Raw genomic sequence first — 56,722 nt, 5'->3', positions numbered from 1 at the left:
ACATGGATGACATTTGTAATGGCAAAATTGCCTTTTTTATTTCCATCAGAAACAGAAAAATGGCAAGTAAAACACTATTTAAATTATCATATTTTGATCTATTAAATAAGTTTTCTTTAATGCATTTAAACAACACTGTCAAAATGGTACAACCTTATCCTACTCAAATGCATGTGAAATCAAATAAACAAGAATTAGGTCAGAAGTAATTCAAAAGTAACGCAAAAGCAATCAGATTAGATTACTTTAAAAATGTAACCTAAGAGATTACATTACTGGCTACCATTTAAGTAATGTAATTTGTAATCAGTACCAGATTACAATATCAGCACTGCTAATAATAATAATAATAAGTTATAGTTTTAGAATAGTACCAATAACTGTACTAATACTGGTATTTTGGTAGAAACTATGGTTAACATAGTAAATAATACAGTTGGAAAGTGTCCAGAGTGTGGAGGTATTTTATTGTACAATTGTTTTATAATTCTCATACATTAATGCCTAATGCTCAGGAGAGTGAACCGTGTCTTTTTACATCAAACTGTGTTTTTACATCGTGACTTTTAGCTGCATGAAACAGGAGAAGCCACCCAGAAAGCGATGACCTTTTCCCTTGCTGTAATGCCAGCCTCCAGGCATGCTGACTTCACAGACACAGATGCATACTGCTCTTTCTGTTCTGTTTTACAGCTGCCCAGGCTGTGGAGCCATCGGGAGAAAAACTCAAGGACAGAGAGTGAGGAGACAGAGCCCCCCGTGGCTTGATCTGGACTCCACTGTCGGCTAGACTGGACAGCTGTCGCCCAGGTAACAGGATGGGTGGGTTTATGGGGTAATGTGGATGGTGGTTGGTGTTCTGGTGTTCGGTTATCTATGTTCATCATGTCCAGCAAAAAGAACATAACCAATTGATTATAAACATATGTAACCTGCTTCATCATTTTGAATTACTTTGACCCAGAAAGATATTTTGAGTTTTATGCACTAAGTAAAAAGAAAAATTCCCCGCGTTCAACTTTAATTTTAGTTTAGTGCATAAAAACTCAAATTGATTTTTTGTGTCAAAGTGACTTAAAATAACGGAGCAAGTCCATATTATACAATCAAACCTTGACGTGAAAGAGGACTACTCAGAACTACTGATTATTAACCTAATGATCCCATGAAGGAGAAAATGAGAGTGTATGTGTCTGTGTGGCGGGACGATTTGACAAGCCGGGGAGATTCTGCAGCTGCAGCTATCTAGATGCCGTCACCATGGATACCATAAGCTGGGAAACTGACCTTTGACCTTTCAGAGGGTCACTAAGTGACCCCTGCTGTTTGTACAGAGAAACTCCTTGGTGACAAGCAAGAGGGAAAGACATCTGGCAAAGTGCGTGAGTGTGTGTCTTAAGAATTACTGTGCAAAATGGGCTAATCTTCACTTAAAATAAAGGTTTTGACATTTACAATGACAGAGTGGCACTTTTATGTTTATAAGTAAGTGTCTTTAAAGCCTTTTTGTCAGAGATGCTGCATATTAAAACATAACTAAGCTATTATTATTATACTCCCTCATTGTTTTCTTTTCCAAATTAATTTAACACGATGTGCATTTGTTTTCTACTTTCTCTTTCTCTCTCTTTCTGTGTATGCTGCCCACATTTTTAATGAATGTATCTCAACCTCTCTAATTCTCTAATACTACTGGACATTTCTAGCCACACCCAATTACCTCTCTGTCGTTTCTTACTCTCTTTCTCTTTCCCTGCATCGTTATTCACATACTATCCATCTAAAATAGTATGCAAGATTAAATTAGAGTATTCCAGTTCATAACACATTGAAAACAGGATGCCAAAAGTGCCCGGATAAGTGCACCATTAAGATTGCTAATAAATTATCCCAAGATATTGCATTAGATCTTTTTGTCAACTTCTTTTTTATAATTATGACAGATTAAAAAAAAAAGTATTTATAGAAGGATTAATTGAACTGAGCTTATACCGGGCAAGTGGGGGGCACTCCCTGCAGAAAAATAAATAAATAAAAATAATTATGTATTAAATTAATTACCACTTGCTTGATCTAAACAAAATAGGGGTCACTTTAAAGCCTAGAATCTGGACTTTACAATGCATATAGCTTATCCAACCAATCCCTAAATAATTATTTTTAATGTGCTGACAAATTAGAATGATTTTGTTCTCATAAATTGCAAATTTGTTATCACCACAATTGTATTCAGAGTTGGTAAAAACATAAAAAAAGATGAGATAGCCATGTGTTATATATCGTTGGGAAGGTCTCAATTCGTCAAATGCAATGAGCAAATTTGTTTCACTCAAAGGCCAAACTGCAGTTAGTATTAGTGTATGAAATTCCCACTGACACACAAAAATATAATAAAAAGGAGTGTCTTTTTGTCACGTTTTTCCTTATTACTTCCTGAAACATACATATAACACAGACAATTACATATTGTAACTTACAGCGGACTATCCTGATTCAAAGGAGCCCAAACATAATATGATATGATAAGTAGATCTTGAAATATTCCTCTAAGAGTGTACATGGAAAGATGATGCACAAAAGGGCACTCAACACACATTATGTGTGCGTGTGTGTTTGTGTGTGCACATGTCCGAGGACTTTGTGTGTGCAAACACACATCCACATTATGTGCTCATCTAAAGAATTGGGATGCTCCTGAACACTTAATATTTCTGTATTTTGTAGTCTAATCCATTCATTTACAATGGCCGGTCAATTTTGACCAGGAACACAACAGGTGTAACAAAGTGAAGGAAAACCAATAAAATGTAAAGAAAATGGTCCAATTTTTTTGGTGTGTTTTAAGATACCATATGTGGCAAAAAGTAAAGGAATTTTATTCCAATTGGATTAAGTAAAAAGAAAATTAGTTAAAAAAAAAAAGAAAAGTCATCCGGGTCTAAATGACCAGAACACAGAGGCGCAAAAAACATATTTTCAATGTATGCAACGCATAGTGGCGCCATGTAAAGGGGGGCGCCAGCAGCTCACTAAAGGGGAAGCAGTTACCACGATTTTTACTCCTTTTTTTTTTCTTCTTTTTTTATAAATGAGGGACAAGTCGAAATTATGTTTTGTGGTAATCAACATCATCCCACAAATGCTGTCGAGTTTAACTTGTGTTGAACCCAGAGCATTTCTTTAAAACATTAAAACATGAGAATGAATTGAACTGAATTGCAGTGAAATTTGCCATTAAACTCATGGATTTTGTAGTGTTGATTGACTGAACGTCACATTGACAATCACAGAAGGAGCCTGGGGCATAAAAGGCCATAGGGCAAGAGTGCAGGATAATATACAGAACAGAAACCAGCAGGAGTCCAGCAGAACCCAAACACACATCCTGTCTGCTGTAAGACTCCCAGGTGCTGCAGCGTATCACATTTCAATGTTCAGTCCCCAGAACGCTACCAGTTAACGTGCCTAGAACGTGCACAGAGCGAATGTGTGTGTGTGTGTTTGAGTGTGATACAGCACATATGGCCCAAATGATCTGGCAACTCTATTTATTACACACAAGAAGTTAAATTGAGCTTTATGAAGAATGTGTGAACATACAACCCTGGCAGCAGCCAACCACTATGATATTAGACAGACCCGAGCAAGCGAGTGTGTGTCTGGAACTTCTATATGACATAGTTAGTGGCCATTTCTCTTCCAAGCGCACTGAATCGAGCTCTGTCAACTTATTTTTTTTCAAAAATGAAGTTTTCCACATCTTGATTACCGTCATCTTCAATCACATCTCATTGGACAGCCATAAGGGAAGCCACATTTTAATTAGCCATATTAATTAATACAGCTGTTAGAGTCTCGGTCCAGTTCCCTTCACCATCAAATCATTTCACATGCCTGAACCAGAGTTCATGCAACACTGAGTTGTACTTGTCTATTTTTTTTTATTTTTTTTTGTCTCACTTTCCAGGTGAAATTGATTCAAATTAGTTCTCAAGTGTAAGGAGAATTTTCTGAAATCTTATTACTGTTTGTAGCCAGATGATTTTCATTAATATATAAACATCTCTCTGGAGTTTTGGTCCCGAGAGCTCTAAACCGATAAAGCATCTTTAACAACCATCTGCCCTGAATTATGGTCTAATTACCTAATAACCTTCAATACAAATGAACAGAATATAATGTTGTAATGTTTTAATATAGAACCTGCATAATAATTTAAGTTGCAATCTAAATTCTGACAGGTGTTACAAATGAATCTAAACCATAACTCATATATACTGTATGTATTTTTTAATTGAAAAAACAAAAATACAAATCATCACAGTCTGCGTTTGTACTCGAATAGCACTGTTGCTTTACTCTCTGCCTCCCTGAGTTGATGACGCCGAGTTTTATTGTGAATGAGTGATGATGTGTTTTCATAACCGAGACAGATCTTCAGCACTTACCGTAGATAATTCAGAATGTACATTCACCCCGTCACTTTATTACACACATTATTAAAGCACTCTGACCAGAGACGAGAGGCTGCAAAATCCACACCATTATTTTTCCTAATGCCTGCGATCTATCTCTGTGTATTAATGAACCCGTGGAGGATTCCTCCAAGTGTTTGTGTGTACACAGTATTTTTGTGTGTGTGGGCATTGCTGTATTTACACAGTAAAATGACTGTGATTGCGCCAGCATACTCTACATGAGATAAAACCGTTTTCTTGTGCATTTTTTCTGTTTGCATTCTTTTGCATGAAAAGCACTTAATCATACATATTAGATATGAACCAATATGACATTTTTTGGCAGATACCGATTTTAACAAAAAAAACTATACGCCACAGTAAAAGATAATTACAAGATAAAAAGATAAAAAGATGACTAAATATGATAAAATGATGAATGATATAAAAAAGGGTTACTTTGTTCTTCTGTTTTTGCAATTTAAAATGCAGCCTTTTAAAGTTTAGTAATCGCACAAAGCCATATTGCAATTTCAATCTTAATTAAACCAATCATGCAGCATTAATCGATATCATACCGATATCTCAGAAGTCAAAGTGTGCTTGTTTCAAAGCATTTTGGATGGTTTTCCTCATTATGTAGCCTATAGGTAATTGCCGCTTTCACAACTGTCATGTCCATTTATGACAATAACGTGAGAACAAGACAGAATCAAAATGTAATATTATGGTTACACTTTATTTTACAGTGTCCTTGTTACAGTGTAATTATACAAGTAAGTACTGAGTAATTAACAACATGTACTTACTATAGGTTTAGGGTTAGGGTTTGGATTAGGTAATTATGCATAATTTACTGTTATTACTATAGTTAATACATGTAATATGTATAACAAGGACACTCTAAAATAAAGTGTTACCAATATTGCATGTTCTTACATGTCAACCCTTCTACATAGTGTGGCTATTATAATTTCTTGATTGTGCATTTAAATTCACAGAGTTTTTTACAAAGTGTGTTACTAATTAATTATAAATAAACCATCTGTTTTTCATATCAGCGTTTTTACACCGATATGCTGATGGTTTTAATTTGGTTAACAATTGGCCGATAAATATCGTTAGTCGATACATCGGTGCATCCCTTGCACATATACACCAAAACTCCACCATCCTGAGCTCTCTATGTTATATAATTTTTTTCATAGGGTGTATACAAAAGCGCTTTTGCCGTTGTCTTCAAGATTCATTGTCTACTGAGATTCTTCATGATTTTGGATTGATAGTCGTCCAAAACATCATAAGCATGTCCAGCTGTGCAGATACAGACGCACTGTGATGTGTGTATGTGAGTGTGTGTGTGCAACCATCTGAGTGAGGTGAGGTGTGTAACCCGGACCTTGCTGATGTATGTGTTTGGCGTTCTTATGGTAATGGTGTCAGATAGCATGTAATGAATTCATTATACTGCCTTATTACACCCTCAACTGCAAACAGACAAACACCCAGGGACATACTGTATGTGTGTGCACACGAGTGTGTCTGAGAGAGGTTAGGAGAGAACATTAGTGCAAATAAATATATAGCCTTATAATTCCTAATACCATAATGCTCATGTTTTTGTTAGAGTTTTACAGCAGAATGCTTTATTTTATAAAACGGTAAAGCATTTTAACGCTCAAATGTAATCACACACTAATGCAAATATTTTCTGTCAATTCATGCATTTCTCTGTTGTTCCGCTCAGTCTATCTACAGTATCTGTATCACGTCAAAGGTAATTGTGCAGTCATTTGTACAAATTGGAGAATGTGAGCGCTTTATGTATAGAAAATTGTGTGCCCCGTAAAGTGGGATTAGTATTTGGAAAAATCTTCAAGAGAATAAATTATGTACATAGTAGCATCATGGCTGATTTCCTTGGCCCGCCCCTGTTCCTTTAGTTATTAAGTACTGGTAGAAAAGTGAGAATGATGGCACAGTTTTGAAATGTTTAAATATACAGCTGATTTAAATTTCAGCCCTTGAAATTCAGTGGCTGTGATCAGACCTAAAATCCAGCTATATATTCCTGTACAGATTATTCACATCCCACATAAATGGAGCTAGCTATTGCTAATTATTATATATTGTATAACTCCTGATAATGATGATGATGAGGAAGTGTGATTTGCTTTTGGCAGTGATGAAGGCTAATGGGTCATTGGCTATATTTAGAATAAAAAAATACCAGCATACTGCTTACTGCATTGTTCTGTATCCTGAATGTTATATTTATGATTTTAGTGTGATAAAATCACTTACTTCCTTTATCTGTGTAGAGTTATATTCAATATTACAACTTTTTTGACATGATACTGAAACCCTGTATTCACAGTATTGGATATAACTTTACACAGATAAGGTTAGTAAGCGATTTTATCACACTAAAATCACGTTAACATGCATATTGTTTATGTCTTGTGGCTTTACTTTTGAAACAATGTGTTTTTTAGCATTTATGGACTGACTTCATTCAATTCCATTGTAAGTGCCTCACTGTTACTGCTTCTTTTAAATACATGAGGAGCGAGTTGAAATTATTTTTATTATTATTTTTAATACATTTTATTATTATTTATTTTATTACTTTTGTGGTAATCAACATATTGCTACAAATACTGCTTAACTTAACTCAGAATATTCCTTTAATTTGGTTTGAATTATATTTTGTGTTGAAACCACTCAAGTCTTGGCAGTCCGATCGAATAATGAATCAATAATTGCATATGTTATCATTTTCAGTTCTTTCATCATGATGGAAATGGAACACATTATGCACATTCCATTGTGGAATACAAGCTGTGTTTCAATTCACAGGGTCCCTATGAAGTTTTCACTGCTACCTACTCACTGAGCATGGGATATCTGTTGAAGTTTACTTCACTTGACAAAAAAATGTGTTCACTTGGAATGCCCTGCAACGTCATCAAACACAGACAACACTTGAGTCGCACAGATTTTTACTTGAGTTTCAAGTAAGATGACACAATGTACTCGTGTAAATACATATAAATGTAATAAAAATAACACGCTAACTACCACTCCTGGAGTCGTGAGTTCGAATCCAGGGTGTGCTGAGTGACTCCAGCCAGGTCTCCTAAGCAACCAAATTGGCCGGGTTGCTAGGGAGGGTAGAGTCACATGGGGTGACCTCCTCATAGTCACGATTAGGGGTTTTCACTCTCAATGGGGTGCGTGGTAAATTGTGCGTGGATCGCGGAGAGTAGCATGAGCCTCCACATGCGGAGTCTACGCGGTGCCATGCACAACGAGCCACGTGATAAGATGCGCAGATTGCCTGTCTCAGAAGCGGAGGCAACTGAGACTTGTTCTCCACCACCCGGATTGAGTAACCGTGCCACCACGAGGACCTACTAAGTAGTGGGAATTGGGCATTCCAAATTGGGAGAAAAGGGGATAACCTAACATCCATATCTATCTATATATATACATATTTAGCCTATATAAAATATCCACGTGTATCCTTATAAAACATTTCTATATATTTATCCAGACTTGTAACCCATAAGTTAAATGACGGTTGCTGTTTACTATAAAAAATAAATGTTATTTTGTTGTTTTATAATATGTGTATCTTTTTAACCGTTATATGACATACTGTTATAAAAACTGATGTAACGGTTGCATCTTATGAGCTTTGCACACATGCACAACCCATAGAAAGCACACCTGAGGTTAATTAAGCTTAATTAAAACGCCAGCATCTCAAACCCCTTTTGTATATTTTATTTTAGCATTTATTTTAGCCATACTACGTCAGTACCTTGATGGTTTGCAATGACTGGTGGGTGAATTTCCCTCCACTTCCGGTGAAGTGATTTATTGATGTACACTTATTCCCTATGCCATTTGGAGTGCCCTTCCAACTGAACATAAACTCTACCTTCAGACTGGAATCTCACTTAAGATGGCTGAATACCGTGGTAAGTCCACTTTGCACGCCACTATCGGTCAATTGGAACGCACCTACCTGTTCTGTATATTGTGGCAAATGTAGTATTCCATCATCAAGTATCTCATGCATATAGAAAAAGTGCATAATGTGCACAGTACAGAAATGTAGTATGCTAGTATGCTCTTTTGTACACGGCCATTGAAAAAAGTGACAGATCAGAGGAGAAAAGTCAATACAAGCACTTTATGTTTGAGTAGGCCTGTACACAAACTCTTTACCTCACAAATATACACACAATCAGCACTCACATTCAAGCACTGGCCACCCACTCATTCCTTCCCTCTCTTGCCATGCTTGGCTTCATATTTCTCCATTACGCAGGTTTTTAAACACCTCTTGTACTCCTATTAGAGAAAAAAGAAGCAGAAGAAGAAGAAGTTCTGCACTATTTATCCCGTCAGACTATCAATCAATGTCGCTCTTGCTGCCCCGTCTTGGGTGCAAAGACAGTGCTACACGGCCAGCCATTTGTCAAAGCGGCCCCGAAGGCTACGCATGGATGTGTCCGTGGAGGATGGCCTGTCGTCGGGCCGACATGGATGAACGAAAGCGCTATGCAAATTAGCAGCTAATCTGTGGCGGAACACAGGCGCGCCCGGCTCGCAGGTTCCATTACTCCTCTTTAGCTTGGTTGATTATGATTAAACTGATGCCTGCCGATCGGTTTTAACCCTTTTGCCCGCCAAAAAAGCCGCCCAGTGCGGATGCTTCTGTTTGGCTGGAGGCGTGTGGAAGATGAACTGTCTGTTTATATAAATAAACACGCTAAGTTTGAGTCTCAGGCCTCAAGTCACGATGGTTCCCAGCGGAATCAGCAGTTTAGAGTGAAACTTCGCTCTTCAATCTTATGATAATGTAATAACCATATGAAACAGGGGAGAGAAGGTGGAGGGAAGGCTCAGGTTTTGTTTTGGCACACTCCACAACACCTGACAGACTTTTAATGTATTATTGAGACAGTCTCTGTAATGTAGGCCTACATAGGAGAGACTGGGGCTAGTTGTGACATGAGCAAGAGGCCACATCCACACTAATCATAACATTGACCGTTTTCAGTTTCATAATGTTATCGTATTCCAAAGTATGCGGCAATGGAGAGCTTTTTTCGAAACGCTCCATATTGGTGGTGAAAAACCTGTTCTAGTGTAAACAAGAGGCGTAAATGTAGCAAAATGAATAATGCGTTTTAGCCTTTAAGTTTTCTCTAACAGTGGTTTCCTCCAAACTAAAGCCACGTCCACAATAATACGTTTTAATTTGAAAAATAGAGCTGTCAAAATTAACACGTTATGGAATTAATTAAAAAAGTTTAACGGGTTCATTTTTTTTAATCACAATTAACATATTTACCGTTAATACAGCATAAACCAGCAAAAACACTGGCTGGGCCAGGGCAGAACCTTTATGATTTGTCCGCCCGGAGTCATCACACCGATGCACACAACACAAACATACACATCAGTGATTCAGTGCCAGTGATAAAGTGATGGGGAAAGGAACTCTTAAGGCTATTTGTTGTACAAGACAAGCCTAGATGGAACTTGTGACAGAAATCAAGTATTTTTCAGCATAAGTAAGGCGCATTTTAATTACCACAGAAGCACGGCAAGACTTAACTATTACCAAAACGCAGAATTAAATGTTTTTGTCTGCAAGCGCTTTTCATGTGGAGTTCAAAGTGGAGCTTGACGCTGGCGCTGACGCCCTGATGCGAATCATGAATGCAGCTTCACAATTGCTGTAGCAAAGCGTATAGCCACAGTCTGTCGGCTGATTAATATTATAGAGGATGAGAGTTTATGAGATTTAATGCCCAATGCAATGAATATGTAACCTATGTGGGGACTAGTTCTTTCAATCAGTTAAACACCCACTTAGACTTTGGGAAATGTTTAATGTTACTTGAATTGGTGCTATCTTTATACCGTGGAAGGCTTTGTTTGGAAAATGCTAATAAAGCACTCTATTGTTACATATTGTTTGTTTTTTTTCCTGAGAAATAAATAAATGCATTTTGACAGAAAAAGAAGTATATTTAGAGTCAAATTTCATTTTTATTGAAAATGTATTGATTTTGCTATGTTTACACCTCTCATCCACACTTGAAGCGCATTTATCTTCATTAAAACGGAGACGTTCGAAAACGCACACTTTGGAAAACGATGACATTCGAAAATGGAAAACAGAGGAAACTAAAATGGATTAATGTGAATGTGGTCTAAAATGACAATATTATCATATATTTGTTTAGCTGTTGGGTAAACAAGTGGACACCATACACCCAGACTAGCATAGATTCAGGCAAGCACCAACTATATAATGAAGACTGAAATGTTAAATTGTGTTCTCAGAAAAAAATGAGTACTTTTCAGAATGCCAGGCTATTGGGGCATGTTGTCACAAAAGGTCAACGTGTGTTCAATGAACTGCATCTTTTTCCTGGATAATAATGTGCAATAGCTTTTTGTCCTGTATGTGCCTGTACAGCAATTTAATTTCAAAAATAAATCATTTCTACCCTGACAAATGTTCACTGGAGTACAAAGTGTGAAAACTAGCCTCAGTCTCCCCTATTTGTTGATCTGGGATATAAAACTTTTTTTTTTTAGTTTATTTAATATACTGTACATTCAAAAAAAAAAAAAAAAAAAAAACATCATGGAAATTTCAATAATTCTATCTATTGTAGAGTCTGAGCTCATCTAATGTTAGATATAAAGTCTTGTTCTCTTTTTGAAAGGCCATGATTATGTGTCTTCAGCAGGACGGCACGGTGGATAAAACAGCAGAGTAATGAGAGATTGAGAGAGAGCCACGGAAGCAGAGATGTCTTGATTGATGGGTTCCATCATTCAACGTCCCCTCTCCACATCGTCAAGAACGACTGACTGTAGAGTGTGTGCGCGCACTTGTCAAGTAAAGACAAGGTCTGGTACTTACGAAGCAAAGACTTTAGTAAAAACATGCTCTAAGCAAGATTTTGAATAGCGACAGAGTGTAGATAGATATTAAACAGCCTTTTCGTTTACATTTTTTATGCAGTGCACACACTCCACTATTTGTGTTTTGTTTCCAACCCCATTATCCTGTCCAATGTCCATTGTCTACTAAAAATCATACTTCAGGTTTTCTTTTACTCATAAACAACAGAATCTATTTGTGGATACAGTACATAAGCACTATTACTCTGATCGCTGTATGCTTTCCCATACAATGATGTGAGCACTATTGTTTACTCCATAATGGGGAAGAGGAGAAGAGAGAAAAGAAGGAAATGGGAAATGTCAAACACAGAGGGGGATTATCTTCATTTGAATTTGAAACAAAGAGACCAAACATATTTAAGAGCGTCATCCTTACTTCTCCTCCTTTAAAACAACAGCATCAGCCTCTCTGTCCATTCATTTCCCACTATAGTCCGTGACATGACATAACTTCATTCTCTCAATAGACTGACACGTTGTAACTTTATTTTCAATTTGTTGTGGCACTTCAGGCAGTCATGATGACTGGTATGTTTTACTGCCACCTGGTGGATGAATAGATGATAGCACTGATGATCCACACAACTGTGTTCTTCCCAGTGAGAGGGAACGTGTTATTAAGAGTCTCACCACTCGGGGGCGCACTAGAACAACAAAAAGCCAACTGTTTCTCAGAATTGACTCTTTAAAAATAGTAAAACGCATTAGAAAAGTCTTTTGTATTCCAAAAAGTTGCTAATACTTGTGAGTAATGGCTGATTGAGTTGTTTTAATGATGAAAAGCACCAATAGTTCTTAAGACATAAAATCTGATTTTAATAATAGGCCAAATGCCTGAAATGCCACAAAAATGTCCCTTTACAGTTACTCATGTCAGGCCAAATAAAGTTTCCCAACAGAAGCTATAAGATAATGATTAATGGACTGTATGTTCTGCAGACTGTGGAACAGCAGATATTGGCTGGCATGAGCGTGCTACCAAAGCCAGAGCCCAGCTGGCGCTGGACAGCCCCTATACGCCCTTTGAGTGGGTCACAAAATGTGGCTTGCGCTTATTTAATCCCCATGTGTATGAACTCTGCATATTCTGCCCTGTCGCCAATACACAATATGAACCAATCAGCCCCTAGACAGACTGCAAGTCCTCCTTAACACACCCAGCTAGGGCATCGGTCAGCCATTAGTATCCCTAAACCAGCCTAATCGAACCAGTGAGCATCCTGGCATCAGACTCTACTCTGGCCATTGTCCCTGTTCAAACTACTGCCAGATCACAGAGCCAACACTGGTATTACTTCTCCAAAAGACATGACTGAGTGTCTGCCCTCTACTGGAAAGTTGTGTGTACATGTCTTTCTTTCTTATGGGGGAGACCGGGGCTAGTCGTCACACGGGGGAGTTGTCACAAGTACTATTTCTCAGTAACAATAAGGTTTGGAGTCAAAAATCCAATTGCGCAAATGTGAGGTTTTTTTTTCTTCCAGAGGTTTTGTAAGCTAGTTTAAACCCCTATTATTTTTTTTATTTTTTTTTGTGATTTCCACCCTACAAAGAACAGTTCCACTATAATCAGTGGTGGAAAGAGTACTGATAAAAGTACTGCTACTGAATAAATAATTAATTTGAGTACAAGTAAAAGTACTGAGAAATATTATGACTCAAGTAAGAGTAAATAAGTAGTTTGACGAAAAACTACTCAATTATGTTAAAGGTACTTTATGAAAATTATATTATATATAGTATATACGCTTCCATTTTTAGAACATAAAGACATTTTTGTTCTTGAAATAAATTGATGCTTCCTTTCACCAAGGATGCATTAAATTGATCAAAAATACTGCCAAAATCATTAATTGTAAATTATTATTATGGTTTGAAATAATTGTTTTAAGTGGTATTTATTCAATTATTAATTTACCTGTGATGGCAGACATATAGTGTGTCACCTATTCCTTACAAAAGCATTCTAAAGTGCTTTTTATAAAAAAAAATTCTTATTATTAGAACAATTGAAAATGGTTGTGCTACCATGTGGAAATCCAAATACAGTGATTTTTCCCCCATTTGCTGAAGTATTGAGTTCTTACAAGTTACTTTACACTTGCAAGTCAAATTTGGTTTTAAAAATAGGCAGAAACACATTTCTCCTGAAATTCTATTTTCTCCTAAAGTCTGTTGTTTTAGAAAGATGAAGGCTATTCCATGCATTACTGTTTTGAAAAAATAATCTCTAACCAGGATAGAGAGGGAAGTGGACGGCCAGATTCACAACAAAAAGACAAGTAAATCATAGTCTCTAGTTTGAGAAACAGACTCCTCACTGGTCCTAAACTAGCAGCTTCTAAATGCCAAAGACCTGCATTGCTGCAAGAGGATTCTTAGACAGACAGAAAATTTTAAGAATACAACATTTATTAATAGAAATAGCCATTTGTAACATTCTAAATGTCTCTAAATCATCTCTAAACTACATAATGTGCATTGTGACTGAAACACATTCCTATTTCAGGTTTATTCTCATTCATGTATGTCCAAGTATTTTAGCTATTAAGTTAACATACTGTACAAAACTAATATAATGCAATACCACAGAGGAGGAAATTTATCCAGATATGGAATGAGCTTATTAAGCAAACTGTTATCAACTCCTACATGCCAACTGAATAAAATAAGGCAAAAATAAACATTTCACACAGTGTTTAGTGAGAGATATGATTGATTCAAACACTAAAAGTGGTTGTTCTGTATATATATATTATTGTATTACAGTTGAAATAATAAAGTCTTAATTAACATTATCGTTATTTAACATATTGAGATATTATTATTAAGTAAACTGTAGCATTTGGTTACATTATGTTTTGTCATACCTTCTTTATATAACATCCTTCCCTTGTGCACTTTTAGCCTCTAGAGGGTGAAGCTTTTCAGATAGATAAACAGCAGCACAGGGCAAGGAAGTTCAGTACAGCACCATGTGCCAGGGGCGGACTGGCCATAGGGAGAACCGTGACATTTCCCGGTGGGCTGGCAGTGAAACGGGGATGCGTTATGATTAATGGTCCGTGAAAGGCTGAAGAGGGCCCGCTATATGCCGAAGGGGGCCGCTATATGCAGAAAAGGACAGTGACCGCTAGGACATTTTATTTTGAACAGGAGGGGTGAACGGTTACGGAATTTAACGTGGGAGTACAATACCAAACTGATGCGGATTGATAGAAGTGGAGAGTCTGTGCGCGCTATGGTGCGAGGAACTGAATGGCGGGAAAAAATATAATGTTCGGTGAAAAGTCAAAAGAAGATCGCAATGTATGTAATTGTAACTATATCAGATATTATTAATAAAACACGGGCATTTTTGCCCTGAGTCCCTGTTCATTTCTGACACTATTGGCATTGTATCTTTCTAAGGTATTTAAAAGTTTGTTTTAGACATATAGTAGCAAGTAAACAAGATATCCCCACAAATATGTCAAACTACATTGTGTTAATGTTTGACACGGTTAAAACCTTGCCTACCTTACAAACAGGTGAAATTTGATCAGTGGTTAAACGTGTTCAGACGTTTCCCACCTACCTGAATGAACGGCTCCTTTCCAGAATAAAATGAAATATGCAGAAAATCACAGTATTACAGTTCTTGTACAGTGACAGGGCACAAAGTCTTGGAGAAGCTTGAGAAGAGAGGACACCGACGGCAGTTTATGCAAGGTGCTGTGCTCATGATGCTGTACCCTGCAGGCTTCCGTTGTGCCACGCACAGCGCGTTGGAGTTTATAAACAGATTTAGCGCTTATAACTTGCCAATTTCTTCTTCACAAAAAACTTCACAAAAATTCAGAAATATTATGTATTTTTTTGTACTTTCATTTATAATCAACTGAAGTAAAATTATTATTATTTACTTATACTTAAAGATTATAAAAAATTACTCAAGTACTGTAATGAGAGAAGTTGTAATTCATTACTATAATCATATTATTGTTATAGCTCTTGGGTAAACAAGCTAACATAAACAAACCACGCTGGCATACATGAAAGCAAGGATCCATTAACTACAATGAAGACAGATTTGTACCTAAAGGTTTAAATGTGTATTTATATATATATATATATATATATATATATATATATATATATATATATATATATATATATATATATATATATATATATATATGGCACAGTATTAAAACACTACAATTTAAAAAAAAGAAGCAACACACAGAAAAACAAACAACAGTTTATTTTAAACCAGGACAACAGAACAACACGTTTATCTTCTATCATTAATATGAGTAATTATTATGTAATTACTATGATGTTTTATATGATTATGATTAATATACAAATTTAGAGTTTGAAATTAGTAAGAGCAATTTTACTTATATAGACTTAATATTAATATTTACTTAAATAAACTTGTTTTATATAAATGTAAAAAAAAAAAAACTAATTGTATCATTGTCTTTTCTTGACCGTGTTTATGTGTAATAGGCTTAATAATAATAATAATAATAATAATAATAATAATAATAATAATAATAATAATAACATAATTATTTTATGTTATTTTATGTTATATATGTGTTTATTTAGAGGTAATAAGTTGATAAGTAATGTATATGAATGTTATGAAGTATTATCTATTCTTTTTTTATACCCACTGTGATAACCCACCCCAAAATCAATATGCCAACCAGCCCCTCTCTTTTGATAAATGATGTTAGCCAGCTAGCATAGCTTATTACAGGCTTATAAATCTTATATCAAAATATAGCTGATAGCCATCACTATTAACTAAAATTAATATATATATATATATATAAAATCTTGGTATTATTTCTTTATTTCTCGACATACATAGATGTCTTCACAATAACAGATTTAAACATTCAGATGCCCTGAAGAATCAATCAGTGTAGGCCCAGAAACAGCATATTTAGATTTTAGACACTTTTGTGGAAATAATTTCAAAATTACTAGAAATTAACTTTGTGCCAACCAAGCCTTGTAGCCAGCCAACCTCCTCTATATGTATATTGACATTAAATATTCTAATGTTAAGCTTCTAAAGCAGCTTTACAAAGAATATTGTCTAACAAACCCCAATGAGAAAGACAGTGGCAAGAAAAAAACCGTTTAAGGAGATGAGGATGAAACCTTACACAAGACCAATAAAACATTACATCTGCATATCCACAATGAATACAAATGTCTATACCATATACAGGCATTAATTAATATATCACATTAACTATATGCAAATATTTTTTCTTGAATTACATTTTCACGTTTTCTTTTTGAGAGCTTATCCATGTCAATCTGGAAAATTAGGATTTCAATTTAAAATACTATCCATTTCTAATAAAAAATTTTTATAAAAATGAAATCATTGGACCAAGAATACATCTTAAAGTATTAAAGGGATAGTTCACCAAAAAATGAAAGTTTTCTCATCATTTACTCACCCACATGCCATCCCAGTTGTGTGTGACTTTCTTTCTTCTGCTGAACACAAATACAAATTTTTAGAAGAATATTTCAACTCTGTAGGTCCATTCAATGCAAGTGAATGGTGGCCAGAAAGGACATAAAGGCAGCATAAAAGTAACCCATAAGATTCCAGTGGTTACATTCATATATTCAGAAGTGATATGATAAGTGTGGTTCAGAAACAGATCAATATTTAAGTCTATTTTTACTTTAAATCTCCACTTTCACTTTCACTTTCTTCTTTTGTTTTTGGCAGTTCTCATTCTTTGTGCATATCCCTTTAAAGATTCAGTAATTAAAAAAAGAAACAATAAAGCAAAGGAATTCTACAAAGTCTGAATCAACAAGTTGATACAACACCACCCCAAGCAACAAACCCTCCTGATTATAGAATATCAGATTCCAAACAGCCATGAACATTTACAGTATGTCCACCTACACATTAGACAGAAATGTAATATCAAAAGCTAACCAAGTCATTAATCCTCTACACCCAATCCAGGTATATATTTGCTTTTGTTCTATTGTTTTGATGTCGCCATTGCTCTGTTTATTCAAGCACCAGAGGAAGGAGTGGCCCAATTGTGTGTGTGAGAGAGAGTGTGTGGCTCCAGAAGGGAGGAGTCATGCACCTGTGAATCTCCACCTGGCTGCCAGAAAGAGCGAGATAACCAAGCCGGAGAGGAGGCAAAAGAGAAAAGAAAGAGAGAAGCAAATTAAATTCAAGAGAAATCAGTTTCAGGGCTCCAATAGGGCGATGACCACACCTGCTGGACTCAACTGTACAAAGAACTGAAATACTGAACAGTGGGATAGTGAACTCTGGAAGGCAGATAACAACGTCTCAACGGACATACATTCACCTGCACAGGTGAGGTTTATTACCAGAATTCACTGGGGTAAAAAGAACTTGCCTTAAGCTCCATAAACTGCCATACAATTAATGTTGCAGTTAGCTTATTAATTATTCTGTTATAGATACAATTACTCTATGCTACTTGTTTGGTTATTGCAAAGGGTTAAATTGCAGATTAAATGGAAATCGTTATTAAGTTCTAGATGTTATAGAGAATAAAGCATGCTTATAGCTGTGTATTTTAATAACCTTTGTACAGAGACACATTAGATTACACATTCATAGCAAACAGTGAACCTTTATCAATGACTAATCGTGCGATCTGCACAATGTGGAGCCCGTGATGTGTGTGGTGGGGGTTTATTGCAATCAAGTGAACACTTTGAAATGCAAAACATGTCCTGCAGTTGTGTTAAAAATGCAAGTTCAACAGGCACAATGAAAGACTTTGTACAGATTTTGAACTTAATTATAAATACTGACAAAAAAATAAAATAAAATAATGGGTGGGCCTTTAGGCAAATTTCAAATTAAAATGGGTAATTGGGATTTAAAAAAACGTATTTTGTTCACAATAAACTAAGCCTAAGAAGGCTAGACATCTATTGTCGCCACATTAAATTCTAATTGATATTTCGGATTTTACAAAAATGTGCATCATAACTGGGTGGACCTGCATGTGCCCATGCACCAGCCTATCTGTTTTTTTTTTTTTCTCATATGGGGCCGGATTCACGAAATTTTCATAAGAATAAAATTTAGCTTAACTACTAATTTCTTCTTATTTTTCAACTAGGAAAAAAGTAAAGAATATTTTGTATTCCTGAAAAGACGAGCCATGTTGTATATCTATTTCGCAACCTCATACAAATTATTAAAAGTTGTCATGAGACTATATTGAGATTTTTTTTACAAATACGGCCCCTTGTGTGAGAGTAGAGTAACAATTATTTAGAAGCATACCCTCACCGATACAAAACCTGAGTTTTGTGATGCTGCTACTGTACACAGCCAGGCCTTTTGAAGTCAAACACAGGAGCATTTTACACTCTGTGTTGATGCTTTCTGCTCTCTGACATCAGGATTCGAATGAAAGGGAAACAGTCTCAACTCTTTTGCAATTCCTCTGGCCTCAGCCTACCTGCGTTTGCACCACAGACAATGTCTTCTGCCAGTCAGCATTTACCACACAACTCTCAAAACATGACTGTTTCCAGAGTGAAGCTCTCCAAGGACTTCCAATTAACACCTGATGTTCTTTCCAACAACCTAAAGGAACAATTAAATAACAGAAATGTCTTCAGAGAGCTACTGTTGAAACTAAATGGATCGCTCAGGACAAAATAATTGATCCAGCCTGATAAACATGCTTTTTAGTTCACCTAAAAATGAAAATTCTGTCATCATTTACTCACCCTCTTGTTGTTCCAAACCTGTATAACTTTCTTTCTTTTGTGAAACACAAAAGGAGATGCTAGGCAGAATGTTAGCCTCAGTCACAATTCACTGTCGTTACATCTTTTTTCCATACAATTAAAGTGAATGATGACCAGTGTTAATTTTCGTAATTTTTTGTTTAGGTCCTATTTTTTGTCTTTTGACAAAAATGTGCTTTAAATTTAGTCAATATTTCATCAAGTCATTTTCATTTTCATTTTGCAATTTGACTAAAATGGCGTACAATTTTAGTCGACAAAACATAATAATACAATGTCTCAAACTGTAACAGACCAAACCTTAACCAAATGTAAAAATATTTACAATTAAAAACTACTTACAATTATTGAAAAATGTTTTAAACATATTAAAGGTTATGTAATGTTAACCAATGCAAGAAAACTGTCCTGAAAACCTGAGCACCTAAAATAATAGCATTTATTTTGCTATAAAAAGAAGTATTAGCAAGACATTACTCTGTTGTGAAATACTTCACGTTTAGACAGTTTAGGATATTGCATTATGTGTAGTGCATTTTAAGGAAATGGCACATTCACAATGCTAATTATGCATTTTGACTAGCGCGTAACCAGTGTTGGGTAAATTACTCAAAATAAGTAATTCACTACAAATTACTAATTACGTTTCTAAAATGTAATCAGATTACTTTACTGATTACTTCATCTAAAAAGATTAATATTTTACTTTTAAGTTACGTTCTAAATAACTTTTCCTAGAAAAGTTAGGAAAATTAGGAATACATTTCAAATCCAAAATGTCCACCTTATTCATTGTCGCACACCCATCAGCTGTCACAGAAATGCTAACAGATGTACATATGAATTAATATTTAAATGTATTATACATATTACTTTAGCACAAGTAATGTACTTAAAAGTAATTACTTTAGTTGAAAGTCAGTAACTGTAATCTGATTACAAGAATTTTAAATGTTATGCGTTACACTACTTTTTTATTAAAAGGTACAATTACAGCAACTAAATATTTTTAATCAGACACAACCAACACTGCATGTAACTTAGTTCAAGTTCACCTGTTTATTCGCTTTATGGATTACTTGCACAACTGCTTCCGCGTTCTAAGCAGTGCGGCTCAGGTGTTTCCGGTTACATGGGAAGGCAGATTATTTCTTTTTTTTAGGGCTTTCAGTTGATTAAATCAATAAATCATATTTTTGGTGCTAACGTGACATCTCAATTTGATAATTTGCCTCTAAATATATTTTTTCCTTTCCAAATGTAGCTAAACTCAGCTCCTGAATAATAAACCAAACATGTATAACCAGCAGCAGGCTGGCCGTCTCATTAACACGCGTTTCATTCACTGATGATATTTCATACCAGTTGAGATTCAACTATGAATTCCACCATACAATGATTGCAAATGACTTTTCTTTGGATAAATGTCCCAGATGTTTTATTTATAAATACATTAGCTGTTATCTTACTCTGACCATGCTTTAAAAATCACTCACAGTTGTATTATCAAATTAAATAACTGCGTTAAAATATATTTAACCACACTACATATATTTAATCTATTTCAAACGTTATAACTAATCTTTAGCAGCTCTTACTTATGCATTTGCATTTCAACATTTATCGATATACAGTACATATCAATGAAACAGTGACACAAAATAAAGATTAAAACATACATTTATTAAAATAGTTTGATGCATGCGTTCATCGGGTCTCTCTCCCTCACACATGGAACATAGCAGTGACTGAAGCACATAGTTGTTTAATTCAAAGAGCGCCGCTGGTGCCGACACCCTTTATGTCTCCTTCCACCTTTTGTCATTTGCATTTCGAGCTGATCTGTGGTTAAATGTCTGGTACAGACCTCTGTGTGAGGAGAAACAGTGAAATGCACTTGGATTGGAGTATATACCAGCCATTGCTCTCTCAGATCGGCTCGGCCTGTATTAAAGCTCTGAAAACTGTTCTTCTACTGAATTTTGAAGAAGCTGTACATGGTAATGTTCACAATATCTCTTCTCCCATCTCTAAAAAGATCCGTACTTTAAAATCCTCTTTTGAACACTCATTTTAAGTGGCTTTCGGGAACTAGGCCACTACGATGCATGTAAACACATTCAACCGGAAACTAGCGGGCCGCATTATTTCAAAGCGGAAGTACGTCATGAGGCTCAGTGCAAGTAGTCCATTGTCTGTACAGATTAAAGAAATATTAAGTTTAAGTTGTGGATATACAGGTAGCTGATAAATGTTACATACAGGATGCGTTAGAGTGAGGTACTGAATTATTTAAATAATTTCTCTCTAGAGAAACAAAACAAAATACATCTCATATCTTGCAATATTTTTTCTCTTCATACATTCATTAACAGTATGTTTTAACTAAAACCATTTGATTATCGTCAAGATGCGTCTTTTTTTGTTTCGTCTTTGTTATCGTTGACAAAATCAAAAAAGAAACATTGTCAACGAACATTTTCATCTGTAATATCGTTGACGAGATTAACACTGATGGTGACTGAGGATAACATTCTGCTTAACATCACTTTTAGTGTTCCATGGAAGAAAGTTGGGTATGGAACAACAAAAGGGTGAGTAAATGATGGCAGAATAATGGCAACAACAAAAAAACTATCCATTTTCCAACTATCCATGTGCTGTTACTGATTCACGTGACGAGATAAATTAGATGTCTGAATTAGTTGGTGGCTCCGAAACCACTGTCCATACATTATCATGATCTATCAATCTTATCAAATCCTGGAAGAGTATTTAGGTCACAGAAAGTTCGGGGTCATTAACTTGTTTCGGGAAAGCACTGGATTTGTCCTTTAAACAACGAACAGTTTTCTTGACTGCTATCACCATCTTTATATTCATATGAAAAACCACAAAACTAGATTAAGATTATTGGTGAACAGTGACTGTTCTGTTGTCCTAACAGCATGGACTACACGACTGAGGCCTGACACAGGAGGATATGCCTTGCGTAGGAGTTTCTCTTGCGTGCGAATCCTTCCATATCCAAATTCTGATAAAATAACAATGCCTATGGCAAAACTCATCTGACATTAGCAGGACATCAGAGCAGTGCTTTGACAAACCTCACAATTAACATTATAAACTGCTCAGCCAGCATAGTTTAAAAGGCTGTGTTGCATAACCGGTTTCTTTCATATTATGAATCACACGCACCCCGCACTTGTGCTGATCAAACTGCGCTATAAATGCACGTTAAAATCCAATGCTTCACATGGTTAGTGCAGTAGACTGGCATAACGTCTTAAACAATCATTTACAATATGTATACTTATAGCTTTTCAGTTATGTAATACAATATGGATAATGGTTTGGGGCCATTAGGATTAACCAGAGCTCCCTTTCAGGTTAAATGCACTGAAGTTCAAAAACATAGCTGTCAGGTTGAAAGGCACCTGATCTGTTTGCTCTCATCAACACAAAAGCAAGAGCAAGAGTCAAAGCCCTCAGTGAGAGAACAGAAATTAGCATGCCGTATGAAAATGACCACTCTGTTGCCAAGCAACCGGCAGTCAATGGCCAACTCTTTTTCTTTGAACGTGTATTGCCACACAGTGCTGCACCTAAATACGACTGTCAGTGTGGGAGTTTATATGTTGGAGGTTATTTTTACCCACCGAAGTCTGATTCATCTGGTGGTGTGATCATGCACAGTAAAGCGGTATAATTTTCCATGATATGGCAATGTAAAGCATTTGAAAGCATTTGTGTGCATAGTTGTCCATCTGTAAATAAGTGTGTGGTAAACACAAAATATGCTGAAGTGTCATTCAAGTATGCATTGGGACTGTGTTCCACCATGTATATTCAAGGCGTGCTTCCTTTCTTTATAATAATTTAATGGTTTACATCAAAGAAGCTGTTCTTGCTGTTGGCATTATGGACCTTAAACTCTCTCTGGACTGTGAACGCTTTCTCCACAACAGCTGTTTAATTCGACTGTATAATTGAATGAGATTTGCGAATGCGAGCAAAACAACAGCACTTAAAATATTATGGCCTATTATCTGAAATGATCAGAAGTACTACCAGAGGTCATCACGAATGTGTTCATCCAAGAATCCATATCCAGGTTCAGTGCAAGTTAAGCTCAACTGACAGCCTTTGTAACATAATGTTGATTACCACAAAAAATAATTACGAATGGTCTGTCCTTTTCTTTAAAAAAAAGCAAAAATATAAGTTACAGTGAGACACTTATATGGAAGTGAATAAGGGCCAATTTTTTGAGGGTTTAAGGCAGAAATGTGAAGCTTATAATTTTATAAAAGCACTTAAATTAATTCTTCTGTTAAAGCTCATGTATTATTTCAGCTGTAAAGTTGTTTAAATTGATGTTTTTACAGACATTTTAGGGTTACAACGTCATGGCAACTAAGTTGTAATATTGGCTATAACTTTACACAGAAAAGGTTATTAAGCGATTTTATCACACTAAGATCATGTTAACACACATATTGTTTACATCTTGTGGCTAGAATTTTGAAACAGTGAGTATTTTAAGGTTTACAGTTTGGTCCCATTCACTTCAATGGACATACATTCACCTGCACAGGTGAGGTTTATTACCAGAATTCACTGGGGTAAAAAGAACTTGCCTTAAGCTCCATAAACTGCCATACAATTAATGTTGCAGTTAGCTTATTAATTATTCTGTTATAGATACAATTACTCTATGCTACTTGTTTGGTTATTGCAAAGGGTTAAATTGCAGATTAAATGGAAATCGTTATTAAGTTCTAGATGTTATAGAGAATAAAGCATGCTTATAGCTGTGTATTTTAATGACCTTTGTACAGAGACATATTTGATTACACATTCATTGCAAACAGTGAACCTTTATCAATGACTAATCGTGCGATCTGCACAATGAGGAGCCCGTGATGTGTGTGGTGGGGGTTTATTGCAATCAAGTGAACACTTTGAAATGCAAAACATGTCCTGCAGTTGTGTTAAAAATGCAAGTTCAACAGGCACAATGAAAGACTTTGTACGGATTTTGAATTTAATTATAAATACTGACAAAAAAATAAAATAAAATAATGGGTGGGCCTTTAGGCAAATTTCAAATTAAAATGGGTAACTGGGATTTAAAAAAACTTATTTTGTTCATAATAAACTAAGACTAAGAAGGCTAGACATCTATTGTCACCACATTAAATTCTAATTTTACAAAAAATATGCATCATAACTGGGTGGGCCTGCACGTGCCCATGCACCAACCTATCTGTTTTTTTCGCATATGGGGCAGGATTCACAAAATTCACAAAAAAATAAAATTCTGCTTAACTACTAATTTCTTTTTATTTTCCAACACACATATTGTTTATGTCTTGTGGCTATAGTTTTGAAACAATGAGTATTTTAACATTTACGGACTGGCCCCATTTCACTTCCATTGTTTGTGCGTCACTGTAACACAGATATTTGCTTTTTTTAATAGAAAAGGAGGGGCAAGTCAAAATTAATTTCTGTGGTATTATGCCACAAATGCTGTTGATTGATGTTAACTTGTATTGAACCAGGAATATTCCTTTAAATTCAACCCAACACTGAGTTATAGGCCTGCACTGACTCCACAGAAATCCACAGAAATCTCCATAGATTTTCGGAGAATTGGCCTCTTGCCTGTTTGTTAATTAAATACTTCCAGGCCCATTCAAAGGGATAGTTCACCCAAAAATGAAACCTCTGTCATCTTTAACTCACCCTCATGCTGCTCTAAATCCTTATGAATTTCTTTGCTTTTTTCTGTTTCTGTTTAGCTTCAGTCACCATTCACTTTTATTATTTTACTATCTTAATTCCATATAATTAAATATTTTATTATCTTGATTCCATATAATTAAAGTGAATGGTGACTGTGGCTAACATTCTGCCTAACATCTCCTTTTGTGTTCTTTGGAAGAATAAATGCCATAAAACAACATTTTGTTTTTTCATTCTTGGTTGAACTATCCCTTTAACACATGTTAGCATATTTAAATAAAATTCAGCAGAATTGTACAGATTTTCCCCACAGTCACCACAGAAGTGTGCATATTCTGTGTGGGCATAATTATAGTCAAATTAAGAATGCTTTCAGTGTGAACTGACAATACAGCAACTTGTATCTACACATTTATGTGGAAATGTTCACCTACCACGTTATTATGCAATACAATACAAGTTCAATAATATTCAATACAAGTTAAGCTCAATCGACAGCATTTGTGGAATAATGTTGATTATAGCAAAAAACAAATTTTGACTTGTCGCTTGTTTATTCAAAAAAAGGAAAAATTCGGAAGTGAATGGGGCCAGTCCATAAATGTTAAAAATACACACTGATTCAAAAATACAGCCATAAGACATAAACATTATACATGTTAACATGATTTTAGTGTGATAAAATCATGGATTTATTGGTGTACAGCATTTACCAGATTACAGGGTTTACTGACATTACATTGCCATGACAAAAAATGTGCTAAATTTAACATAGGATAACTTTAAACAGATGCGGTTATTAAGCGGTTTCATCACACTAAAATCATTTTAACACATGTATCTATACTTTTGAAACTATGTGTATTTTCATGTGGACTGGCATAATTTACTTCCATTGTAAGTGCCTTATTGTAACCGTAATTGTTCTTACATAAATGAGAGAAGAGTCAAAATATTTTTTTTGTGGTTATCAGCATTATGCCACAAATGTTGTTAATTGACTGTAAGCAGTCATAAACTATCAGATGAAATGCTAATGTAGCTCCTCTTTGGGTTTCCTTTAGCATTAGCATGATTTCTGATACAGCATATTTAGCAATTCCATTCATAGCACGGCACTGAGCTTCGGTTTAGCATGTGTGAAATTTGAGGGCTGTCACCGGAGCTCTACATGTTGAAAACCTGGCATATCTCTACCATATGGTGCTAATTGAATTACACTAAAAAATTCAGTAGCAGCTACCCCAGCTAATGCAAGACACAGATCTTTCTTTAGCGATAGCCTCAGTAAACTCCCTCTGAGATATCATCTTACACATTATAACACTATTCTTATTTCTTGTGTTGAGAAGAAATGGCTGGACAACTAGAAGTTTACAGTAATGTTTCTTATTAGGGCCTTCTGGTGCGGATGCTGGTGTTCCAACAAGTCTTCTTGACTAGCTTGACAACCAACTTCGCCAGCTAGATTTTGCACCAGCACTAACCAGCATAAACCAGCCTAAGCCAGGGCCGGATTAACCATATGGGCAATTGGGCACATGCCCGGGGGACCACATCCCAGGGGGGCACCATACAACTGCAATTTTGGAAATGCATAGGTCTTTTCAAATCTTTTAGTATGGTAAGCTCACTATACAGTACAGCACATTGAATTTTGTACTTTAATGTTTATTAAGTTACGTTTTTCATTATCACTATCGTCAGGAGTAAATTATTCTCCAGAGGTCCTGACTGCTGCTAAAGCAGTGCATAGACAGCGCTGTCTTCCTTGCAACTATCAATGACACTCAATTTGTTCATGCCCAGTGGCAAAAAGGAGTCTTTATCCGGCCCTGGCCTAAGCAGGAACAGCAACACAAGAAGCCCTTTCCCACTGCAGGAACTAAAGCCCGTTTTAGGTACTTTTACTCGGAACTACTACTTTTCATCATTTTTACACATGAGGAACTCTTGGTCACTTTTAGCCATTTAGAGGGACATTTTGGGCTAGGCACTTTTTGGGAGAAGAGGGACTGTGGGAGGTGCTGCAGCCTGTTATTGGTAAAACATGTATGATGCACAAAGCATTGAGAAACACAAAGAGTCGGCAGCTGCCATGAGTACTTGTAACTTGTAGCTGCTAGCCTGCTACTCAGATGATTGTGCTAATTTTCCAAATCCCTTAAAAGAAGTAACATTAAACCAACAAAGTATCTGAGTCTCACCTGTTTCACATATGTGTGTGGGAGAGGTAAGCAGAGCTGCTGCGTGACTTCAACGGGAGACGTGCTTTGAGTTTTCATTGCAAATAAAGTGATTTCTGGATTAATACATTGAATTTTTCCTGGGATAATTGACATAAATAAGATGTTTATCAAGAGTGGGTAATTGAAATATATTATAAATTTAACCGTCATGAAATTGTAATTTACATGAAAGCATTGCATGCCTGTTACAGCATGGTAAAAAACTGCATCAAGAAATCAATGAGTGCATAGTCCAGTACAATATTTTATGTTGAGACATAAAAGCCTTTATTGTAAAAGACTGTGCTGATAAATAGGTTTATAGTGCATTTTCAACATGTTTTCCGCTGAATTTAAACGTGTGCTGCATGGTTAAAATAGGCTGAGTGCCTCATCTCTCCTCTCACTGTGGCTTCAGGTACGCAGCACCGCACGGCTCAATCAACCAGTGTAAAGACTGTAACCTAAAGACAGTTTGTGTAAAACAACCCCAACAAAAGAAAAGGTGTTGTTGATTTTGTTGTTGTTGCTACTGATTCACATGTGCAAACAACGTCAGAAGAAAATCAGTCAACACTACGGGAGTTCCTTTTGTATGTGCTTCATCTAGAAAGTTCCTAAGGGGAAAGTACCAGGACTGTACACACTTTGAACACTTTACTAGGAACACTATGGTCCTAATAAAGTGCCCGACGTGGTCTTCTGCTGTTGTAGCCCATCCGCCTCAAGGTTACAATTGTACAGAGTGGTTATCTGAGTTACTGTAGCCTTTCTTTCAGCTCAAACCAGTCTGGCCATTCTCTGTTGACCTCTCTTATCAACAAGGCATTTCTGTCCGCAGAACTGCTGCTTACTTGATGTTTTTTTAATTTTTGGCACAATTCTGAGTAAACTCTAGAGATTGCTTTGCATGAAAATCCCAGGAGATCAGCAATTACAGAAATACTCAAACCAGCCAATCTGGCACCAACAATCATGCCATGGTCGAAATCACTGAGATCAAATTTTTTCCCCATTCTGATGGTTGATGTGAACATTAACTGAAGCTCCTGATCTGTATCCGCATGATTTTATGCACTGCACTGCTGCCACATTATTGGCTGATTAGATAATCGCATGAATAAGTAGGTGTACAGGCGTTCCTAATAAAGTGCTCTGTGAGTGTATGTGGGAAAGGGATAATGGAGGTCAATCACCAGTCCTCTTTATCACTTCTTTCTATTTGCTTTTCCCTTAAACTTGAATTGAATTTAAAACCTCTCATTCTGTTCCCCTTTGCAGAGCTGTCAAAGTGTGTTTAAGTCTCAATGGCAACTGCAGAACCTGCACCTGCCTGGTGGAAACTGACCTTCCTGCGTAAGAAGAAATCAGAGCCAAAGGTGTTGTATGAAATCCCCGGAGAGCACAGCAGCAACACCGGGGAGGCACCAGACACAGCTGCGGACAGCCAGTTTAACACCCGCCTGGAACGCATTGTGGACAAAACAGCAACAAAGGGACGCCATGTGAAAGTCTCCAATTCAGGCCGATTTAAAGAAAAGAAGAGGATTCGTTCGACGCTAGCAGAAAACCCTGAGCTATTCCCTGAAAAAGAACCTACTACTAATGAGAATAATAAAACCGGAAAGTAGAGTCACTGTGTAAACATATTAGCATGTGGGTAAAGCAGTTGAGAGGGCCTCGGTCTATGCAGCACTCTTCCATTGACGACCTCCACAGTTTACAGTCACCTGAGGCTGAGCTGCCTGAAGAGAGAAAAGGAACACTAAATTAGTGAATGATCTATTCAGATTTTTGGGAACAAAGAGAGCTACAAGCCTAATGATCAGGTTTCTGCACAGTAGGACTGCAACCTAATGTTTTTTGTTCAAATCACTGTGGTTGAAGTGTCGACATTTAACCTCACCGAAAGGGAACCAAATGAATCAATACCAGAACAAGATATTAACAGTAATGACAGTGACTTGATTATTTTAGCATCTTTTCTTATATTTTATGTGGTGCAAAGTACAATAGCAGCTACAGCACTTTTGATCTAGAAGATTGAAGAATTTATTCAGGAATATTATCAGAAATAAGAGTATGTTACTATATCAAAATACCATATGGACTGTTATTCTAATCATTACTGTAAATCTATAGATATTCTCTTTGAATCCCAGTACATGCAATTAGCCTGTTTGTGTCATGACAATCTGGAATAACAGTTGCTACATGTTATATGGCTTCCAAACCACCTGCTAGACCAAAATGTCATTTGTTTTGAATAAATGTGCCTGTTGCAATTATAAACTATTCTACGTCTGTGGTTCTACACTCAAAACAATTTTCTTTTAAGATTTACACATTTCACTTTGATTACAAAATTCAATCAAATTGAACTGAGTAATCTTTAATATATATATATATATATATATATTTCAAAAACTAATTATTTTAAGTTTTGTTAACTTAATTTTGTTACGTTACACAATTCAGTTTCATGGAATTTTGTCATGAAATTGAAATGTGTAAATCTTAAAATAGGCTTAAGTATTTTTGAGAGTATGTGTATAGGTATAAATTATTATCTCTGGTTTTAAAGGTTGATATTTATTGTAAAGAGAGTTTATAAAATTGTATCTAAACATGGTGGGGTTTTCTGTTTTAATTATTGTGCTTTTTTATGTTTAAAGAATTGTCAAATGTTTGCACAATGACTAATTTAAATTAGTTGTTTGCTTGACTTGCATTTTAAACTGAATTTTGCATAAATTTACATTTGTGGTTTTTAAATATGCCTGTATAGAAAATAAATAAATGCATTAATTAACGCTGCTGACTGTTTCTATGTATATCTTGTTATATAGAGTTTATAACAGCCTATTTCGCCTCTTTATTAAGTCAACTGTTACTCTTAAATTCCTTTCAACATAATTATTCTCGTCCAGGGCAAAACTCAAAGTGGGCGGGTGAATGATCAACAACACATCTGGGAAATTTTATGAACGACCTTACAGTAAATGAGTGATGCAATTGTTCCATTTGCATTTTAGTTATTGGTTTCGATGGAATGAAACAATGCTCTTTATGCCCACGAGTCACGACAGATGTGTTTATAAAACTGTCTACTGATAGACATATCATTTATATTAGCTTAACCTTGACATACTGCATAAGTTTGACTCTGTCTTAGTCAATTGTCGTATTTCTCCTCATTTGAAATCATCAAAATGACAAAATACTTCAGAAAAAGACCCAAAAACGTGTTTCGACGATTATTTCCCTACTCTTCGTGACCGCATTTCAATTAAACTGATGGGTCTATGATGTGCCTGCGCGGAGTAACACGAAGCAAAAAAGCTGTGGCGGCAGGATACGTCTGAGTTGCACTGCGTCCGTATATAAACATAAACGCGACGTCATCACCTGCAGTTTTCTTTCTTCTCTCAGCTGTTATTTGACTGTCGAGCGATTCCCATCTTCGCCGAAATGGCCGTGTGAACAGCAGCCTGTCGACAGCGCGCAAACTCCTCAGTGCATCAACATTGTGCACTGGCTCAGTACATTTACTGCAAAATGGCGTAAGTATACTTTCAGTTATTTTTGTCTTAAAATGTCGTCTCCGTCTGCCGGTGAGGCTTAAGAACCAGCTCGGGTGAACAATGAAATGGTCTGCTTTATAGTTTACTCAAATGGTAATTTACAAACATTTTAAATACATTATTAACCGCTGGGTGCGGAAAAGTCTGCGTGAACAATGTCATGACAACCGTCACGCGCTCAGCGCGCGCCATGTGTCTGACCAATCGTCGACGGATTTGTAATCGTTTCTGTTTGAAATGAACTTAAAAGTTGTTAATTTGTAACGTCGATATAACTTCAAGATGCATAGCACCTTTAAGTGCAATAAACACGAATAAGACACCTTTGTTTTGGCTTTTTTTCCGTCACTGCTTGTCCTCTATAAAATGGCGCACGTTCCTGAAAAAGGAGCGGCGATTACATGAAATGGCGGTGTCTTTTTCGACCGTGACGAAAGCAATAGCGCATTAGAGTCTTTTTTTTTTAATTATATTAAACATTGTTTAAACTAATTTTATCCAGTTTCTGCTGTTAATGATGGTTTGCGTTTTATTAAATTGAGATTGAAATTTTATAAATAAACTCCTACCAGCTGACAGTAATGATAGTGACACGTGGTGGATGACCATATATGGGTTGACGCTTAGGGCGTGACGAATGACGTTATTGTGAGCCAGGAAGACCAAATAAGGCTTTGCCATGATTGAACTCTTGTGTTAAACCTGCTATTACTTAAGTACTAATTTGTGAATTTTTCATGTGAAATATCAACTACTATTGATAACTCTTTTTCTTTTTTTCAGGTCCTTTGTGGAAACTCACACCTTTGCTGTACCCGACAGCACGAAATTGTTTGAATTCTCTGTAGAACACTCATTGATCCCTCTTGAAGTAGACAGCCATGTCTTTGATAAGCTCACGGTTTGGCCCGGCCGATATGGAGGCCCTTCTTTGGGACCCTTCATCACCGATGGTTGACCCTCTGGAGTCCTACCTGGATAGAGATGATGAGGTTCTTCCTCTTGGTGGGGCTGAATCGCCCCTCTCATCTTTCTCTTCCTCTCCACTTCCCTCTCTCTCCCCACCCTGCACTCCTCCCTCCTTTGAGAGGGGGGAGAAGGCTGGGCTCGTCCAGCCATCCCTGTCCTGGATCTCCTCAGATGAACTGTGCCTAGACAATGATTGCACAGGTGGTGGCAAAGGTGAGGTCTAGAAAAGTTTTCAAAGTATATATCATTGATCTCTAGATTTAGTATGAATATTTTAAGCACTCCGTTATAATGTTAAAGCTTTTATTTGTTTTTTTCCCCCCCTCAGAGCATTCGTTTAGTGAAATGGATTGGATGACGGAGAGAATTGATTTGAGCGAGTTCGATCTGGACTCGCTCATTGACTCCTATGATTCTGAGGATCCGCCCAGTTCCCCTGAAGAACTCATTGCTTCTCTTGAGTCACAGATAGAGCTGGATTCCCTGCCCTTACCTTCTGAAAACATCCCTTCACCCTCTTCACTTGCTCCTGTCCATTTAACTCCAGCTTCTGTGTCTGAAATAGATCAACTTTCCAGCCTTTTATTCACTCCAGTTACCACACCTTTAATCTGCTCAGCATCTCCTGAAATGGAAGATTCCTCCTCTGTGGTCCCTGAGCCACAGTCTGAGCTTGAGATCAAGTCAGAACCAGCCTCCCCAGTCCCATCCCCTTCCACACTTCCACCCGAGTCCCCCACTGACACTCTTGAGCTTGGTTGTGAGGTGGACATCTCAGAAGTCCAGAGTCCATCCCCCATTGAGCTGCGGGTGCCTAAAATTGTCCTGTCCCTCTCCCCAACCCGCATTGTTCTTGTACTTGCTCCCAAAGAGGAGGTTAACGTGATAGCAACTCCTCTGGGCAAAGGTGAGGTGGTTGTGAAGAGTTCTTCAGAACCAACTTCCCCCAAACCACAAACCCCACCCTCTCCTCAATCTCACTCTTCAAGGGTGAAGCCTTACCCTACACCCAACTCCAAGCCAACCCAAGTTCAGCATTCAGAATCGCCCACCCTTGTTGGAAAAGTGAAGTCAGCCAGTTGCCCCAAGGTGGTGGTTGAAAAACAGCTGAAGAAAATGGAGCAGAATAAGACTGCAGCCACACGTTACCGACAGAAGAAGCGAGCAGAGCAAGATGCTCTCCTATCGGAGTGTGCAGCTCTTGAGGAAAGAAATCAAGAACTGGTGGAGAAAGCAGACACCATCACTAAGGAGATCCAGTACCTGAAAGAGTTAATGGAAGAAGTCAAGAGAGTGAGACAGAGCAAAGAATGTAAGATGAGTTAGAATGGATGCAAAGGCTTAAATGCTGAGAGAAATGGACTGTTTCAGCATAGCCTAGAATACCAGCATAAGCAGTGAATACTGGGAAATAAGGGTATTAGGTGTTGGTCCTAAAGCAGGTATTTTTAGAAGGGTAAATTACCTTTTTGATGCTTCCCCAATATTCTTTTTAATATGTCAGTTATGAACAAAGCCTGTTCCTCCCTTACCAGTGTATTATAATTTTTTTAAATTAAGCACTGTATTTCAAATTATTTAGCAGCTCATTGTGTGTTGATGTTCTGTGTCTGTAATGAAATTCCCAAGCTAAAGTTTTGTGCTGTGTAAATGCTTTAACATTTAAACTTTCCTACTGTTTGTGGTAGACATGTTACAGTGTGCACTTATTAATCCCATGTACAATTTGGGAATATTTTGTCATTTTATGGGCCTATTATGTATCATGTAGCTTGAATTTTACATGAGCAAATAAAGTACCTTTAAAAAAACACCTGTTTGAATGACTGTCTTTTGGCAGAAAAGTTGGAATTTATTGCATAAAATTGTTTTCATTACAGATATGAAATGGTACTGTATGAGTTTACTGGCAGACTAAGGTCAGAAAAGTCTGCTGAAGATGCAGCAAAAATGGAGTACTGTAAGTCTAAACACATTAACAGACAGGATGTCATTACTACCTATGTTGATTGTCATTTAGCAGACTCGTTTGGTCCAAAGCAAGTTAGTACAAATTATAATACATGACCAAGAATAACTGCATCAAATATCCAACACAATCATTATAAACGTTTTTTTATTATTATTATTAATGCCAAGAACAATCTGCATACTTACAGAGGTTGCTTTGAAAAAGAATAATGCAAAAAAAAAAAAAAAAAACAGCGGGAAAACAATTGGAAGTTATAAATCAAAAGCAGTATTGACATTTTTGTTATTGTTGTTGCCCAAAAAAGATGCAACATATAAATTGAATCAACCAAATAGAGAGGGAGGAGTGGATTCTTGCCTAACAACTTACATTTATGAATGAACAATTTTCAAACTGATATACTGAATCTGTTTTGTTGTAGTAAAAAAAAAAAAAAAAAAATAGTGTTAATACGTATGTTGGATATCAGTTTTTTTGCATTTTATTTGCTCAAATCCTCCCAAGAAGATTGAAAAATGACAATCACATAAAACGTGTTAAATTGTCTCATCTTCCTCACAAAAAGTCAATTTTTTCTTAATTTTGTCAATATATTTAGAAAGCCTTAACAAGATTAGCATTTGTGTTATATTTTAAAAGACACCGCTCTATTAGTCGATACATGTTTATGAGGAAGAGACCAAACCAAATTCCAACTGATTTCATATGTAGCCATCCGTTTAATGGTAGATGCTGGAATAGTTTTTCTGTTAAGACAATTACGGACAAAGTGGTTATTTAGCTTGACATCAGTAACAGAGTTTCCTTGAACACTGGATTAAACAGATTATGAAGGAATATTCACTTTGTAGGAGTTAGAAATTAATTTAAAGAATCACAACTCAATGCACATATTTCACAGTAAAATTAACCATTATTAATATGAAAATATGAGGTGAAAAGAATTTAACTTCTAGTATATATTACCAGTCAAAAGTCACATTTTAACACTGAGATGGGTGCCCAAGCACTTTTCATAGTATATTGCCATATAGTGCACCAAATATTTGTGGGCAGGTGCATATTGCTGTAAGAGTAGCGCAGCCATGCCCCGCAATGCTCAAGTGTTTTAGTAGAAGATCATGCTTACATAAATGTCTTAAGGTATGATATGCTCTCCTTATTAGTTATGGTTATATCAAATTCAAAACAAATATTCAAGGCACATTCAGTTCAGTCTTTTGTCTGTAAAAACAGTTCTATGCTCCAGAATACAGCTCTTTTTCAGGTGCACTTAATTCCAGTGCACTTACAGCATATACTGGGTATAATATTACATTGAGTAGCTACATAGTAATACTACATTCTAACATTACATTGAATGTGCATGAAATACAGTAAATAGTCAATATGTTATCAAGACCACCTGATAGAATCTGGGTTATGTAGGTTGTGTAAATACTGTATATACAGTACAAGAGAGGCCTGTTATACACCTTGGAAATGGATAGAATCATTTTGGTCTGTGTGTTGTTAAACATGCATCTCACATAATCCTAGCAAATATTCAGCATCAATACAATTTTGTGCATGTTATACTTCTAGCAAAAGTGATGGTTCCTAATTTTAAACTCACGAAAGTCCAGTGGCTAACCCCTTTACATTGCTTGAGAAGCCAGAAGTTTAGGTTGCACTTCTGAAATGAATGTATACATAGGTATAACATGTTTTCCATGGAGTTCAAAAGCAGTGGAATCTCCCTGTTGCATATTATGATTAAGATGGAATACAAACAGTATGAATAACCTTATGTGTAATAATCAGTTTTTTTCAGAATTCATAAGATCAGTCATTTTCACTTTCTTCTTAGTACATCTTTTTAAAGCTCTGGATGTGCACACTAAGATTGCCTCATTCTTCACTGCATAATGCATCTTCCACTCGTTTCCTCCTCGTCTAGTTCTTGGTTCACTGCAGAACAAGTTGGCAATGATCAGATTTGGCACAGGCAATCATATTTTGCAGGTGTTTTGCATGCTTATGGGTGTTTCTTCAACGTTTGGCCCTTTCATGTCCCAGGGGTTGATTTTTATTAAAAGGAACCGGTTAAAAAATATGTCTCTTTGTTTTATGAAGGTCATATTAAAACTGACAGAACTTTTTACAGGCCTTCATCATTTATTTTTGGTACTTTTAAAAATGTCTTTTATGTATAGATTTTATTGTTTTAGCCTTGTCCCAGGCCCAGACTTTTATTATTAAAATATGAAAATCCATTATAAAAATTCTAATTATTACATTTTAAACTACACTTCCTGGCCAAAAAAAAAAAAGAAAAAAAAAAAGTCACCGTTTGGATTTAAATAAGCAGATACTTAAGAGCCTAAGATTGGATCAATATTGCAGTGATTAATATGTTTCAGCTGGCAACAATTCTTTTAACCCTAACTGATGCAGTGTGTAGCTTCTTATTTCTTAAACAACCATGTTAAAAGACGTATCCCGTGGTCGTGGAAAAGATTTGTTTCAGAAGGAGCAAATTATTGTCCTGCATCAAGCAAAGAAAACAATTAAGGAGATTGCTGAAATCACTGGAATTGGGTTTCGAACTGTCCAACACATTATTAAAACACGGAAGGATAGTGGTGAACCATCAACTTTGTGGAGGAAGTGGTCTGACTTTTTTTTTAATGATTGTGATCGGAGATCACTAAAACATTTGGTGAAGTCAAACTGAAAAAAATCGACAGTCGAACTCTTGGCTATGTTTAATAGTGAAAGTAAGAGCATTTCCACATGCACAATGCAACGAGAACTTACAGGATAGGGAATAAACAGCTATGTGGCCACAAGAAAGCCACTTATTAGTGAGGCTAATCGGAAAAAAACACTTCAATTTGCTAGGGAGCATAAAGATTGGACTGTGGATCAATGGAAAAAGGTCATGTGGTCAGACGAGTCCAGATTTACCCTATACCAAAGCAATGGGCGCGTCAGGGTAAGAAGGGAAGCGCATGAAGCGATGTACCAGTCATGCATAGTACCCACTGTACAAGCCTCTGGAGGCAGTGTTATGATCTGGGGTTGCTTCAGCTGGTCAGGTCTAGGCTCAGCAACTTTATGCGGCAATAAAATGAAGTCAGCTGACTACCTGAATGTACTGAATGACCAGGTTATCCCATCAATGGATTTTCTTTCTTCCCTGATGGCACTGGCATATTCCAGGATGACAATGCCAAGATTCATCAGACTCAAATTGTGAAAGAGTGGTTCAGGGAGCATGAGGAATCATTTTCACAAATTAACTGACCACCACAGAGTCCTGACATTAACCCCATTGAAAGTCTTTGGGATGTGCTGGAGAAGACTTTATGGAGCGGTTAGACTCTCCCGTCATCAATACCTGATCTTGGCCAAAAATGAATGCAACTCTGGACGAAAATAAATGTTGTGACATTGCATGAGGTTGTCGAAACAATGCAGTGACGAATGCATGCTGTAATCAAAGCTAAAGGCGGTCCAACAAAATATTAGAGTATGCAATTTTTTTTTTTTTTTTTGGCCAGGCAGTGTATGATAATCTAAACAAAGAGTGAAATAAACAAACCATTTCAGTATATACTGTGTGAAAATGACATTAAAAATAAAATAAATAAAAAAAATTACAACTGTCTATAATAAAGTTAATGTGCTTATTAGCCATGTTGTCTGTGTTTAGCATGCTTGAGATGAAATATGAGACAAGTGATGTTTGAAGAAAACAAATAAAAATCAAGGTAAATATCACTTGTGAGCAGAATATTTGTATTGGCCATCATTTTCAATCAAACTGTAATTTTGTCAGATTATGTACAAACTGAGGAAATATTATTTAATTGTATTTATTTAGGATACATAAGATTTTGGCTATGAAATTAGTGCAAGACAAAGGAGTTGGCCAGTTTCTTTCAAAAACGTAAAAATTCCCATCACCGTCATTTCCACCATGGAATACTGTTAAGCACAACTCAGAATATGAAATGTGGTGGACATGACACTGTGGTGAGAATTGCCATGACTTTCAGAAAATATGACAAAAAAATATTAACCTCCTGTGATGCATGTACTGTACATACACTCAGGGGTGGAAAGAGTACTGAAAAATCATACTCAAGTTAAAGTACAGTTACTTCCCAAAAAATGTAGTGTGAGTAGAGTAAAAGTACCTGTTCTAAAAACTACTCAATTAAGAGTAAAAGAGTAGCTCATGAGTAGTAATTATTGAGTACTGAGTTGCAAAAGCTATGCCACCTTATAATACACACAGTATGCTGCAATTTCAAAATGTGGCATTCATACTGTAATTCACATTCCCTTTTATGGCTGTTTGTCAGAAAGAATGAGAAATATAGCCTAGCCTTATCTAAATTGTATCTGCGTCCAAAAAAATAACAGGGAGACGTGTTTACAGAGATGAAAAAATGAAGAGGTTATTTTCAGTACTGATCACCATTTTAAATCATAATGTATGAAACAAATACATTAAAATCAGTTTATGTGTAGGGTCTAAATAGCCCTTAAAGGTTTAGTTCACTTAAAAATGAAAATTCTCTCATCATTTACTCACCCTCATGCCATCCCAGATGTGAATGACTTTGTTTTTTCTGCAGAACACAAACAAAGATTTTTAGAAGAATATTTCAGCTCTATAGGTCCATACAATGCAAATGAATGGTGGCCAGAACTTTTAAGATTCCAGTGGTTAAATCCATATCTTCAGAAGCGATATGATAGGTGTGGGTGAGAAACAATATTTAAGTCCTTTTTCACTGTTAGATGTGAAAGTGAAAATAAACAGGCACCACATGTGACTTTCAGACGTGAAAATGAAAGTGGAGATTTAGTGTAAAAATGGACTTAAATTTCTCACCCACACCTATCATATAGCTTCTCTAGAGATACATTTCATATGGATTACTTTCTTCTGGCCTTTATGTGATTTTTGGACCTTTAGATTTCTGGTCACCATTCACTTGCACTATATGGACCTGAAATATTCTTCTAAAATCTTTGTTTGTGTTCTGCAGAAGAAAGAAAGTCATACACATCTGTGATGGCATGAGGGTGAGTAAATGATGAGAAAATTTTCATTTATGGGTGAACTATCTCATTAATGCCCACAGAGCGAGTTATTTTTGCATACAAAATCTTTTTCAAAACAATGCAAAGACTGCAAAAAATTGTCACTTGTCACTTGGCATGCCACGTCCCACAGAACAGAGGATGTATAGAACAGGGGAAGGCAGAGTGTTTTGGCACAGGGGCCACATCAAGCTTCAAGTAGTATGGGCCACATTGTATTCCTTTTGAGATACAATGTTCCGCATTGATTTAGTTCTTGTATATTTTAAGCCAAGAAATAGTTGTGTTCTCATTTCTAATGCATGATGCACAATTTTCTGAAGTGTATTTGTGACTGGTGGAATATTCTGCCTGAAGTATTGCTCTACAAAGGTTGATACATTTCTATCAGGCATTAGAAAAACTTGATAAAGGCTGAGTATAATTATAAATGGTTTATTTTATCATCTCTACTTCACTGGTAATTTATTATTCAAATTAAAACTTTCTACATTAGGGGTTGTTATTATATATATATATATATATATATATATATATAATTAAAAATACTATTACTAAAAAAATTGTTGGATTGTAATACAGTTATAATTTGTAAAGCTACTAAAGTTATCCAGCACAGAGCAGAGTGTGGTTTTCTCATTTTCTTGTTATTGTTGTTTGATTAATAGCCTATTAATGACATAGACAATGGGCAGGTATATGAGCTTATAGTTACACTTCCAAGTCCTATATTTTGATATAAATTTCGCTTAATTGTTCTATGTTTTACGTTCACTAGACATATCTAACTGCGTTTACATTAACACCTGGCCAAAACAGGCATTTTGGTGGAATTTTGAAGTGTGTTTGACTCGGAACACACACGAATGTAAAGCACACACTCTTTAAGCCGCCTGTCAGTCAAAAAAGTGGCTAAAAAAGTGAAGAAATACAAAATCAATCTTTAAGATTTTTTGAGATCAACCAATGTTTGTCTTGCTGTCACGGTCAATGTAATTCACCCCTAGACTAGACGTAGAACAAGGGCTAAATGCAGAAAATTACTCACTTTATCATCAATATCAAGGATTTTCCCCTGATAAGTAGCGAACACAGACGGAGGGAACATAGAGCAGTAAAAGTAGTTACAGCACTTAAAATGTACTCAAGTATACCATTTTTAAACTACTTAAAAAAGTACAATTCCTGAGAAAATCTACTTAATTACAGTAACGAGTGTATTTGGAATTCGTTACTTTACAACCCAGCATACACTGTTGGACATTGGTAGACAAATAAAAAAAGCTAGCGAAAGTGTGACATTTTTTAACGAGACTTTACTTTCTGAAAGTCCACAGGGCTACAAGTGCCTAAAGTAGAAGAAACACCCTTATGTAGGATAAATATTCAGTTTGTTCACAAGTGAGAAAGATAGATGTTAAAATTTAATGAATGGTAAGGAATGTAAAACACTTACGTTTGACAGGTAAGAAAGGTTTCTGTCCATTCTCTGCCACCATTTCCTCTATTTTCTGCAAGAGTTCAGTCACCTGTGTCCTGTCCTGGTTGGCCTTTGTACAGTCCAGCACATGATAACAGTTCCAGCAATGTTTCATCAGTTTCAACAGCTCACCTCCATTCTGTTGGATATGATCCTCAATTGATGTGCCATACAGCCAATCACCACACGAGAACAGAACCAGCGTGTGTAGACATGCTTCCTCACTAAACATTTCCAAATGGCTCTTGAGGGCCTGTCTCTTTTTGGGAGTGAGAGTGGAGACCACAGGGATGACCAATAAGAGTGCATGTGGGCCGGGATGAAGAAGCCCCGCCCCTTGTCTGATTTCTTTTCGTACGTTGCTGGGTGTGCGTTGGACAGAAAACCAATCCCAACCTGGTGTGTCGACAATCGTGAGCCGTCGACCAGCTACAAATGCTTGGCGGCGGACAGACACCTCTGTGGGGCGTCCTGATTCAAATACACGACAGCCCAATAGAACATTACCTGCTGAGCTCTTACCAGCTCCACGCCAGCCAACTAACAGCAATCGTAACTCTGTTAAAAGAGAGAAAGTGGGAGATTGAGAAATGGAAATAATGTATATGATTAATATTTTCAGCCCTCTGATCCAGTTGTGCATATCTAAGGAGACAGTCTGCAATAGTACCAACAAACACGTAGCAGCAACCTGATAGAGCGCAACAGTGCCCATCCACTTTTTTAGCCATCTTGGTTCCGGAAGTGTTTTTTCCATCGGGATTTCATAAAAGTCATTATAAAAGAATTTTAAGCCATGAACCAAACCAACCAGCTCCGAGGAGGATCACAAAATTTCAAACTTTGATTTGAAGCCAAAAAAGTATTTAAAAATTGGACAAAACGACAAATAATTTCCTCACATCTGTAATGAGGACTACAATGCAATGCAACAATGTGAATTAATTGAATTAAAAATGATGGGAAAAATATAAAACTATTGATTTAAAGTAGTTGATTGAAAAAATATATTTTAATTATATTGCAAAAATATCAGAAATATATAAGTAGTTTGAGAGTGTAGGGAGACTGATTCGATTGTGTCATTCCAAGTGTTGGGCCTCATGTACTCACATAGAAGACAAAGGCAGGCCTAACACAGTCGTAAAAACATAACTCAAGCCCCCACCTTCTAAGTCGTAAATTTTACTGGTAAAAATCGCGCCAAAATCAAACAAAGGGAGTCCAAAACAGACTACAGATCCATGAAGCCTTGCTCACTAAAGGATCGAGCTCTCAACTCCTATTGGATGAGGCACACAACAGAACGTCCCTCAAACATGACATCATCAGGAGTTGAAATAATTCTGAAATGCATCCAGAATTCGCTTCCAGCGACTTCGTCCACCGAATATAGACGTAGCTTTTTTTGCTGCTCTCCGGTGCAACCTCGTGGCACAAGGAAGTAATGTCCGACTTGAAACTGTAGCCATACAATCTCCATCTCGCTGGACGAGTTGAGATTACTCTGTGTTCAACCGAACACTCTAATGGATCCGAAGGAGACCGCCGAGCAATTCGCATCTTCATCCGTTTGCCTACAGAAGTGAAGAGAGTAAAGATTTCTCTTCCATCTTCAATCAAGTCAACATTTCTGATTTCTCCGCCAGCCTGCTGAGAATCAACAGCGGTACCGCCTGCCGACAGAGCGAGGAAACGGCCTCCCGTCATCACCCGAGCCTCAAGGAACCGGGTCAAAGTTAAAGGACGGAGGAAAACACATTCTACCTGTGTCCTCATGCGATTCAAGTAAGAGGTTACGTCTGGGCAGAGATAGAATATTATAGCGTGTTATTCTTGTGTTTCAAGGTTTTTGCTTGTACAGTTTACGGACCGCCATGTCCGCTCATTATTAAAACACAGGGTATTAATTATCACAAATTTGTTTTGCTGTATTGTGGTCCAACCAAATTGGATTGTGCAATTTCGCCATCGCGGGTGAAACAGAAACTGAGTTCATCCATTAAAGAGTCAAATAATGCAGGACTTTTACGAGCCCCGCTCGTAAAACCGCGTCTCTGAGTGATGAACTCTCCCGCTATCGCGAAATTAGCTTTAGGGCTGTCACTTAATTGTCTCATCTCTCTCTCTCTCTCTCTCTTACTAATCACACACACACACACACACACACTGTCACACACACACTTTATGTGTTATAGGATTATTTTATTTCCATATCTAATCATATCACTGTTTAGTTTGTAGTTGTAAGTCGGAAGTTTATTGACTGCATTGTATTAATTATTAATTGATATTACTGCATAAATAAACTTTGTTTATTTTACAAAGAGAAGTGTTTTGGTTTGTTTTGGTTTTGCATACACCTGTGTCATGCTGACGGGATGTCAGTGCTTGGATTCAAACCTTCATTCATTGTTTTTTTTCCTGAAAATCGATATTCTTCGGATGCCGATTTTCCTAAGAAAACAATCTAATATTGAGACTGTTTTACTATTTGGTTATTAGTCCCTAATTCCAGGGTGGTGCCCCATCAATGTTAATCCTTATTAATATTCTATTGATTTTTGATAATTGACAATTATCTTTGATGATTGTTGAATTGAATGATCAATAAGCTAGTGTTAATTTTAATTAATGTTTCATCGATGTTAACAATTAATGATTATCTTTGATAATTGTTGATTTTAAAGGATTAAAAAAAGCTAACATTGATTCTCATCAATGTTCTTTTGATTTTAATAATTAGTAATTATCTTTGATAATTATTCATTATTGCTAATAACCAAACTTGCTCCTAAACGTAGCACACTACATTTACTGGAGCCTCATATGAGGTTTTAATGAGTTAGATCCAATTAATTAATTTAAATATTAATTAATAACTACAGAAATAATCATTAATTATTTCTGATAGTAACACTAATCTAAACAACCGGTAAAGCCTGACATAATAATTGGTGCCCTGTGTGAGGCATCCTACGTGCCAGTTCTGTCACAGTGTGTATGCATAAGAATCCAAAGTAATAATTTGAATCATTACTTCAAAGTTTGGTTCTGTTTGACAATTTACTTCTCAAAACTTGCCAAACATAAGCCAGTGTGGTGTGAAAGTGCTCTTAAGAGTGAATTAGGGGTTGGTAAATTTACTATAGTCTGCTTAAAATCTGCTGTTGTTATTATTTAACTCCTAACGCTTTCATCTAAATGTTACAGAGAGGTGCCAAGTCACTTCATTGACGTCCACCAAGGAGAGAACACAGTGAAATTAGCACATTACATAACATTAGACCGTAAGCCACAGGTCGAAGCCTCTCAACTGTGCTTTCATGTTAGCATTATATCAACTGTAAAACAACAAGCTGTCAGAGCCACTATCACAAGAATTTTTACGGCCTCAGTAAAATGAGTCACCAATCACCCTGCGTGACTGGAGCTGAAGCTCCACAGAGGTTAGTTGACCCAGCACTGCAAGATGTAGTTGCTGCTGTCCTTCGTCTCTCCATAGAGGAGAGAGATAACCTTAACGGCTACAATATTAGTCGTTGTGATGAAGCATTGCAGGAACTAGTTGATTATGTCAACAACCTGGTCGGGAAGCCAATGCGCACAGTCCTGGACCTTGTGGGCCAAATGTTCCTTCTTCATCACTGCAAAACCCAACTGCAAACCACCGAGCACCAGGCCCAGCTCGCCCAGCTGCAGAGCAGCTACCAAGCGGTGCAGAAGGAAAATCTCAGCCTGCACCAAGAAATTAGGTGCACCCAAGCTGAGAAAGTCCAGGCACAGAAAGATAATGCCCGGATGCAGGAGGAAAACGAAACCCTGCGCAGGCAGCTTCAAGCTGCCCAGCTAAAAGTAGAGTCAGCTGAAACACACAGCACAACATCTGACATAGAAGAGGGCCCCCCTTTTAGCGATACGCATTGGAATGTGCCCCTGAGAAACCCAGGAACACACGCTAGGAGCCGAGCTGCCCCTAGTGGTACAGTCTCTGACTTCGTCCTCCAAGACACCTTTCAAAATCCTCCAGCGGCCCGCCGGTTGGATGCAGGTGCCCCTCCTTATAGTTGCCCCCCCCAGTCAGTTTTCAGTCATGCCACCTTGCGTTTCAAACCGACTGATTCCACACCACGAAGGGGGACAATTATTTTCAAGCCCAGAGTGGTGTAAGCGGCTCAAAGATCCCATTAGCCAGGGAGCTATACGCACACGTCGACTGGACTCCTTCACCACCACGAAGGGGAGGAAGTCGTCCTCATCGCTATAGTGATCTGAGTGACTATGATGTTTCGGATGACTCGGACGACCCATGGTCATACCGACACCAAAGCTTGCGAATCCGATAACTCGAGTCCCTCGCAGGGGACATAGAACGCTTTGACCCAAGTAATCGAGATTCAAACCGACAATTATCTTAGGGAAATTGAGCACTGCCTGATTGACTTGCCTTACGCTTCATCGCGTAAAAAACTCAAGCTCATATGGAAGACCACAGTAAGGAGTGTCCATGTGTTCATGGAAACGCTACCGACTGGTACACGAAACTGCTACTCAGCTCTGTGTAAAGCCCTACGCGAGGAGTATTCGCTGAATATCAACGAAGCCTCCGCTACCATAGCTGCTTTCGCCATCACCCAGAAGAGGCACGAGCCTCCGCGTGAGTATTATAGACGCCTGAGAACCACGTACTTCCAAGGAAGTAACGCACCAGGCCTGGAGGAGGAACGAGCTTTCAAGTCTCTTTTCCTTCACAACCTCCACGAGTGCGTGCGATATGACGTCACGATGCACTGCAGAATGGGCAACCCCACCATGCAGGAAATCAGAAAGTACGTGCAACTGGCATGGGAGACATGCGTGCGCCCTGCCCGAGGGCACGAAGGCGACGCCAGAGCCCTGGGGATCCAAGCCTCATATGCAGACCTAGTGCTTGAAGGCAACGAAATGCCTCGTGTTAAGGTGAATGCTAGAACAGGACCCCAGAGGCGCCGATCACCCCGCCAGCAGGGTAGGCAACAGAACCAGGGGGTGGTGACCAGACACACCCCCAGGGTCACGGCAGGCCTAAACAACAAAATGTTCGCCGGCCAAAAAGAAATGCGCATTTCGAACGAAAACCCAAACAAGAAGGTGAGTGGGTAGGCAAGGTTTCAAATCCCCTCAGAGAACAAGATTTGAGAGAGGAAATGGAGGATATAAGGAGACGCTTGACTGAGTTAGTAACTAAGCTCGATGTGCTCCGTTGTTCACCAGGTCTGTCGACCTCCTCAAAGGAACACGGCACTGAAACCTTGTCAGTATGACTAGACGATGTACCCCCTCCCATTAACGCCAAAGTTTACTTTGTAGGTCGGGGAAAGGGGAACAGTGTCCAAGTTGCTCCCCAAAACATTCACTCCTAACATGCCACACCCTCCTTTTCTTACCTTCTTGGGCGATCTGTACCGTAAGGGCAACGCCTGACACATGGGTCATTCAGCTCCCATGCACTACTCAACACCGGTTCCGAAATAGTCTAATGGGTTCCAACACCTTCACAGAGGTGGCTAGAGCAAAGCTCTCCCTTGGCAAACCGTTATAGACAGAGACCTACAACGTAAGCATCACAAGCTACACGCAAGATAGGTCGTCTATCACAAAACGGGCCTGGATTGACACCTTTCAAGGGATGATGCTAACAGACCCTGTTTACATATGTCCCATTAATACGGAACCACTGTTAGTTGGCCAGGACCTACTGAACCGATTGGCTCTGCTCATTGACTGCCGTCCTGGACACATGTGGGCTCAGGTTGACATACCGAGACCACTTGGTCCAGAAAACAGTTCGCCAGCTTCAGATGCACACGTCGCCATCGTCCAAAAATCCAGCAGAGACGACGACTCCAATAAGAACAATTACAGGGCCTGGGTAAAACCCTTCAGGGTACTATAGTCACTGTAAATTTGCAATCCGTTCTTATCAATAACACTTTGCACGCTTTAGGGACTTTGTCAGAGAAAACAACTTATGCGTGTATCGTTAGAGATCTAATGCAGGACCTCCTCAGGGAAATTAGCTCCTCAGTCAACAGTCTGAGTGGTGGAAGGATTCCAGCTTACCTGGTCTCCCTAGACCTTGTCGAACAAATCCTTAGATCTGCTACTATCTCCGTTGTGCAACCTTCACAGATACACATGGCATATAGTTTTGGCATTGAAATTCCAATCCATGTAAATCCTCAGAACCTCAAAATAGGATTTATCCTCAATCTACCATCATAGGCAGAATATATATAGACTAAAATCTGTATTTAATGTTGGTTTTCAGAGAGGTAATGCACACATTCACCTCAAAACACCACCGACACTCGCCTACCATGATGAGGACCCCTCGCTCTACCTTATCCCTAATCTAAACATGTGTACCAAGACAAATGTTAGAGAGGTGACTAACTACCTCCCTGAACAAGTGTCATGGTAGCATGTCCATCAAAGATGAAGGAACAGAGACAAAGGTATAGCGAGCAGGCAGTCGCTGGCTCGTTAACACACCAGCCACCGAAGTCATACGACTGCCATGATACAGCCACTAAGCTAAGGCCACTAAACTAAGGCTACCAAACCAAACGGAGTTCTTAACAGTTCCCCAAAGAGCCATCATGCACATTGATGATATTGTCCTCCATCATCTCAACGTCGACAAAAATGACGCAGAAATTGAGATCATGGACGCATTTAGAGGTCACAGCCTCACCGTTGATGACACCCTTCAACAGCAGCTTCAGGCTGAAGGGATGGAATTAGTGAAGTTCAGTCTCAAACCGACTGGCTTGACCACTATATTTCATAGTCACATAAGCAGATCGTCATCTTACCGAGAACACCCTATCAGTTTGGTTGCCCTCTGGCTCCTCCTCAGTGGTTCGATCATCATCGCAATTATTGCACACGCCATGTACAGGTACATTCAACACCTACAGGCCAGACTGGACTCACTTCTCATACAGCCACGTTTTACACACCAGTCTGAGCCCATCCCACAGGTTAACCCAATCATTTCCAAGGATAAGCCATTTAACCTTTAACCCTCCTTTCCTCTAACATTTTGTTCCTAGTAACCAATGTCAGGTTCTACTTTGATTTTGTGTTATGACCAAAGAACAACAAAGGATTGTGTTATGGTTAATGCTGTGCCTTCCAATAACTTGAAATGTTTATGTGTGATGAATGTATTTTTAGAATTAGCTAGAAGTTCTATGCCCAGATGTGCCTCAATCTCTGTCCAGACGATAAAGCCTCTGTGAACTCTAATGAACTGTTTGGACTGTGCAACCATTTCTCTTTCCTATCAGGAATACATGGATGGCATAACCCACAGGTTACTGTGAACCGACAAGAACTGTTCGGCCCTTCAGTTGCTCTAAAGCTGCTGGACAACAACCAACTCTTCAGAACAAAGGGGGGAGTGTTGGGCCTCATGTATTCAGATAGAAGACAAAGGCAGGCCTAACACAGTCGTAAAAACGTAACTCAAGCCCCCACCTTCTAAGTCGTAAATTTTACTGATAAAAATCGCGCCAAAGGGAGTCCAAAACAGACTACAGATCCATGAAGCCTTGCTCACTAAAGGATCGAGCTCTCAACTCCTATTGGATGAGGCACACAACAGAACGTCCCTCAAACATGACATCATCAGGAGTTGAAATAATTCTGAAATGCGTCCAGAATTCGCTTCCAGTGACTTCGTCCACCGAATATAGACGTAGCTATTTTTGCTGCTCTTCGGTGCAACCTCGTGGCACAAGGAAGTAATGTCCGACTTGAAACTGTAGCCATACAATCTCCATCTCACTGGACGAGTTGAGATTACTCTGTGTTCAACCGAACACTCTAACGGATCCGAAGGAGACCGCCGAGCAATTCGCATCTTCATCCGTTTGCCTACAGAAGTGAAGAGATTAAAGATTTCTCTTCCATCTTCAATCAAGTCAACATTTCTGATTTCTCCACCAGCCCGCCGAGAATCAACAGCCGTACCGCCCGCCGACAATCAACAGCGGTACCGCCTGCCGACAGAGCGAGGAAACGGCCTCCCGTCATCACCCGAGCCTCAAGGAACCGGGTCAAAGTTAAAGGAAGGAGGAAAACACATTCTACCTGTGTCCTCATGCGATTCAAGTAAGAGGTTATGTCTGGGCAGAGATAGAATATTATAGTGTGTTATTCTTGTGTTTCAAGGTTTTTATTACGGACCGCCATGTCCGCTCATTATTAATACTCAGGGTATTAATTATCACAAATTTGTTTTGCTGTATTGTGGTCCAACCAAATTGGATTGTGCAATTTCGCCATCGCGGGTGAAACAGAAACTGAGTTCATCCATTAAAGAGTCAAATAACGCAGGACTTTTACGAGCCCCGCTCGTAAAACCGCGTCTCTGAGTGATGAACACAGCTGCTTTCTCTCCCGCTATCGCGAAATCAGCTTTAGGGCTGTCACTTAATCGTCTCATCTCTCCCTCTCTGTCTCTTACTAATCACACACACACACACACACACACACACACACACTGTCACATACACACCTTATGTGTTATAGGATTATTTTATTTCCATATCTAATCATATCACTGTTTAGTTTGTAGTTGTAAGTCGGAAGTTTATTGACTGCATTGTATTAATTATTAATTGATATTACTGCATAAATAAACTTTGTTTATTTTACAAAGAGAAGTGTTTTGGTTTGTTTTGGTTTTGCATACACCTGTGTCATGCTGACGGGATGTCAGTGCTTGGATTCAAACCTTCATTCATTGTTTTTTTTCCCGAAAATCGATATTCTTCGGATGCCGATTTTCCTAAGAAAACAATCTAATATTGAGACTGTTTTACTATTTGGTTATTAGTCCCTAATTCCAGGGTGGTGCCCCGTCAATGTTAATCCTTATTAATATTCTATTGATTTTTGATAATTGACAATTATCTTTGATGATTGTTGAATTTGAATGATCAATAAGCTAGTGTTAATTTTAATTAATGTTTCATCGATGTTAACAATTAACGATTATCTTTGATAATTGTTGATTTTAAAGGATTAAAAAAAGCTAACATTGATTCTCATCAATGTTCTATTGATTTTAATAATTAGTAATTATCTTTGATAATTATTCATTATTGCTAATAACCAAACTTGCTCCTAAACGTAGCACACTACATTTACTGGAGTCCCATATGAGGTTTTAATGAGTTAGATCCAATTAATTAATTTAAATATTAATTAATAATTACAGAAATAATTATTAATTATTTCTGATAGTAACACTGATCTAAACAACCAGTAAAGCCCAACACAAGGAAGTGGGTTATTGCTGCAGAGCTTGTTTGGCGCACTTTGTTTGGCTGTGATTATCCCTTCAGGATTTATGAGTAGTGTAGTTTCTCACCAAAAATTACCTATCAAACATGATTTTGAAGTTGAAATGATGGCCTAATCTCATGAAAATTACGTAACTGTGGCAACATTTTTGCAAAATAACATTACATGGTTCATTACACGTATCTCAGCATTTTGTCATGAGATGTCCACTGTGTGCCTCTAAAAGTGAGTTAAATTTAGATATAGATTCATTTATATTTACAGTTATGCATTTGGCAGATGCTTTTATCCAAAGCGACTTAAAGTGTATACCTTACATTCAAGGTAATGTGTATACTTTACATTCAACTTATACATTGTATCAGTTTGTGTGTTCCCTGGGAATCGAACCCATGATCTTGGCATTGCTAGCACCATGCTCTACCTCTAATGCTCAACAGAATTGTAGATTAACAAAATCTACCACCCTAACCTGAACCTTAAACCTAAACCTACCAACAGTGTCATAAAAAGTGTGACATTATTGAGCCTGAAATCACATCTGTTTTTGAAGTTTTAAATAAAAAAACTGTACGCTAAACCCAACACCTGAACCTAACCGATCGTGTCATAAATGCAAATGTGAGATGAAAATGCAATTGCTTAAGAAACCACACCATTTTGTGGTGCTCCTATGACACTTTTGGCTCACGTCAACTCATGCTTTACTGGACTTGTACCCTGGTTTTTCACATCAGTTGAGCTACCGTGCAACATAATCATGTGGGAATTAGCTTGTAATTGTAGATGGTTAGGTAATGCAAATGCATTCAAGCTCAGGTCAAGTCTCGAGCCCTCCGCCAGGGACAGCAAGCCACATATGTTTATTCTATCCTCACTGCAGGATTACATTAATTTACGAACTACTGAAACGTAGTAAGTAACTGATTTGGTTAGACTAGGTTGCAAAATAACGTGGACTGATGGCTTAAAAAAAACATATACCATTGATTAACAATCTCGGAGCTCATGGTCTTGAAAGGTTTATAAGTTATCATTGAAAATCTATTCCCTAAGGAAATAAATGAATAGGATTTCTACTTCCAGAACCAGACTGTTGCGCTCTACGGACAGAAACCAACCTCTTGGTGGAGATCTAAACATTGCTGGTGTCTTCTCCACTTCTGCGACTCCATCACCTTCTCTTTCCTCCTGAAACTCTTCATCCTCGAACATCAGGTTTGGCTTCTCCATCTCAAAGAACCAGCCCTGATTCTCCTGCACGATTTCCTCCACTTTCTGCAGAAGCTCGGCAACCTGAGTGCCGTTGTCCGAGCAGGTGTTATCCAAGGTGTGGTACCTGCAGCCACACCTTTCCACAAGCCTCTGCAGCGCCGCCCCTCCATCCACAATAAATTCCTCCACTCCCTTGTCCTGCGACAACTGGTCCAAACAGGTGAACAAAACCATGGTGTGCCTCCATATTCCTGCTCCCAGAGCCCTGACCCGACACCACAAACCTTGCCAGTGGTGCTCAGTGAACGGGGTTCCAATGGGAACCACCAGCAAAACTGCATGGGGACCAGGAGAGCATTGATCAGTAATGAATTGCTGGTTCTCTGAGTGCCCCTCGTCAGTTGTATCTCCAGTTTCCAGTTGCCATCCAGGGGTGTCAATGAGCAACAGTCTCCATTTGAGTATTTCTACACAGTGCTGATGTTGCTCTGTTTGGGAATGGTCAGGTGGGGTTTTCACTTGACTCAAGATGGTGTTCAATGTTGAGGTTTTACCGGAGCCTTGAAACCCCAGCAATAACAGGCGCCGTATGGGTAGGCAAGGTCCCTCTACTTTTAAAAAGTAGAGATGAAAGTTAAAACTATGTATATTTAACAGCAATGTACAGTCCAGTCAATGCAGATTATATCCACACTGCAAAATTTTCTTACTCAGTATCGTTGTCTTGTTTTCCAGTAATAATATCTAAACATCCTTAAAACAAGACACAAAAAAGAGGCAAAATTATGTAAGATATATAGTCTTGTTTTTTAGAGAAATATATCAGAATTTAGTGAGGTTTATGCTTAAAAAATATTTGCCAATGGGATAAGAAAAATAAACTTGTTTTCACTTACAATTAAGTGTTTTTTTTTTTTTTTTTATTATTCAGAAAAAAATCTTTTTTTTTCTTTTTTTTAACCCACTGGCAAATAGTTTTTTTTTCTTGTTTTAAGTATAAATCTCACTAAATTTTGTTAGATTTCTCTGAAAACAAGACTTAATAACTTTTCAAGTCAATTTATCTTGCTTAAAGGATGTTTAGATATTTTTCTCATCGTCTACACCCAGGGTTAATTTTCACAAATTTTAATTTTAGTCATATTTTTTTTGTCTTTTGATGAAATTGTCCTTTAAATTTAGACAATATTTCATCTTGCCATTTTCATTACTTTTAGTCCATTTTACTCTGACTAAAATGGTATATAATTTTAGTCAACAAAAATAACATATTTGAGTTCACTATAATGTACAAAATGACAAAAATATGTATCAGACTGTAACACAAAATATTCAAATATTTAAAAAAATCGTATAAACTACTTACAATTATTTAAACATGTATCAAATTTATTAAAGATTAATATGTTTAAAATGTAAGTGTGGAAATCCCTAACATACTGTACTATGACTAGATTATTTGAATCAATCTTTTCTAGATTCTTATTTTATTAAAATAAATAAATAAATAAAATACAGTATTAGTGCTTTGTCAATATCTTGCAGTATTATTTTTTTCTTGTCATATTTTCATCAGCAGTATGCATTAATTAAAACCTTTGATTTTGATCATGATTCGTCTTTTTCGTCTCGTCTTCTTTATCGTTGACAAAATCAAAAAACCCTTCCTCAATGGCTCTAGAATATAAAATTAATTCTGGTACTGTAACACATAGTTCTGCACTATATAATCATAAACAACATTCTTATGATCTCATTTTTAAAGGGAAACTATACTCCGAAATGAAAATGTTGTTATCATTTACTCACTGTCATATTGTGGAACACAAAAGGAGATGTTTGGCAGAATGACAGCCTCAGTCACCATTCACTTTCACTGTCTGGAAAAAGATGCAATGGAAGTGAATGGTGACTGAGGCTGTCATTCTGGCTAACATCTCCAGAATAAAGAATCTGAGATCAGACTCAATGACATATCTATAGATATCTACACCTTCATGTTATGATGCAAAACTCATCTAGATTCAGCTGAGAGATTCCTGTCTGCATTAGAAAGCCTCAGAGACCCAGGAAGCACATGAAATACAAAGGGGAAGTGATTCAGCTGTGTGTGAGTGTGCGGGAATTGGAAGAGTGTCTGACATACCAATGAGATGGATTGAAATGAATATTTAATGCCACTTACCAGCATTTAAATCAGAAGAGACTGTAGCCATCTTGTGTCTTGCTGGCGTTTGTCTCCTATTCTCGCACTTTCTCTCCTTCTCTCTCACTCTTTCTTTTTTGTCTTAGCGGCCAGTTGCCTGTGCTCAAAACATGGCTTACACCCCTCTTATCTCCCTCCTACTCTCTCTTTCTCTCCCTCTCCCACTGGCTTCCTGATAACACTACCCTCGCAATCCTTCTCTCTGCTTCTGTTCTGCTCTCTCTTTCTTTCATGAAATGATACAAGCAGATAGTGGGAGAGTGCTAGGAGACAGAGACACAATTAGGGAGCAGAGAAAGAGACATAAGAAAGAGAATTAAGAGTGACAGACAGATGAGGTGGCGTGTGATTATCATCGTAAGAGAGTTAGTGGGGTGAGTTCAGCTGAGTGATACCGTAAACAGCCGACCACAATTCTTCCAAGCACAATCTTACGGTGAATCAGAGGGAGATGGGACAGGGGCTTGTATGCATTTGTTGTGTATGCTGAGGTTAGGGGTGTTGCAAAGGCTGTCGTTAGACCAATGACAACATGGAAGTATCATAATCATTCCTGCCCACCTGAATCTGCAGTATGACCTATAAACATCCGCATTGAAACACTAGAGGGAGTAAACCCAAAGCAAAGGAATTTCCGGACTGTTGCAGATCCTTGCATCTGTTGAGATTGTTTTCTATCTATCTATCTATCTATCTGTCTGTCTGTCTGTCTGTCTGTCTATCTATCTATCATCTGTCTGTCTGTCTTTCTGAGCCCTAAATCCCTATCGAATTAGATTTTATCATTTTTTTCAGAGACCTTATGTAATATATATATATATATATATATATATATATATATATATATATATATATATAATACAGTAAATATATCATATACAATATAATATATACTGTCCAATATATATGTAGTGTGTCTTACGTCGAAATTTTATCTTACAATTTTTCTCAGTCGCTTTGGCCCATTTTTTGAAACAGTCTTAACATTCTCTAAACTGTAAGTGCAACCGTTTTATGGGACATCAAAACTCCACTGCATGTCTGCAAAATGTAGTAACTCACCCAAAACATTTAATTCATGCTTCAAAACCTAGTTATTGTGTCAGTAAATTGACCAATGCCACCAAAATGAAAATAAATTTTGTCATCATGTGAGCCGTACTGGTCAAATGTTTAGATGTGTTTTCACCATGGCAGTCAACCCTGGAAATGTTTGTTATATACAAATTTCATTTTTGCTCTACTATACAAGAATGTCAGTTTTGTCTAGCTGAATGCTATTATATCACTGAGCTTTTTAGATACTGATTTCAACAGTAGGTAAAAGTTTACTGGGAAAGTCAATACTGTACAATACTGTAGTACATAGAAAAAGGATATTCACACTTGTATGCAGTACATTTATTTTTGTAGCAATGTGTTACATGTAAACAGAAAATTCACATTTGCATGTCCATTTTTACACATTTCTTACATGTAAAGTCATATATAGTGAACAGAAAATTGCCACAAAATGACATCCATGCAAAAAACAAAACAAAAAACCCTGCAACAATGATAAAACCTGTGGTAGTTCTGTAAAAATCTATCAATTGTACCTCCTCACAGTACATGACACTACAAGTTCCCATCTTCTTGGTGGGCATCCTGTCGCTCTTGTTGGTCTGGCCAGAGATTTAGCAGACATCACAAACATGTCATAGATATTTATGGAATATACTACATGTATGTCTGACAGATTATGATAATTAAATGGATAATTTTGCATGCGGTGGCTCACACGATGAAAGAATGTTCAGAAGATGTGAAGAGTATGACAATTTCACTGAGAATCAACTCATCTGTTTTGATCAGCTAGCCATGTGCATTTAGTTATTGCGCAAATTGTAGACAGCTGTACTTACTCTTTTGCACACATGTGCCAAAACACGTGCAAATTGCTTAAATGAATAAGAAATTCAAATCTGGTGTTAACAAGAAACTAATTGTTCAGAGATTTGAACTTATTGTTTTGAAAAAAAATAATTCTCATTTGAGAACTGAGCCAAAGCGATTGAGAAAAACTGTAATACTATTTACTAAAGGCCTACTATAAAAAACATTATACTATATCCCTATGGATATTTATGTCTCCCTATCCCTATTGCCTTATGTAATTTTTCTGTTGTCCTTATCTTCTCTTACTTTTATAATGTATATTTTGTCTTTTACGTAATTAAAGCTTTCAAAAAAGCTGTGCATCTTCAGCCACTTTGACTTTTGTGTAATTTGTAATGTAGCCTTAAGTATAAACAATTTATTTATTTATTTGCTGATTAAGCAAGTAGTATTATGTTGGTCATGTGATTCTAACATGGCAGCCCCCATGAGGTTATGAGTTTATTAACTTACAAATGAATAAATGGCAGTTTAGTGCAATGTTGTGGCGTGCACAATGCAGTGTTTTGCAATTAAAGAAAACTAAATTATTTACATTTGTTCTCTTCTAATCTTTATGTAGCAAAAATATAAAATACAAATAAATGTAGCCTATTTTTCCCTTTTTTAATGATTTGTTCACTTGAGCACCACTTTGTGTAGTGGATGTGCATGCTTTCTGGTGTTTTATATTAATCCTTGAGTTTATAGTTTTTTTGCGAGCAAAATTATAAAAATATTTAAATGCTGAACTGTGTTTGTCTTTTTCAGAGGCAATTTTTTGCCTGTATTTACATAATGTTTTACACTAATATTATAAAACATTACAAATGGTTAATTTTAATGGTATTTTAAGTTGACTTAAACGACTTGAATTTTTTCATTTAAGTTGACTTAAGTGGATATTTAAATCTTTATGCAAGCATTTGCTGCATACAAAATAAAAACTTACAATAAACTACATTCAAGTAGCCTACAGGCCCCTGTCTAGCTGGAATTAAGTGAAGTGAATGAATGAAGTGTCCCATTTTACCAGTACTGCCTGAAAAAAAAAGTGGGATTTGGTCAGAAGAGGGTCTTCAAAAGTTCTTCTTTGCCAGTATTTCTTATTTTTTCATTTTGACTAGGGTAGGAGACATCCTAACTTTCTATAAAGGTATAATGTCAGGTCATATGGCATTTGGATCAAAATTAAAAGTGCCAGGAAAAAGTAAAATATCCAAAAGTATCCCACGTTGCCCATATTCACCTTAAATAAAGCAAGTAGGTATATCTGCAGTCCAGAAACCTCAAACAGGGGCGAGATCTCCAAAAGAGGGCGGGGTTACTCCAAAAGGGGGCGCCACTTCCACTCACTGTTAAGGTTAGGGAAAGGGTTAGGTTAGGGCTCCCTATATCTTCAGTGGCGATTTGGAGCTCACGCCTCTTTTTGGAGCAATGCCTGCAGCTATACCCTTTTCAAATAAAGCGAGAGAGCCCTAAACCTAGAGGGCGTTAAAACCCCACAGTGCCTTTTTTTTTTTTTTTTTTTTTACAAACATTTAAAAAAAAATTATTATTATTCCTTCAATGCGATAAAACAAGAGGTATTTATACATAGTCACCATAATAATATAAGTTACATTGCCAGACACATTATTTTATATACAATTTAGTTCTTTTAAAACTTTACATGTTTTCAGTGCTTTTTTGTTAT

At 37.2% G+C, this 56,722-nt stretch overlaps 3 protein-coding genes across 4 annotated transcripts; 2 read left to right on the top strand and 1 right to left on the bottom strand.

Annotated features, from left to right (window-relative positions):
• The first annotated feature begins 16,105 nt into the window (after positions 1-16,105).
• Positions 16,106-30,039, top strand: LOC127451430 (proline-rich protein 15-like protein A). Its single transcript, XM_051716144.1, has 2 exons — positions 16,106-17,826; positions 28,508-30,039. Exon 2 carries the CDS (start codon positions 28,534-28,536, stop codon positions 28,855-28,857), a length of 324 nt encoding a protein of 107 aa, XP_051572104.1. The 5' UTR covers positions 16,106-17,826; positions 28,508-28,533; the 3' UTR covers positions 28,858-30,039.
• Positions 30,040-30,625: 586 nt separating this feature from the next.
• Positions 30,626-33,549, top strand: LOC127451404 (cyclic AMP-dependent transcription factor ATF-4-like). The gene is made up of 3 exons (XM_051716098.1): positions 30,626-30,789; positions 31,594-31,992; positions 32,108-33,549. The coding sequence occupies exons 2-3, from the start codon at positions 31,692-31,694 to the stop codon at positions 33,103-33,105; spliced, it is 1,299 nt and encodes a 432-aa protein (XP_051572058.1). The 5' UTR covers positions 30,626-30,789; positions 31,594-31,691; the 3' UTR covers positions 33,106-33,549.
• Positions 33,550-33,682: 133 nt separating this feature from the next.
• LOC127451403 (GTPase IMAP family member 8-like) lies at positions 33,683-53,405 on the bottom strand. Of its 2 annotated transcripts, none has more exons than XM_051716096.1 (4): positions 53,089-53,405; positions 50,810-51,514; positions 40,308-40,889; positions 33,683-35,701 (listed from the first exon to the last, which is right to left on the bottom strand). In XM_051716096.1, the coding sequence occupies exons 1-4, from the start codon at positions 53,117-53,119 to the stop codon at positions 35,649-35,651; spliced, it is 1,371 nt and encodes a 456-aa protein (XP_051572056.1). In that variant the 5' UTR covers positions 53,120-53,405; the 3' UTR covers positions 33,683-35,648. The 2 variants fall into 2 exon arrangements, with proteins under 2 accessions (XP_051572056.1, XP_051572057.1); XM_051716097.1 differs by having other exon boundaries at positions 50,810-51,511.
• Between the last annotated feature and the right edge of the window lie 3,317 nt (positions 53,406-56,722).

The sequence above is a fragment of the Myxocyprinus asiaticus genome, chromosome 14 (assembly GCF_019703515.2).
Source record: "Myxocyprinus asiaticus isolate MX2 ecotype Aquarium Trade chromosome 14, UBuf_Myxa_2, whole genome shotgun sequence".
NCBI lineage: Eukaryota > Metazoa > Chordata > Actinopteri > Cypriniformes > Catostomidae > Myxocyprinus > Myxocyprinus asiaticus.
The sequence above is the reverse complement of the archived record's forward strand: the minus strand, read 5'-3'. Positions and strand labels throughout refer to the sequence as shown.

Excerpts from the sequence above, each read along its gene's own strand:
- LOC127451430 (XM_051716144.1), top strand. The coding sequence starts at position 28,534 with ATGGCAACTGCAGAACCTGCACCTGCCTGGTGGAAACTGACCTTCCTG.
- LOC127451404 (XM_051716098.1), top strand. The coding sequence starts at position 31,692 with ATGTCTTTGATAAGCTCACGGTTTGGCCCGGCCGATATGGAGGCCCTT. Across the intron at positions 31,993-32,107 it reads TTGCACAGGTGGTGGCAAAG|AGCATTCGTTTAGTGAAATG; the intron begins GTGAGGTCTAGA and ends TCCCCCCCTCAG.
- LOC127451403 (XM_051716096.1), bottom strand. The coding sequence starts at position 53,119 with ATGGCTACAGTCTCTTCTGATTTAAATGCTG. Across the intron at positions 51,515-53,088 it reads CTCTTCTGATTTAAATGCTG|TAGAGGGACCTTGCCTACCC; the intron begins GTAAGTGGCATT and ends ACTTTTTAAAAG. Across the intron at positions 40,890-50,809 it reads GTTTAGATCTCCACCAAGAG|AGTTACGATTGCTGTTAGTT; the intron begins GTTGGTTTCTGT and ends CTCTTTTAACAG.